This window comes from Pinus tabuliformis, chromosome 4_2 (assembly GCF_031772625.1).
Source record: "Pinus tabuliformis cultivar Carrire ecotype Pingquan chromosome 4_2, CPIR1, whole genome shotgun sequence".
In the NCBI taxonomy this organism is placed as follows: Eukaryota; Viridiplantae; Streptophyta; class Pinopsida; order Pinales; family Pinaceae; genus Pinus; species Pinus tabuliformis.
The window spans coordinates 912617658-912689746 of NC_142304.1; positions in this window are offsets into that span (position 1 = coordinate 912617658).

The window sequence follows — 72089 nt, forward strand, 5'->3', positions numbered from 1 at the left end:
CAGATTGTTTTCACCTCCATTAAAATCATTAGCTCCGTTCCGTGTCACTGATGTGGGATTCATTAAGGCCCTCCTTTGACAGATCGCTTCTTGTCGACATCAGCTCATTATCCAGGAAGTTGATCTAGGAACAACCCCTTCAGTACTTTGAAGCTTGCATGCCTCAATGGCAAGTTTCTCACTTCCGGCGACAGGTATACATCAATGACCTTCGACCGAAAGATTTTGCGTGGTGTTCGATGCCAAGTCCTTTATTCACACCACGTGAATTGTACTGCAATACCTTGAGGGTCATCATCATTATCGGTGATTCCTCTCGCGCTTGTTAACGGTTTACCTCATTGACTGGTAATCAAGCGATGTCTTTCCATGTTCGACTTCAGAACAATTCTCACATGGATCGACTTGTACTTATAGTGAAGATCGAACGAGTCTGAAGACCCCGGATCTAGTTTCATCCATCCGGGCTGCGATATATATTCAGGAAAGATAAAGACATTGACATGTACATCATTGCAGCAGATAATCATCCTACTCTAAGGATGATAATTTCATCAAAATTATCAGTCTACCATCAGATGATTGTCTGTTCTATGTACAGAAAAATGAATTTATAAAGCTGAGCATGGGAATGCCCGCCTCAGCTAGATCATGAAAGCAGTATGAAAAATAATGTATTGTATTGTATCTTATTACAGGTCTTCTCCCAGCATTGGATGAACTTCGGATCCCCCTGATAAAGCATTTCACCCGATAAACAGCCTCATACTTTAGGGGGAACTGTTATAGACATTTTTGTTCCTTACAGCATTGAGCATGAAATGTCCACAATCTAAGGGATCCAAAGTCCCTAAATATGTTGTTCCTACCCCTAGAGGAACAAGGCTAACAAACCACAACAATTCACAGAAGTTCTCCACCAGAAACTGCTCAAAAACAAGTCAATTCGGGATCATTTCAGTGGCTACACTAGCTGTTTGCGCTGAATGTCAAATCCAACACTGGCTACCTGCGCTGAATGTCAAAAGCAACACTGGCTACCTGCGCTGAGCGAGAGTGGACATGTGGCAAGTTCATTTCTCAAGGTGTCAGAACCCAGGAAGCTTCCAAAATGAGACTTGCCTCAGGGAATTCGACTGGTGATGAGTAAGAGGTTCCAAATCTGCAAGTGGAAGCAAGAACCTCCAAGTGGAATCAAGAACTGATAGAGGGAGAGGACACTAGTCAGATCTCAAGCTGACTCATCCTCTCTCCAAACATCTATATATGGATCTCTCCTCCATGAGATCTAGAGGCTGGAATTTTGTTATTGCAAAGAATTGCTATTGGTTTGAGACTGGGACTATTGGGTGCTTATTGCTTTGAATGGGGTGAAGATAGGAATTCCATTTGCTGGGAAGGAGATGCTGGATTGGAGCCCTTTGGGTTGTATCTCTTCCTGAACCTTGTTATTTATCAATAAAGCTATCTTGGTTTCTCCTATATGCTGATGTATTCTTGATGGATGATTGCATTAGTATGTTTAGTTTATTTCTAATCCTAAACTAGTTATGAATATGAATCCATGTCTTGTGTAGTGTTCTCTTCTTTTGATCTTGCAGAAACCTCTTGAAGCTGGGCGAGCGAGAAGGCAAGTAGCTGGGAACTCTCCAAGAGAAGAGAAGCCGGATCGAGGGACAAACGGAAGACACCGGTTAGTCCATCCATCTCTCTCTTCATTCTTAATTCATAAAGGAAAGAATACTAGAATAGCTGTCTCTGTTTGTTGCTAAGGCACTGTCACACCTTAGGTGGATAGGATCGTCCTGCATAGGCATTTTTCCCCAAAACAGTCAGGCATAGACTACATCTAGGATTTAGGTCAACATGTAAATTTCTACATGCATACCGCCGGGTGACTATCGAGCCTTCGTTATTTGTTCCTTCAGTTGATGATCTAGTATGCTAGACCAGTTACATGGTTTTCGTTCTCTAGCCAATTGGTCTAGTCCAACCATTCAACTCTGTGGGAACATTTTCATGCTTGCTTGTCCATACAGTCGAAAAGAAAATATGATCAAGTATTAGTATGCCTTCTTTAGTATCTTTGTCTTGTATACCTGGTTGGGTGTCAACCTAAATAGAGCTAGCTCCTTTACCCAATTCTTCAAAATGTCTCTGGAGTTAGCATTGCTATTGGGTAAGCTGAATGGAGTCGCCATGATAGTCACAAGCTCTTACATGTGATACATCTCATCATAGTCTCGTTCCTATAAGGTTGCAAGCTTTGTCCCACTGACACTGCTCCAGGTCATCATCTCATGATCAGTGTGAGAGACAATCCAATGTATCATGTCTACGTATGGGAACACAAGATATATGCATGAAATCTGGTACAAGCCAGACTTGTGAATGTTCATGTACACTTGACAGTCTTCGAGGTGTTCCCCAAAAGTTCCTGCAAATGTTTCATTGACCTCTTGCCAATTCAGTTTGATGTCCTTGAATAGAAACAACTTTGTATCTTCGTAGATCAGTAGAGTAGAGGAAACTTGCTCAATTGCTGCTCTAGTTGCATTTCCATCAGTGTCCTAAGATCTTGTTCTCTTGGAAGCCATTGAGATAGATGAACACCAGAACGATCTTGAGACCAACAACATGCATGGTAAGAAATTTGTTAGTGAAAACAAAGCAACTTCAGGGAATGACACATCACATACATAGGAAACTGATTGGAAATATTGTGCATTTTCTTCTGGGAGGCTTGGCGATTGGCTACCAGAACTGCATAAAAGACAGTCTAGGCTATCTAGGAGGTAGGACTAGCTTCTAGATCTATGCAATGCACAATCTAGACTAGTTGTTGGCTACTGGGATTGTGTAATGCGCAATTCTAGCTTGGAGTGACTGTAGGCTCAGGGACTGTTTTGTGCAATTTTCTGGGCCAGTAGTCACTTCCCCTCAGAAATGTTCAAAACGGTCCTGAAGGGTAGTTCTAGGAAGAAATGCACATTTTTGGAGAGGAAGGCAGAGCCTTCGTTCCTGAGATTGCACAATGCAGTCTCAATGAAGGCAAAGTCTAGGCCAAGGTTTGCCTGACTCACTGGTGGGTAACTTAAAGCAAATAAGACAGTGAATGAATGGTGACACTAAGTGAAAGAAGAAGTGATTGACAGCGCATGCAAAATATGAATGAAATATTAAGCAAACAGATCAACATGCATGTGGGTGAAGCAGTTCGACGGTTCGACAAATGTTCATGAAAAACAGTTTCGTGCATGAGACAACAATGAGATAGCAAAAAAAGTTGAAACAAAGCTAAGACAATATAATATACATGTAAGTTACAAAAAGCATTCAATGAAATCAAGAAAACAACACTCACACAAGAGAATACACAAAAAGTGACAGAAATGCTAAAAAAGGCAAGTTGAGGCCACTTACTCGTGAATAGATGAGTTGGATGTGTCAAAGAATCCTGGATGTGCTAGGGATGTCGTAGCTCCAAGATTGATGTCAATGAATGAGCTCTAATGTGTCGAATAAATAAGTTTCGTCTCATGACGTGCATGCCACAAATTTAGGAAAAAGCAACACTTGGAGGAAAGTTTCTAAAACAACTTTGCATGTAACCTCTGGCTACTAAAACTAGCTCCATGAATCATGGGATTCCTTTTGCATGTTGCCTTTTGCTATTCTAGGAAGAGCATGTCATGCACACATGCAAGTCAAGTTTCCTTGGTCCCGGGTGGAACTGGTCAATCAGACTGCTCATGCATGCAATTACTCAACTGCTTGAGAAAAATATGCATTTTTTGCTGGGTGCTAGGCTGACTGCCCAGGAGGTCTATGCAATTTCTCGTTAGAGCGGCTGATTGCTACCTAGATTTGCACAAATTCTGGGCTGAGCAACCCTACTGGGGAAATTTGTGCAATTCCTGCTGCGAGTGTTGGCTGGAAGAATTACGCAATTCTAGAGCCCAACAAGCTGCCACACAGAATTGCACAATTTCTGGAGGGAAGGCTAGTTTCCCTCCAAAAATGTGCAATTTTCTTGGGGAAGCTGCTTAGCCTGCAGCTAGACCAAGTCTATGTGAACAACCTGTGAGGGGAATGCATCAAGCTGTGATCGTGTTGAGGCCTCAGATTTCTGGTGCTCCAATGTGGGGATAACTACCTAGTACAGAACTTAAGACGGATCCTTTTCTATTTAAGGTGGTGGCTCCGACTAGGGATGATGGGATGAGTTTCCCAAAATGGCTTTTAAAATGATAGTGGGTGGTTTTCGAGTGATTTCAATAGAATAATGATAACTAAATGCCCTTTTCTATTATGCAAATCTCTAGCTAACTTAATCTAATATAAACCTGGGTATTTCTGTATAATATGCAATCTAAAAATATATCTGCTTGATATGTGATAATAAAGATCGATCACGTATAAAACAGAGATGATAACATGTAGATATAATTCCTTTGACTAAATAGTTAGTCAAAGAAATGTATAAACTATATCGCATATATGATGATTTATATATGAAAATAAACAAATTTAGCTAGGCATCTTACAATAGTGCAGTTAACGCTTAACAGAAAGAACATATAGCATATATAATTCATGAAAATAAAGTGTTGTCACTAATTGAATAGAAACAAGAATAATCATAAAATATAGAAGTACCATATATATGAAGTTCTGCTTGTTTAATCAATGACATAGATCGACTCCTTTCTTCAAATCAAATTATCTTCCAAGTATACAATAGTGCATCAACAAAGGAAAGTAGTCTAATATTTAAAAGGAATGATCATGTTCCATAATTTCACTAAGGCATTCACAAACTTACGAAAGTGCATTCTTTGCAAATGTTTTTGCTAAAATTCTAGACCCTTCTCTAAATGCATGAGAAGGATATAGATATTATTCTAACTAGTGTTTAAAAATGGATTATACAAAATTTGAGGAGGTTTCAAACAACCTTCCTCCTAACTAGTTAAATAACTCTAAAAATAAAAAGTTACTTGATGAGTAGAGGCTACGATAATGATTTGATGTCTGCCAGCTTGTCTTTCAAATCGCATATATCGGCCATCGGTTTGACTTGAGGAGGTGCCCCAAACTGTGTTCTAACCTGTATTGTGAAAATTGCATCTGTGAGAGGTGGAAGCATCCATTGAGTTGAATGGAGTGAGCAGTTAAGGGTCATGATTTGACTGTGTGGTTTGATGAGGTATTGCCAATATGACTCCCAATTAGTGTTTGCTAACTTTGTGATATCTTCCCTTTGGATTTCTGCTCTTTCCTTCCATCTTTCATGCAAGTCATTTAAATCAAGAAGTTCTTTCGGGTTGCCTTCCTTCACTAGGTTGGTGGAAAACAAAGTGTGGTTTACCGCCTTTACTCTATTCTTCGACACATCAACCACTCTTATCACTGCTAGTTTGGCTTGTTTGATCCTTACATTCCAATCTATGAAAAGAATGTCCTTGTGTGTCTCCTCGATTTTAGTAAGATTAGCCTTCCTCCCTCTTCCGTTTCTTGCCACTTGATGAATTTTGAGATTCTTGTGTTTAGATCAGTAAAGTTAGTTCTCTAGTCAATTGCTTTATCCGTTAGCTAGTCACTAGTGATCAGATAAGGAGCGATATGTGACATCTTTTGGAAAAATTGTTCTTTCTATTTTAACAAAAGGGAATTTAGTTCTAGTGCCTCTTTGATGAATTCCTCGATAGTTGGAACATACTTATATCCATCCATGGCTAGTTGCAATTCTTGGATTTGTATGTTTTTGGCCGATATGTCTACTTCATGGCTTCTCTTCAACACCTCCATGCTCTGTTGCAATTGGGCTACCTGCTTAGTTGCATGCTTGTTCACACTTTCCTCCTCTGTTTTGCACTATTTCTTGAGCTATGCAATCTTCTCTTCCTTTTCCTTCAACAAAATAGATATCTTGGTAGATTTTTCCATGGTGGTCATTATATATGCCCCTGTAAACTATGACAATTTGGTCATGTTTTTAGCTGCGTTGGAAGGGATGTATTTTCAGACTATGTCCATCTGTTCATTCCTAGGTGGGAGCTCAAGTGTTTCTATCCTTCTCCTTTTCCTCTATATCCTTACTACAACCTCGTGCAACGAGTTGTAGAACACATCAAGAGGAGGGATTTAAGTCACCTTTAAGACAATTTCCAATGTGGGCAGAGTGGGAATGATTTTAGTTTGTTGAGATGTCATTGCTTGCTCATTCATCAATTCAGACCTATGTTTTTCTGAACATGCGAAGGAGTTTGATACTCCATAGTTTTCTGGGCATCTATTTTCTTGGGAGTGTCTTGTAGTTTCTTATTGAATTTATCCCACTCCTACTCTAAACTACTACTTTTGATCTCATAACTGATATCTTTAGGTGGGGTGATCATACCCTACTTTTTGGTTGACTTCCTGCTAGATTCTATTGTATTCTCGGTGCCTTGGGCCTTCCCTATATCCACTTGTGACTCTATGTGAGAATTAGGTCCCTCAATGTTGACAGTCACACTGGGCGTAGGCTTGTCCTTGATTTTTAATAAATGCAGTAGAATTATTTGAAGCCTTTTGTTTATGAACTCTTAAAAGCTTTCAAAATCTTCAAGACTCAGATTTGTCCTTGTCCATTCAAATGATTGTTTGAAGGTCTCAAACAACTGTAAAAGGTCTTCAAAATCATTAGCTCCATGGTTATAGGGCTTGATTTTTATTGCAGTAGTGATGTTATATGCTATCTTGTCTAGATCAAATTTCCATTTTGGCAAAGTATGGAGCCTGAGGATTTCTAGGCTTACCGACTCCTTGATTGCATGGTTAAAATTTGATAATGAAAAGGAACCACACCTAATAGAAAATGATGGCCATAATAGCTTCTTTCTTTCTTTTAGGACTTTGGTCAAGCCTTTTCCCACAGTCTAGTGGGCTATTTCGCTTGCTAATAATTTATCAGAGACATACAACGGGAGGACATGTGGGTCTGCTATACTACCAGAAACCCTGATGTATGTAAACCATTATTCAACTAAATATTTTCCAACTGCAAGAAGGTATGTAGTAGCTTCTTTAGAAAACCCGGGGGCTTTCTTATTGAAAATTAATTGATGCAATGGAAAAATAAAAACATGGCATATTTTATAAAAATGTGGTATATAATGGGATTCCAAATTTGTTTATGGCTGAGATGGATAGGGTAGGGGTATTGCAAGGTCCATTTCCAACCCATGGTTGGAAATTTAGTGCAGAAGCAGATGACATCCATGATGTAGGTACTAACATAGAATGAAGGTTCTCGAGAGAGGAGGATCTCTTCTGTCGATATTCGGTGATGACAGTGGCTAGGTTATCAGATAGGATGGTATCCCAATTCATAATGTTGGAATTTACATAGGAATCAATCAAAGGAATCCATTTTATGGAAAACTTAGCATTATTAGGTAACCTGTATAGTCTACATAACATAGCAGTTGCACAGCTGTAGGCATTTTCCAAAGAGGCTACAGGATACATACCCGTTTTATCAAATTTGAACTTTTTCTCCAGTACCTTCCAACCCTAGATCATCTTGAAAGGTTCTTCATTGTTCTTTGTGAAGTTGGACACGTATGACTTATCATATATATCCTGAGGATTAGGTATATGGTACATTTTCTTCAGTTCTCCCACTTTGAATGAGGTGTATGGTACATTTTCTTCAAGTCTTCTATTTCTTGCCTATTAATGCTACAGACTGTATCAAAGAATATAGGAGACATTTCCGATATCTTGGACTCTGTAATGCTTTGATTTTTCTGTTTCTGCTTCACTTTCTGCAATGACATGTAGACTTTTGTAGCTTGCCTGAAATGGAAGAGATATATCTAGCACAGATGATATAAGGTGATTAAGGCTGAAAAATATTTGAAATGACTTGGAATCGTGGGAGGATTTCGAATGAGATATTCAACATTAACTAGTCATACCTTGAAACATAATTACCTCTCCTCGAGCTGCTAAACATTAATTACCTTTTCAAACCATTCATTATTATATTAAAACATAGTTACTTCCAAGGCTTGGTGCTTTATCTGCACATCACAACTTTTTAAATGATGTCATATAGCATTGTCTATTTATAATTCGAAATGTGATTGCGAATATCGCAATATCATAGTTTTAAAATCGTTAGCGGATGACACAATGGCATGGATTATTTATTTGCAACTCCTGCGAAATGCGATTACGAATTGTTAAGGCGTTTTGATTGGAATGTCGCATCAGGGTAGTTGATCGTATATCACAATTTATTTAAGGTGTTTATGATTATTACATGAAAAAATGCGATTTGCGATGAGGATCCTTAACTTGGGTTGTTTTCTAAGAGCTTTCAAGGCAATTCTTAGAGTTAGGATTTATTTTTCAAAGACTAAAAACTTGAAAAGGGTCCCCATTTATATGTCTAATACTAGCTATTTCTATATATAAATGGGGGGGTGGGGGGGGGGGGGGGGTTCGTTACGTAGTACAACAATTGGTGATTCACTTGGGAGAACCAGTTATCTATGATTGATTTTTTGAAATTTCTAAAAACTTTCAAAATAAGAAGAGCTATAAGAATAATAATTACATGAGTTATAAAGTAAACAACATTTCTCTAGTATCATAATCACTTACTCGATCTATTTAATCAGCTACTTTACTCTTGTAGTGATAAAAAATAAAAATTCCTACATCAGTTAATATTAAGATTTAAAGAGATATAACAGGTGTCTTCCAGAGATTAGATTTTTGGTGTTTACTCGTTTATCATAGATAGACCCTTTTTTGCCAGCGGGTGTTCATAGCCTTGACAGGGTTCTCCTTTAACCAACAATGATTCATTGTCCTATCTGAAACAATTTTCAAAGTTTAAAATGATATTCACTCGTTTTCAATCTCATTTGGATCTTGTCCATTTTTCATTTCATATAATATTTCTTTTTAAGTTTCTTAAAAGACATTGTCTAGGCTTGGTAACCTAATAATGACAATGTCACTCACTGGTTGTAGTTAAACTAAACAATCTGGCTCTTGATGAGACCCCTTGTACTTTGATTGATTAGATCATTGGCTATTACTCTGTTTTGATATGCAGTTTAGGTAACATCAATTTAATTATTTCCCTATGATCATGGTAAACAAGATCGTAATGAGACTTATTATCTTCTAAGTTTTGCATATTTTAGAATTACGCTCTGAAAAAGGAAAATTTTATTAGACAGGGTGATTCATTGGATCTTTTAAGAGTTTTGGATGATAAGGATAGAGTTTGAAGATACTCATCTACAAAAATTCCTTACTACGTTAAAGATTCTTTTCTTGACTGATAACAAAACATCTATGCTTTGTAAAGGTAAGAGTTTGTTCATAGAATAAATGTTTCAGCAAGATCAAGTTTTTCCAAATAAATTAGGTTTACTTTGATACTCAAATGTCCTAATTATTTTTCTAATTTTTCCTACTTATAGAAGTGAAAAAATAAAAAATATTATCAAAGATTTTATTTTGAAATGCCAAAAGTAAATACTACTTAACCTCTATTTTCCTAAGAATTTTTAAAGGTGATATGATACAAAATAAGAAGATGTTATCTTCTACGAAAATTATTTTTTCAGTATCTTCCCATTAACAAGCAAGGAATCTATCCTTCTTGATAATTGTTGTAAAATAAATGTTGATTGACCAATTTTCTCAATGATTTGGAAAGGGCCAAGCCATGGTCTTTGGAATTTGGTATGTTTACCTTTTTCCTCATGTGCTTTGTCCCATTTCAAAACCATATCACCTATTTCAAGAGTTTTATGACTATTAGAAGTTGTATCAAAAGAGTCTTTGACTAATTGATGATGATGGAAGTGGGTTGCTTTAGCCTTTTCTCATTCTTCTTCGAGCTAAAGAGTCTGGAATTTTCTTGCTTGGAGATAAGAGGAAGGGTGTTCATCGAAGCATTGCAATAGGGAAAGAGATGGAATTACTATGTTTGTTGGGAGAACAACTTCTTTTCCATAAACTAAAGCAAAAGGAGAAGAACCAATGGAGGCCTTTTGTGTAATTTTGTCTTCCCAAAGAGCAAATGCCAATGCTTTGTGCCAATTCCTATGATTTTCATCAATAGTCCTTTTGATAATTCTAATGAGGTTTTTGTTTGTTGATTCTGCTAATCCATTACCTTGTGGATAATAGTTGGATGAATATTTTAGTTTAAAACCTCGCTTTAAAGAAAATTCTACCATTCCATTTCTAGAAAATTAAGATGCATTCTCAAACATTAATGGTGTAGGTAAGACAAACCTGGTAATTATGTATTGATCAATGAAATCTGTAGTATTTTATGTATTAGCTATATTTAGTGGAATATCTTCTACCCATTTTGTAAAATAATCAGTAGCTATAAGGATGTATTTGTGCTGCTTGGAAGAGTTAGGAACAATCTCACCAATTATATGTAATCCCCATTGTTCGAATGGTTTTTGGATGTTTACTGGTTGCAGAGGGAATGTTGGTTTCTTTCCTCTTCGAGCTGTAGTTTCACAAATTTTACACTTTCTTTCATATTCATGTGCATCCTTGAATAGTGTTGGCCAATAATAACCTGCACACAAGATCTTGTGAGCTGTGGTGTTTCCTTTGAAATGTCCTCTAGTTGGTCCATCGTGTAATTCTTACATGATATTTTCAGGTTCGGGTTTTTCTAGGCATCTTAACGATACTGAATCATAGTTTTTTCTAAACAATGCATCATCAATTAATTCATACTGATTTGATTTTAACCTTAAAGCAAGCTTTGTTTTGTAATTGAGATGCATAACAACATATCCATTCTTCAAATAAAACTTCAAATCAACATATTGTGATTGTGCATCATTGAGGCTTACCTTTGATATTTGCATTTCATTAGCTTGTTCCTCTTCTGCTTATAAGTGGGAAGCTCTAGTTAGCATCCCGCAAAAAACTTGGCCCTTAACAATTTTAGCTAGCCAAATTTCTACATCGTACTCTTGAAGCACAGTAGCCCAATTGGCTCTTTTCTACCCTACTTCTCTTTGAATCAATAATTTCCTTACTGCAGGGTAAGGTACTACTATCTTGTATGGGTTTTGAGAAGAAAAGGTCTGAAATGTTTCAAGGTTTTAAAAATAGAAAAAACTTGTTTCTCAAAAGCTGAATAATTTAACTTAGCACCTTGCAAGTTGGAACTGAAAAAAGAGATGGGTGCCTTGATATTTTGATCATTCAGTTGTGTTAAAATTGTTGTATATGAAGTATCAGATGAAAAAGTGTGTAACACAAAAGGTTTGAGAAATTCAGGAGTTGTTAAATAAAGAGAATCGATAATGGATTTCTGAATCAACTCAAATGCCTCTCTTTCATCTTTACCCCACTTGAAGACTACATTTTTTCTTATCATTGCTTGAAGGGGTAGTACAATTTGCAAAAAATCTGGAACATATCTTTTTACAAAATTAATTTGGCATAGGAGCAATTGCATGGTATTTTTGTTATGTGGGAGAGGAATCTTTTGAATCTCTTAGACTCTATCACGATCAATGTAAATCCCTTTCTTGGACACTATAAATCCAAGGAGTTTTCCTTCTGGTAAAGAAAAATAAGAATTTTTTTGGATTTAAAGAAATGCCACATTTCTTGCATCTTTCAAAAATGTGCTTCAGGTCATTTAAATGATTCTTTCTATCCTTAGAATAGACTAAGATGTCATCTAGGAAAATAACAATTGATTTATTAATCAGACCTTAGAAAGCAATATCCATAGCATGTTGAAATGTAGCACCTGCATTTATGAGTCTAAAAGGCATCTTCTGATAAGCGTATGTCCCCAACTTGGTCCTGAATGTTGTCTTCAATCTGTCACTTGGATGTACAAGAATTTGATTGTATCCTGAAAATCCATATAGAAAAGACATTAATTAAAACCCTGCAACTGATTACAATATTTTCTCCATAGTAGGCAGAGGAAAGTTATCCTTTTGACAATCTCGATTCAAGTTTCTAAACTGAATACAAATCCTAATATCACTGTTATTTTTCCTCACAAGGACCATATTTGATACCCACTTTGAGTGTCTAACAAGAAAGATTATTTTGGCTTTGAGAAGCTTGTTCAATTCAGGTTTCATTTGACTTTCAAGGTTTGGGTGAATTTTCAAAAGCTTTTGTTGTACTAGATTTACATTCAAAGTCATTGATATGGAATGTTGAATTACAGAGGTAGCTTAGGTCTTGAGATATGAATAATCCCACAAAAAGACACCTTTGTATGTTTTTAAAAACTTAATTAATAATATCCTTTCTTCAAATGATAACCCAAGACCTAGGTTGACATTTTTAGGTTTTTTAGTTGACCCTAGGTTTACTACTTCAAATATCAGAGTGGAACTCTGATTTTTGGAGTTGGTAGTCTTCTTAAACCTATCCTTTAAATCATAAAGTTCTTCCATCTTAATTATAGGCTTTAGGATTGGGTTTTCATCTTGTTTATGGTTGATTTGCAGATCATGCTCATGTTCATCTATGATCTGTTCCTCATAAGACCCTTCAGATGTAAGGAAATTGATTATATCATCATCATTATTAAACACTCTCCAATTTGTTTGATCTAGGTGGATGTTGGTGGCCACCCACCTATCCCACTTGGACCCCCACAACTCTCGTTCAGTTTCTCAGTTTGCTTAATTGTAGCACAATTTACTATTTTTAGCAGTTTTTCGACTCCTGAACTTCCGAAGCCGTTTTGAGGCCCTAAAAGACGTTTATTGGGAAAAATGGGAGATAGATCTTCCCAAAGTTGTAGTTCTCAGATAGATCTTTTTTCACTTTAAACAGAGATTGTATGCTAAATTTTACGATGCTAGGAAGTTGATGTAATAGTTTACCCAAACAGGGCCCACAAGTTGGCATTTCATATTTTAGGGCTAGGTTTTTGGATGTTTACAGTTTTCCATTGTTTCTCAACAATAAATAGGCCTTCAAACCTAATTGTAACACAGTTCAAAGGCATGTAGCCACCACATCTTTTCTCAGAGATAAGTCACCATCACCTTAGCTAGTTTATTTCCATTTCTGTTTATAAGAATTTTAGTATTTTACATTAACGAAATGAAGTATTATTTTCCGCTACATCTTTGTGTTTATGGTCATCTCTGTAATTTGTTGCATTCATGTTTAAATCTAGATCAGTGGTATTAGACCGGTCTACTTTTTCTCTGTTTTTCTTTCCATGTCCCCAACGAGGTCGGGATATAAGGAGTTAGTGCTTGAATTGGTCGAACCTTTGCAAGACTAGCCTTGAAAATCCCGACGGCCTCCCATGGCGGATGAAAAGGACGAGGGCTTAGGAGATTTTATCAAAATCTTGCTCGAAGAAGCCCTCGAGTGACAAAGGAATGCGATGATGGAAAACTTTGCCCAGATCCTTCAGCGGCTACCTAGAGGCAACGCATCGGCTTCCAACAGATACTTTGGATATGCCACACCCTTTAAGGTACAATTTAATTTTGAAATCCCCATCTTCAAGGGCCAAATAGACATAGATGTCATAGATAAATGGTTAAATCTGCTAGAAGGGTATTTTTCTATTCATGAATTTTCGAGTCGGGAAAATATTGTTTTCACTCTTCTCAAAGCATCCCCCCATGTCAAGGACTAGAGGGAAACCTACTCCGAGCAGAAGGATGAAAGTACGAGCTCACTATTTTCAACGAACCCACTTGGAATTCATTCCAGGATGCCATCAAGGAGCAACATTACCTTGTCAAGAGTTATGAGGAAAAATACATCAAGTGGACCACGCTACAGCAGGGAAGGGACCAAGATGTGTCAGAGTTCACAAACATTTTTCATACCCTTCACACACAACTGGGTATCAAGAGGATTCTGAACTACATTTGGTACTTAAATATCATGGCTTCCTACACAGGTACATTCAGGATGAGATGGAGTTCTTGAACATCTCCTCGCTCAGCACGACATACCAATATGTCGTCAAGATCGAGCAGAAGTTCAAATAAAAGAAGTGAGACTTTGGATCTGTAAATCTGAAGAGCAATGGACAAAGCCAAGGTGGGGTAACCCAAGACAACACATCGAAGCCGCAATAAAAGAACAACACCATGAATTCAAAGAAGGACACAGTAAAGTGGTGTGAGTTCCACAAGAGTCCCACTCATAACATAAGTAAGTGTTGGACCAAGTAGTCGCTGATGGCCGAGCTAAAGGCTTCCGAATCAGATGCATGTTTCGACCCTAAGTCAGAACCTGACAAGGGAAATGGCAAAGGGAAGAAGATCATTGATGCGGAGCCCAATGCCAAGGACGAGATCTCTAAGTTCGCCAGCAGTGCCACCTTCCTTACAACATCAAACCTTTCACAAACGAGGTATTGTGTGATGTTACACCTCTAGATGTTTGTGATGTATTATTAGGCCAGCCATACTTGTGGAGGTGACATGTTGTGTATGAGTCAAGGCCTCGTGCTATGATTATTTCTTTGGGTAATTCATTATACCGAATACCAGAGGTATCCCTACCTACCGCCACCTCTTCAATCGCTATTAAGAAAGGCAACAAGCTCATCTCACATACTAGGAAATTTATTTTGTCTAGTCCCCTCCCAAGGTAAGGGGAAGATTGTTGCCACATCCATGACCCTCGCGAAGGGTTCCTCCACGCAGTAGCAGCAGCAAAGGGATACGGTCATGATAGAACACGGGAACAAATTCTCGTCACCCACAGGGGTATCACACAAGTTTCAAGTGGGTGACAAAGTTTGGTTGCATCTGTAGAAAGAATGTCTGACAAGAGCCCATCAGAAGCTCAGGCCACTCCGACATGGTCATTACACCATTACCAAGGTTCCTTCGCTTGCACCAAGTGTTTGATGTGTACCGCCCGCGACCATGCTTCCCACCACTACTGGAAACATCCGAGATTACAAAACAACTCAGCAGGGACCAAGTTCAGCAGATGGAGGAACTCAATGCAATGGGGACCATTGCTTCCTAAGGGGGGAGGAATGATCCAGGTGGATGTTGGTGGCCACCCACCTATCCCACTTGGACCCCCACAACTATCTCTTTTAGTTTCTCAGTTTCCTTAATTTTAGCACAGTTTACTATGTTTAGCAGTTTTTTGGGTCCTGAACTTCCCAAGTCGTTTTGAGGCCCTAAACGATGTTTTTTGGGAGAAATGGGAGTGACATATTTCTCTTCCCAAAGTTTTAGTTCTCAGATACATATTTCTAACGATATATTGTGCACGTCAAATAGAGATCTTATGCCAAAGTTACGACCCCAGGAAGTTGATGTACCAATTTACCCAAACGGGGGCCACAGTTTGGCGTTTCATCTTATAGGGTTAGGTTTTTGGATGTTTAGGGTTTTCCATTGTTTCTCAACAATAAATAGGCCTTCAAGCCTCATTGTAACACAACCCAGAGGCATGTAGCCACAACATCTCTTCTCAAAGATAAGCTACCATTGCCCTAGCTGGTTTATTTCCATTTCTGTTTGTAAGCATATTTTAGTATTTTACATTAATGAAATGAAGTATTATTTCCACTACATCTTTGTGTTTATGGTTATCTCTGTAATTTGTTGCGTTCCTGTTTAAACTTGGATCATTGTTACATTATTGGGAATGGATGGCCAAGAAACTAACTCTATTGAAAATCTATCTAGATTAAATTCTTTCGAAGGTATAAGCTTAGATGCCACATTAGCAAGTAAATCAACACTTGCGTTTTACAATTTTGGAACTGAAGAAATGTTAAAAGCAGTGAAATGAGAAGTAAGATTCTGGGCTAGAGATTGATAATGTTTAAGGCACCCAGACACACAATGAATTATGTTTCTTACCTGTTTAACGATTATTTCATATTCTCCATATACTTGCAAATATTTGACATTTAGGCTAATGGCTTTATACAACCCTTGAACCAATGCTTCATATTACGCGGTATTGTTAGTGCATTGAAATTGAAGTTTGCAGGCTAACATGCTTTTCTATTCTTGCGAGTTGATTAAAATGCATCCTGCACCTGCACCATCTTTAGATTTGGAACCATCAAAATAAAGAGTCCAAAATAATGAGTTATCTAAAATTTTATCTACTGTATTTACACATTTGGAAGCGTCCATGTGTTAAAAATTCTCTATTTGAGACACTACAACACCATTTGGAAAGGGATACTGTTGAGCATTAAAGGATCCCACGAATGACTGAATTGAATAATTTCCAATGATATTATTCGTGAGAGCAACAGGTTCATTGCTACCCTCAAGAGTAGTGACTATGCATTTCATGAATTTTTCTCGGTCTACTCTGATTTGGTTTGGTTTACCATTGTGTGGAAACCACATGTGAGACTAATCAGTTGCGAAGTATCCATGAAAAATGTTTCAAAACAATCCCTACTTAGAATTAAACCATAAAATTCAGGGATATCAGCCACTAGAATATCAATTATATATGAAACTTTTGGATTTGAAGAAAGCCTAATTGAAATTGATGCTATTTCTCCAAGTACCTCTACTTTTTCGCTGTCCAATTGAACTATGTGTGATGTATATTTTTGAGGTGTAATATTCAATTTGGTGCACATGGTCCTTGGCATAACATTTGAAGAGGTTCCTAAATCAACAAGGCAATTATGGACATTTCTGTTGAAAATCTCATAAGTAAGAAGAAATGGTGTATGAGAGATAGACCTATCACCTATCAGGGCTAAATCTGTTGGATTTACTTTATTTGAAGAAGAGGGAGGTTTTCCCATATCATAGACAACTTGAGTAACTATAGTAGATGGCAAGGGGGATACAAGAACTGCTTTTAACTCTCTTAATAGAATTTTTTGTTGTTGCTTTAGTTTAGTGAGTTCGTGTAATGAAATTTTTTTTGTCATGTTTTTCATATCTTCAACTATGTTATATTCCACTGTATCCAAGATTAGCAATGTTTTGGAAGAATTTGGAGGATCTAGTGGAATAGGATCAGTTTGATTAGTCTTAGACTTCTTAGTTACTGTTTTCTCCCTTACAGGAGTAGCAATTTTTTGTTTCTGATTCATTATAGACATGTCAGGAGAGCTTCTACTTATTGTAATTACTGGCATAGCTTGTGCTTCTTCTTTAGTTAGAAGAATGAAATCCCACATTCCATTTAATTCAAATTCTTCTTTTGTTTCAGTTTCCTCTTTGGCTGGTGAATCCTCTTCTATTTCTTGACCAGATTCGGCATTTGAAATAGTATTTAGTGGTTGTGATGTAGAAGAAGGGTTTCTTTTAAATGAGCGAAAAGGTTTATTGGGAGCAGAGGATTCTGCGACCTGTTTCTTAATTTTGACCATTTCATTAGACATGGTTTTTAACACTTTATAAAGGCCTTCAAGATCAAAAGGGCCCTTTGAAGCTTTCTTTTCTAAATCATCCTTAAATGTTACTTTCTTTCACTTCCTTTCGTATGTCTGTGATCTCTTTTCTCAAGCTACAATTCTTGTTTCTACACACGTGGATTCTTTCATGTTTTCAACAAGGGTAGGCTTATTGGCTCTATCTACAAAAATTTCAATATTAGAAGGAAGGGAGCATATGTACCATTCTATTTGTACATCTACTGTAGGTTTTGGGGCATCTGGGATTTTGTTTAGTAACTTGTTAAATCTGGAGTTGAAGTGTTTGATCCTTTCATCTGAATTTGCTTTTAAGTTAGAAAGGTCATTGATTAATGATTCTATGGTCCTATCATCACCAAATTTTGCAAGAAATACTTCTTGAAAAGTATCTCAATCTCTTATTGAACTTGCTGGAAGGGAAAAATACCAAGACCCAACAGATCCTTGGGAGGCACAAGGAAACAATATGATTACAACATATTCATGTGCAACTCCATTAAGATTCATGGCTAACATAAAGTTATTTAGATGTTCTTCAGCTAGAAGACCATCATCAATATTGTACTTGGGTAACCATTTTTCTGGGTTTGCTCGGAGCGCATTTGGATTAGCAATCAGAACAACACTAGGATTTGTCCAAGGTTGAGCGGGTGGATTGGCCATAACTTGAGTCGGAGACTGAGAAGGCTGGTCTAGAAGTAGTTATAGATGGTGAAGAACTTACTACTGGGTTAGTACTACTAATAGTAGTAATAGTTGGAGAAGTGGATAATTGAGAAGAAGAGGATTGAGAATAAATGGATAGGGTAGTGAGTGGATGGAAGGGTGATGTGACATCGCTAGTATTCGATTCAGATCTTGATGGGATAACTTTCCTATGTCGTGGGCGAATGGGAAACTCAAAAGGCATTACTCCAAGCCTTTCACTTTGCAATGTAGTTAATACACCAGTTTCTCGAAATAAGGAAGTAACACTTTCTTCAAAAGCTTCTTACCTCTCTAGTTTCTCGGTAGAAATGGATACCTATTCCAATTTTTGTATCAAAGAATGGACTTCAGGAGACTCAAGAGTGTAGTTTGGAGAAGGTGCTTCTCTTACTACTTTAGGAGACAAGGGAGATGTTTCTACAAATTCAGATTTTTGATCCAGAGATTTTGAACAAGACCTAGAAGGTGTAGAAGTGGTGGAGGGGTTTTGACTCTTATGAATGTTTTTCGATTGATCTTTAGGTTGATATGCCATTCATAGTTGCATGACCCTCCTTCTAGCACCAAAATGTTGAGGCCTCAGATTTCTGTTGCTCCAACATGGGGGATAATCAGTTGGTCTAGACCATAAGTCAACTCCTTTTCCGTTCAAAGTGGTGGCTCCAACTAGGGATGATGGGACTAGTTTCCCAAAATGGATTTTAAAATGAGAGGGAGTGGTTTTCGAGTGATTTCAATAGAATAATGATAGATAAATTCCCTATTCTATCATGCAAATCTCTAGCTAACTTAATCTAATATAAACCCGAGTATTTCTATATAATATGCGATCTAAAAGGATATCTCCTTGATATGTAATAATAAAGATCAATCGCATATAAAACAAAGATGATAATGTGTAGAGATAATTTCATTGATTAAATAGTTCGTCAAAGAAATGTATAAACTATATCTCGTATATGATGATTTACATATGAAAATAAATAATTTCAGCTAGGCATCATACAATAGTGAAATTAACACTTAATAAAAAGAACATATCTCATATATAATTCATGAAAATAAAGTGTTTTCACTACTTAAAAAAAAATAGGACTAATCATACAAGATAAAAGTATCATATATGTGAAGCTCTGCTCATTTGACTAATGACATAGATCGACTCCTTTCTTCAAATCAAATTATCTTCCAAGTATACAATAGTGCATCAACAAAGGAAAGTAGTCTGATATTTAAAAGAAATTATCATGTTCCATAATTTCACCAAAAAATTCACAAAGTTACAAAAGTGCATTCTTTGCAAATGTTTTTGATCAAATTTTGGACTCTTCTCTAAATGCATGGGAAGGATATAAATACTATTCTAACTAATGTTTAAAAATAGATTCTACAAAATTTGAGGAGGTTTCAAAGAACCTTCCTCCTAACTAGTGACTTGATGATCAGAGGCTATGATAATGATTTGTTGTTTGCCATCTTGTCTTTCAAATCTCATATATTGGCCATTGGTTTGACTTGAGGAGGTGCCCCAAACTCTGTTTTGACCTATCCTGTGAAAATTGCATCTACGAGAGGTGGCAGCATCTGCTGAGTTGAATGGAGCGAGCAATTAACGATCATTATTTGACTGTGTGGATTGACGAGGTATTTCCAATATGACTCCCAATCAGTCTTTGCTAACTTTGTGATTTCTTCCCTTTGGGTTTCTGCCTTTTCCTTCCTTCAAATCGGGCAGTTCTTTCGGGTTGCCTTCCTTCACCAGGTTGGTGGAAAACAAAGTGTGGTTTTCCGCCTTTACTATGTTCTTTGACACCCTGGCCATTCTTGCCATTGCTATTTCGGTTTGTTTGATCCTTGAATCCCAATTCATGAAAAGAATGTCCTTGTGTGTCTCCTTGATCTCACGCAAAATAGCCTTCCTCCCCTCTTTTGTTTCTTGCTACTCAATGAATTCAGAGATTCTTGTGTTTAGATCAGTCAACTCGGTACTCTGGTTAGTAAACTCAGTCGAAGATTTCTGTGACTACAACCATACAAAAAAATGTCCCACAAGTAAGCTAAGAAGGATAATAAATTATCACGAGAGTATTATGGTCCGTACAAGGTGTTACAAAAGATTGGTACTATGGCATACAAATTGGAGCTTCTTGGATCTTCCTAAGTGCACCCAGTTTTCCATGTTTCATGCTTAAAGAAGATTATAGGTGAGTAGATCCTAGTTCAAACAATATTGCCAGCACTTGGCGAGGAAGGAAAAATCATATTGGAACCAGAAGAAGTCACAAAAATAAGGAATCAACAGCTACGAAATTGATCAATTTTAGAGTATCTCATCAAGTGGAAGAAATTGACCACTGAAGATTCCACATGGGAGGAAGAGAATTTTATGCAGAAGCATCCAGAACTACTCAAGCATTGAGGACAACACTTTTTGAAGGAGAGGAGCATGTTAGGTCCCTATGATACTAGTGTAACCCCTTATTGTCATTAGTGTAACCCACTTATTGTATTATTGTGCCCATATAGTCCCCATGTTGTTATAATTATGTCCCATAGAATCCCACTATTGTTATTGTTGTGCCCCACAATATTATTGTTATGTAGGCTCTAATTTTATTGGCATCCCTTAGACTCCAATACATAGAAAGGAGGTATTGTCATTTGTATCATCCAATAATTATTCATTTGTGTAATGTAAAGGAGGTTTCCCCCTCAAAGGGGCTGATTTTTAAGTCATTGATCTATCTTTACTATATTTTTGTAAGCTGGTTTCATAACAAATATGGCTTGGTGCCTACTTGGTGGAAAAATTCCATGACAATGGCTTTGTTTCAATCTAGACACTTGATGAAGAGAAGATACCGCCTCTGCTTAATTGTCATAGTTTGAAACTCTACAAGAATCCCATGTCAAAGGAATAATTTACTAGTTCAATAAGAAGAAAACTAAATATGATTGGGAGCCCCAAAGCCCAAATCCATTCATCCCTTGATGAATAGAGAAGGAAAAATAAAAAAAGAAAGAGAGAAAAAAGAAGAAAAATCCTAGGTGAAAACCTCTATGAGGCACTTCATGCAAGCCCTTCGGCTGAAAACCTCCATGAGGCAAGCAAGCATCTGAAAGAGAGAGAGAGAGAGAGAGAGAGAGAGAGAGAGAAAAGAAAAGAAAATCATTGAATGAAAACCTCCTTTGAGGTGTCTGAAGTAGCCCTAGTAGATTCAAAACCTCCTTTCAAGCATGTGGGTTAGACCTAGTAGATTGAAAACCTCCTTTGAGGCATCTGGGGTAGTCCTAGTAGATTGAAAACTTCCTTTGAGGAATCCTATAGGCCTTAAAAAATAATTAAAATAAAAATAAAAAAGGAAAGTGAAAAGGAACCCTTACATTATCCATTCCAAAATTTATGTAGGTAAACAAGGTTCCAATGATAGTTAGAGAAGGTCAAAATAGTTAGAGAAGCAACATAAAAATTGACCTTCACACACTTTGACCTAGATATCTATGTCCACTACATCCACACCGTGACCTTTAACAAGATTTCTACATCATTCACTTGCCCCTCTCACTTGATTATGTCCAATTCCTAAAATTCTAAAGGAAAGTCCCTATATTGCTACAAGAAGTTGATCAACATTAAAGGAAGAACCATATTGGAAGTTTTTTGTTTAATAACAAGGAAGGGGAACCATGAGAGTCCTCTCATCTATCCACTTCATTAGTTTTCACCTCTTCCACCATTGTTCCACTCACCATCCATCAAAAGCCTAATCCTTCATCTCTTTTCCACCCATTTCCATCACGAAAAATCTCCCTATCATCAACCTTCTCATGAATTATCAAGAATTTTGAAAAGAAAATTATGATGCTAAGGAGTTGATGTGACTGCTAGATGAATAGACCCAGTCCTGTAGTTTCCAACATAAATCGTACATGATCATATTTGTAGCACTAGACTGAGAGTTTTGAGTATTATGAAGCTTTAGGAGGATCCAACACTAGTCTTAAGAAGCTATAATATCCATTGTAGAATGATACAAGATCCTTGATCATCATCCACAACAACATTTTACCAATTGAGAGACATATTTTCCGATCACCTCAATCATGGAGCTTAAATCAATAGTGAAAATTAAAAAATTCCAACTAATGAATGGATCAATGAACACTTCAGATGGCAACATAGAGGGAACTCAAACATCATCATCAATGCTCTAGTAGCCTAATTCAAGCATCAATTGATAAAAGTATCAACTAAAACACCTCCAACAAGATCTTCATTACGTAGGATTGGTCATGCAAATTTGTAACCCTTCCTTATGAGCACATTTTAGTTTAAAAATTGTTATGAGTGCATAAAATAAGAGGTTTTATAAGATAAGATGGATTCAGTGGTTTCAACCACCTTCAATAGTGAAATGTAGTCACATTCCTCACCTATCACATGTGTGGACAAAAAACAAAAAAGGAGGGTGAAAAATCCATAGAGTGGGCCAACATGCCTATTGTTGGTATGTGAAAGTGGTAGGTGGGGGCCAACTCACAAAGTGCTCTAGACCCAACCACACAACTACCAATAGCATAAGTCGACTATCTGAGCCTCATTTGGCATAAAACATGTATTTTAGGGATGGGGGAGGCCCACCACTATTTTTCAAGGATGGGTTAGCTATTCCATCATTTTCATAGACAACTATAGAAGAAGCTAGAGGCCTTCTAGGTTGTTTCTACATGATAGACATTGAGTGCTATAGGATAGACAGAAAGTGCTACAATATAGCTTTTTGGTTCTATAGGAATGTCCATAGAGCTATAGAGAGCTCGATTATGAGAAATTTCATTACTCAAAACTTATAATTCAAGGAGGGCCATTATAAGGATGGTAAGTATGAATTTTCCTTGCCACCTTTTGATGAAAAATCCTCCAAAACCTTTCAATTTTTCAAAAGTACATCCAACAATAGTCTTTGCAATAAATTTGTGCATGAAAGAAAAATGAATTATATGTGATTTTGAATTGAGCATGATAAGAGAAGGAAATGCAATTGTTTTGTGTGGCATTATGAAAGATTTCCTCTTCCAAGTAGCACAAAAAAAATGTTCCTTTTACGTTTTCGATAGTAACCCTAAATTGCATAGAAATCCATAGAACATGTAACAAAGAGAGGAAATTGGTTGTCCACATTTGGAAAAATTGTACTGAATACTATAGGGATTTGATTACAAACTATTTATACCAGAGATCCATATATAATTCACCAACATCCTAATTTCAAAGATCTCTTTCCCAGTCATTAGTGGCTAGGGCTCTTTGAGAAATTCATGGGTTTTGATGATGAGGACATTCAGTAATTTTCTTTGAGCCTCCAACCACAAGGAAAAAATTATGCAATCATAATAGTAAGGGGACTCATTATCCACTTGAATGAAGAAGTAATCAACAAAGTAACCACCTTTCACCTAGGAATGTGATAGAGCAAAGAAGAGATGATAAAGTCTCTCACAACAAAGAATAACTTTTTCCTTCCAAAAGAACAACCCATTGAGGACAAAAATGGAGTTAGAAGAGAAAGTTTACCTTATCTTTGGGATAAGGTAGAATACCATGTCTTTAGGTACATATCTTATGAAGGAAGACTTAGTATTGTCTATGCACCCTATTTTAGGATGCTCCATCAGTTGAGGATTCAATTGAATTTTTATAGCCAGGAAAAATTGAGCATTCCTCACTTTCTCTTCTAATCAATCAAGGAGATGAGCCAAAAAGTTAAAGGAGGAAAAATCAATACATATCACACCATGGGCTCATAATATTAATAATTATGGATGCTTTGGAGGGTCTTCAAAACCCTATAACTTGGGTTGAATTTGTGGACATGGATAGGGATGCCTTCCTAGAAACCCAAGCACAAGCCCAATTGGAACTTGGAGGAGTTGCAACAGAGGAAGGATCTATTGAAGAAGAAGAAGAAGTATAAGAGCCAAAATAAGAACTAGAAAAGGAAGTGGAGGAGGAAGAATAAGTAGTAGAGGAACAAAGTAAAATATAAAAAAAAACCGCAAAGCCTAAGGAAGACCCAATCAATCTTGTTGTGACATAACTAGTAGAAAAAGGGACTCCGAAGTCCATTGGGATATCATTTAGGCCACAAAAAAGAAGGATAAGGGATCAAATAGAAGACACTTCGGAAGGAACCCAAAATATGAAGTTACTACTGTTACACTAAAAAATGTCACTATGACCACTTACAGTTAGTATGGCTCAAATCAACAGTCATGCTACCCTCTTAGGCAAGTCTTATGCCTCTGTTATCCATCTCAAACTCAAAGAAGAGAGAAAGTCTTGTAAAAAATATGTTTATCTCTGGGGTCGCAGGTTCTCTCTAGCCTCACCTACGGGGACGCTGACCATGTTCACAAAAGGTGCGTCTTTGGACGCTCTGTATGTTAAGGGACAGGTGCGTCCTTCTGTAAAAGGCAAAATGCGCGAGTTTCATCTTAAAAAAGTTACTTGTGGTTACTTCTAGAACTTTCTAGAGGTCGGTTTGATGAATTGGATGCGCCTCCAGTTGGTTCATGTATCTCTATTAAGGGGGAACTTATCCCATCAATAAGGGAGCTATCCCACCCAAAGAGGGGGATTATCCCATTGATGGTGGACCTGAATAACCTCTTTACAGCACTATAAATAAAGACATTGAGCCAGAGGGAGGGGAGGTTGGAGCTATACATTTTCTTTGGGTAAATGCTGCAGGAATTAGGACTCCCATTTAGAACCTTGTGAGGAGAGATTGTCTTTGCTTGATTCTACTTGGAAGTGGGTGAGCTTTGTCAAAGTAGAGGAAAACCCTTGATGGACCCTGGGAGGAACTTGCACAACACCAAGGCTAGGTTGTAAGAGTTTCTTTGTTTCGTTATTAATACAAACTGGTTTATTTTTCTCAATAGCTTGTGTTAATGAGTTATTTCATGTGTTCCTTGGTCTGCATGTTGAATATATGTTTTATTATATGAAATGCAAGTGCTTGGTAATTGTTTGATTGTTTGTGGTTGCAGGAATTGACTTGAAGGAGGAGCTCATCCGGATCGGCAAGGACGGACTACAACAACCGCGTTTTGGAATAAGGTAAGCCTAAACACTTGTAGTTTTCATGTTTTAAAAGGTATATTTAGAGAAAGATCACTCCATTTTGTCTTGTTTGTCGCTAGAGAGTTTAGACTCCTAGGGAGGTCAGTTGTGTCCGCACAAACGACTTTTTCCGCCACGACAAATTGGCGACTCCGCTGGGGAATCCATTAATGAGAGAGTCTTTTCCTTTGTGTGAACTTTGCTCTGAGAAAATCATTTTTGTTTTCTGGTTTTTGACTGTGAGAATTAGTATTTGGGTGGCTTAGCTTTAGATCTGGTTAGTCTTGGTTTTTCTTAACTTTTCCCGAAGGACGCACCCTCTGAGTACTGCACAGTGCGTCTTTGGACGCGTTGTTGCCGTTTGCACAGAGCGGGGCCGCACCTGTGACAACGGGTTGCCTGCATCTTCCTGTAAAATTTAGGAAAATTCCTTTTTTTGCTTTAATTGCTTTTAGATTTTGATTTTTCCTTGTGTTTTCTGCCCAGATCCTTTAGTACCCTGTCAAAAATTTTCACCTGAACTGGTTTTGTGAGCTTTGAGTGTTTTAGTGGTTTTCAACGAAGTTTAGGCCTAGGGTTTGATTTTTACATAGGTCCTGTAGTGATTTTGACGGTAGAAAGTTGTCCAACCTTAGATCTCTCTGGTTTGTCAGCCTTCTTAGAAGTCGGGCCTGTCGTAAAGTCTCCTTGTGTGAGCAGCTTGCCATTTAAGTTGTTTTAGGTCAAATTTCGAATTACTTGTTTATAAAGTGTTGATTTCCATTTTACAAAAGAACAAAAAGATTAGAATTTTGTTTTGACTAGTTTTTGGTTCTGCAATAAGCTAGTCCTTGATTTGATTGTGATCAAGTAAAACACCTTAGAATAATCATTGTTAGTTTTGACCTCGTTAAGATTGCTTAGAGTAAATTTACCTTTTAGTTTGCTTATGAGTGCATTTTCATAGATTTTAATAGTTGTTAAGATTGATTTTTGGTAATATTAGATTTATTTGCTTTATTAAAAGAAAAATACAAAAACATCTTCTTTAAAAGTCTTGTTTCAAGTAGCTTTTTGTTTTTGAAAGAGAAAAAGAGTTTTTTCGTGCATGTAAAGAGCGGTCATGTTTTTTATGCTTGGAAAAGACAAACGAATTGTTTCTTTGATTGTCTTCAATTAAGAAGTTGCTTTTATAAAGATTGCATTCTCTCAACTTTTTAGTTAAGCAATTCATCGAAAAAGTAAAGTAGTGGGTAAATCATCCTAGGTGCATTTTGTAGTGGTTTCAAGTCGAGTCAACACACCACTGGTTTCACTTCCATCACCTTTTGACTTAAGAAACAACCTTAAAAGTAACGCTTAAATTAAAATCAATCTAGTAATTTTTATTTTTCTAGGGCTCTGAAACACCAACATAGCTTAGGCTAGGGTCTTGGAGTAGGTGAGTACTTAACTCTCCAAGACTACAAAACCAAACATATAGTTTATCTTGAGTAGATTAAATCCAATTGTTTCAGTTATACTCTGGGAAAGCTCCTTTTAAAGGAGAAGCACGAGCTCGTGTCCGAACCAGTGAGGGGATCATTCCTCCCTCGTTGGGAACGACGCCAGACAGTACGTATTACAAACGGTAAACCTCGGATTAACCATTGTCGAGGAGCCAGGGGTCACTTATCGGTAAACCTTGGATTGTTGTCAAGGAGCCAGTAAGGGGATTGGAGCTTGCTACTCTGCCCTTGCGTGCTGTCGGAGTTTAGACTGTTCCCCCAGGTGTAATTGTTGTGATTGGTAACTTTAGTGACCATAATCTTTAGGGTTCTACCGAGGTGACGGTGGAGGGAAGGTCCCACTGTACCTGGAGCAGACGTCGGTTATACTCACTTGGATTTTCCGGGGGGTTCACTTCACTTCGAGACGGTTAAAGTGGAGGAACTTGTGCCGGTCTATTCATTAAGCAGGTTGTTGGGGTAACTGTTCCACCCGCCATTTCTGTACTGAATCCTGCGAGGTTGGGCCTAATCACCAACTAGCGCTTTTGGTCCGGAAGACTACTGTTTGTGTGTGGTTTGACGCTCTAGATTATTTAGGCGTGTGCTTCAAATTTGTTTTCTTCTTTAGAAGACTTTAGGTGGTTTGATTTGAAATTTTTACTTTGTTTTCGTGTGTTGTAGTTAAAAATCTTTAATTGTGGCAGAATTACCGAGACAGTCCCGTAGACTTCGGGGCCAGTCTCTTAAAGTTGTTTCTATGGCCGAATTGTTGAGAAGATCCCGTAGACTTAGGGGATCCCCTCCTCGAGACGACCCGGGTAATTTAGAAGGGTTAAAGGTCCTTGTAACTCCTCCTAGTGACAGTAGAGTAGGTTCACCTGAAGAAGGAGAATCTTCCTTGGTAGTCCATCCAGATTACCAAAGTTTAGAAACAGGTTACAATCCCGAAACTGTTACAGTTTCCGAGCTTGCTGGTAGTTTTTCATCTGCCAGTGAAACAGGCGAAGAACCTGAAATTTCCGAACCTGTTACTCCAACTTCTAGTGTCCCTGATTCACCGAGAATAGAAAGAATTATCACCGAAAATCTACCTTCTGGTTTGATTGCTATAGAAGAACTTGCTCCAGAAGAAGATATAGGTGTCTCTCACCTTGAAGGTCAACTTACTATTGATCTAAGGGAGCGTGAATCCATCTTTTACAGTCCTCCTAGAAGTACTTCTTGGTACCTTGCGTTAACCAATTTTTTAGACAACTCAGTCGGTTTTTCCACACCTCGTACTCCTTTTCCACCCGGAGGTATTCATACTCCCGTAAATATGTCTGGTCAGTCGTCCGTGTTTACACAAAGTCCTGAATCTTTTTTACACGGCGGTCCTTCTGTCCCCACTGGGTATCAGTCACTTTCTGGTACCTTTGCGGGGGCATCTCCTCAACCCATTGATCATGGGTTATTTGCTGGAAACAGTGGTAATATACCATTGGGTGTAGGAGACATTTACATGATGTCAGGTTCAGTTCCCGTTTCCCAACCTCAAGGTGGCCAATTACCGCCTGGGGGGCAACCGCAGTTAACGCCTGGGGGGCAACCTCAAGGTACACAAATTGTGTCTGGGGGGCAACCTCAAAGTCAGTATGTACCTATGGTGCAATACTTACCTCAAGGTCAACCTCAGCCTCAATATGTACCCCAAGGTCAACCTCAGTATCAATATCAACCTCAAGGATGGCAACCTCAAGGGTATCAACCCCAAAGTTATCAACCTCAAGGGTACCAACCTCAAGGTCAAGGTCAACCCCAGTATCAGTATTTACCTCAAGGTTATCAACCTCAAGGTCAATACTCAAGTCAAGGTTATCAACCGCCTCAAGGTCAGTCATATGTTCCAAGTATGGGAACTGCACCTTACAATTACCAATCCTACCCTCAATCTGGTTATGGATCTCAGTACCCTCAACCTGTTACGGGTCAGTACCCTGGAATGTTAGTGTGGGATCCCTCACAGGGTCAACAGGTGTTGCAGCCAAGTGTACAGATGCTTCCTCAAGCTGGACAACCCGTAGTTTCTGGTCCAACCCAGCAACCGCAACCTGTCCAGCCCAATGTTCAAGCTTCTGTAGCTTCGGTAGTTACTCAGCCGGCAATTGCACCTAGTACTCCATCTCAAACGGCTGCTGCAACTACTGCTACATCTACCATACTTACTTCTGGAGTATCGACGGCTCCAGTTTCTACTGTCCCTGTTACCGCACCTCAGACATCTTTACCGTTGTCTGGATCTACGATTCAAACCACGGTCCAGATGCCTGTAGGTCAGCCTGGTATAAGTACGGTTGTGACTACTCAACCTCAATTTGTTCAACCTCAGTACCAGGGACAGTACCAACCTGGGCAAGCTGTCCAACAACCGGTTTACCAGTATCAACCGTATCCTGGGTACACTTATCAACAACCTCAACAACCCCAGTACGGTCCAGTTAATCCTGGTTTTCCAGGAAGATATAATATCCCAAATGCGACTCCTGTTCCTAGTTATCCTGGATATCCTCCTCCTGGGGCTGGTATTGTGACCCAGAGTTTTAGAGATCCTAACCGGCAGTTACCGTTTATTGCAACTTTAGATTTACCCGACTTGACGCACCTAACGAACGATCCAATTCAATATCTTCAGTTCTGGCCGCCAATGCCAAATAAGTTGCCCAGTGATATACCCAAGTTCGAAGGTAAGTCTGGAGAGGATCCGTCCAATCATGTGATGACTTACCACCTCTGGTGTGCTTCGAATTCTATCTCAGATGATTCCATCCGCTTACGTATTTTCCAGCGTACACTCATTGGTCTCGCGGCCAAGTGGTACATTGAGTTACCACGGGCCTCTTTTTACAACTTTAGCCAGTTAGCTACCTCGTTCTTAACTCACTTTCAGTTGCCGGTCAGATACGATAACGGCACGGAGTTATTAACTTCACTAAAACAATCGATGTCCACGTATATTTCTGATCACATTCATGAGTGGAGACGTCGAAGGCGATTAGTGAAAGTTTTTATCCCGGACCAAATCTTAGCTGAATGGTTTGTCAAATCATTATTACCGAAGATTACTGAAGATGTCGCTAAGGCCGGAGTAGTTACTGAGGAGCAAGTCATTGCTCAGGCACAATACCTTGACTTAGTTTACACTCAGTCGGGTACGTTACACGAGAAGATTCTGGATCTTCCAAAGTCGAATCAAATCGCTGCTGCTCCTTCGGGATCTCATGCCGCTGATGGTATGATTGGTATCATGACTACGAAGAGTAAGAAGAAGTCTTCCAAGGCCTCCAATACTCCAATAATCACTTTGCCAGATTCTCCGACAGGAGAGTCTTCTCCTCCTGAACTTACCGCCGACATTCACGCTGTAGAGTCATCTACGGCCAAATCAAAAAACGGTGGAAAGAAGAAAGGAAAGAAGAAGGCTAAAGCAGACAAGGCTCCAAAGGAGAAAACTGAAAAGTCGGAAACCAATGACGAAAAGCGCAAACCTCGATATCCTTGTCTTATTTGTGAAGAGGATCATTTTACGAGAGATTGCCCTCATCGGGCCGAGGTAGTGAAAATAGTCAAAGGTTCTCCCACTCCTGCTGTGTTAAAGAATCCATTTCCAGAGCAGGAGAATAAGATGATAGGTTCTTCTTCGAATGCCAGTGAAGAACCCATTTTGATGATGTCTCATGTGAGGATTGCGACTCGATCGCAAGATTATGGTAGTAAGGCTCCTGTTGATGGCAAAGAAGCAGAATCTTCTCACTCTAACCCATCAACCTCAGCTCCTGGTTCCGATCCACTACAGATCGAAAAACCTAACCCAGACTTAGTAATTAAGCCGCCCGCCAAGGGTGTACTTCGAAGGTCTGCTTTCAATCCACATGCGAGAGCAGCCCAGAATTACAACATTGTTGAGGACTTAGCTGTTTCACCTTCAGCAATGTCGGCACTCGAAGTGCTGCAATCATGTCCAGCACAACGGAAATTGCTTTTGTCGGCTATCGGAGCTGTCGATGTTCAGGACCCGAACCTAATGATCTTTGATCTAGAAAATAGTACACCACGTCTCCCCCATCAAATGGCTTTCCAAATTCCAGTGATAGTAAAAAACAGGCCTATTCATCGGACTGTGATTGATGAGGGAGCTTCTACGTGTATTATGTCGATTCAATGTTGGAGATCGCTTGGTTCTCCTTCGTTGAACCAATCCCCCACCATCCTTAAGGCCTTTGATGGCCGTGGGTTCCGTCCGTTTGGTATTCTACAAGAATTGCCTATAGGGGTTGAAGGTAAAACCGTTAGTCTGGATGTGGAAGTGGTTGATGCCCCTCTAGACTACAACCTTCTTTTGGGTCGAAGTTGGTCATATGCTATGACAGCGGTCGTTTCATCGGTCTTCAGAGTAATTAAGTTTCCACATAATGGTAAGATCGTGACTATTGATCAGCTGACATACTTTTCATCCGACCCAGCCTCTTCAGAGAGTATCCAGCATGTTGGTAAAACGACAATCCCTTATAGGGACGTTGGTGTAGGTTTAGTTAAGGATTCCGGTTTACTGGGAACTTTTCCTCTCCCTCCTCTCAGCGCAGATCCTTCGTTTGCAACCATTCATATGATTACTTCAGAAAACATTATTTATGATGATCCTTGGTTCGTCCCATCTGATTCTGAGATAGACTCACTCGGTGATGTTATGCCTTTGAGTCCATATGAAATTGCTTATGAAGCTCTCATGTCTTTTACTGACTTTCATTCAACCGAAGTCGACCAAATGAATGTGGTCAGTGAAGAGTCACTTTTCACCTCACCCTTAGAACGGATAACGTTTCCCGAAGTCGTGTCATCTGACGAACAACTTCGCGAAATCCTAAGTGTAGACGATCTACCATGGGAAGATCTCCATCACAGATCTTCGTTTTTACCTAAGGATGATGCATTTGAAAATGATTTTTCATCTATCTTTACCGCTGAATATGTCAAAGACGCTCAGGATCCAACGAAACATTCTGATTCAGAGCTGAATTTAGGGAATATTTCTCGTACTATTCCCATTGATATTTCAGTGAAGCCCGGAATCGAGGAAAACATTCATATAGGTGCCGCATGTACTGAAGAAGAAATCCAAACTTACAAGGCCCTATTCCAAGAATTCCGCGACGTGTTTGCCTGGTCTTACGAGGAAATGCCGGGAATTGATCCTGCCATTGTTATTCATGAAATAAAGACCTACCCGGATGCTAAACCCGTCCGGCAACGGTTGCGTCAAATTCACCCTCGAAAAGCGGCTGCGATTAAAGCAGAAGTCGAAAAGCTGTTGAAAGCAGGTTTCATTTATCCGATCCCGTTAACGGATTGGGTATCGAATATTGTTCCGGTCAACAAGAAACAAGGAACAATAAGAATCTGTATCGACTATAGGGATATAAATCGAGCTTGTCCAAAAGACAACTATCCTACGCCTTATATCGATCAAATTATTGATGATTGTGCCGGAAGTGAAATGTTTTCCTTCATGGATGGTTTTTCGGGCTATAATCAAATCAATATTCTACCTGCCGATCAACCAAAAACGGCATTCATTTGTCCATGGGGGACATTTGCTTATTGCAAGTTACCTTTTGGGCTTAAGAATGCCGGGGCCACTTTTCAACGGGCGATGTCTTATGCATTTCATGATATCAAGCACATTGTGCAACCCTATCTCGATGATTTGCCTGCTCATTCTTTACATCGAGCTGATCACCTTGTCCACCTACGAGCAATCTTTATGAGGTGTAGGCATTATCGAATTCGGTTGAATCCCCACAAGTGTGTTTTCTGTATAGAAACAGGTCGATTGCTGGGATTTGTTGTTTCAAAAGCCGGCATTCGCGTCGATCCCTCGAAAGTCGAGGCTATCATCAAATTGCCTCCTCCTTCGAGTTTGCGCCAACTCCAAAGTTTGCAAGGGAAAGCGAACTTTTTACGCCGATTCATCCCAAACTACGCCGAGGTCACTAAAGGTTTTACACGGTTGTTGAAACAGAACACACAATTCTTTTGGGACGAGATTGCCCAACAATCTTTTGATGCACTTAAACACGCGTTGACCCATGCACCGTTATTGCATCCTCCCAACTACAACCAAGACTACTTCTTATACCTCGCAGCTTCGCATTCCACCATTGGAATGGTGTTAGTTCAAGAAGATGAATTCGGAGCGGAGCATGTGATATATTATCTTAGTAGGACCTTGAATCCAACTGAGCTAAAATATTCGCATGTGGAGAAATTGGCCCTGGCAGCCGTTCAAGCTGTCCAGCGTTTCCGTCACTACATTCTTCTCCGCAAAACTACAGTTATTTCGGATTGCAACCCTATGATTTATATTTTGACAAAACAACTGCTAGGGGGCAAGTACTCTAAATGGATTGTTATCCTGCAAGAGTTCGACTTGGAGTTCGAGAAGTCCAAGTCTAAGAAATCCTTAGTTTTTGCGGAATTGATGTGTGATTTCCCGAGTGCTGACACAGAGACTGTGGCAGAGGAGTCCATTGCGGACGAATCTTTGTTTCTTATCAGTACTATAGATCCGTGGTACGGGGATATAATCATTTATCTCCAAACCCAAACCTTTCGGCCTGAAGCTTCCAAAGCAGAACGTCGAAAAATTCGGTTTCAATCCCAGCCATACAAAATTATTGGAGATACACTTTATCGCCGGGGGGCAGACTTATTTTTTCGACGTTGTTTAACTCACGAAGAGGCTGAGAGGGTTTTGAATGATTGTCACTCTGGAGCATGTGGCGGTCATATGTCTGGGTATGCCACAGCTCAGAAGGTGTTGCGCGCTGGTTATTTTTGGCCGTCTATGTTTAAAGATTGTATCATTGCAGTCAGGAAGTGCCACAACTGTCAAGTGTTTGATCGCAAGATGCGCGCTCCACCTGCTCCTCTCCACCCTATAATTGCCGTTGGTCCATTCGCCAAATGGGGTATCGACTTTATTACTTGTAACCCTCACTCGGCCGGGGGGCATGCGTATATCATCCTTGCAGTTGATTATTTTACTAAGTGGGCCGAGGCGATGCCTACATTCGACGCAAGCGGCAAAACAGCTGCAGTTTTCGTATTCAATCATATCATAACTAGGTTTGGTGTCCCACAAGCAATCATTACTGACCATGGGAGCCATTTTCGAAATGTCATGATGACTGAGCTTACAAGCCAGCTTGGTTTGCGCCACGATAGCTCTACTCCTTATTATCCGCAAGCCAACGGTTTGGTTGAGTCTATCAACAAAGTTCTAGTTACCATGATCCGACGAACCATTGGTGTTCATCGGTCGAATTGGCACAACATGTTATTTTCAGCACTATGGGCATACCGAACCTCAGTGAAAAATTCAACAGGGTTCACTCCTTTCCAGCTAGTTTATGGCTTAGAAGCTGTGTTACCCATTGAATGCGAAATCCCATCACTTCAAATGGCTGTCGAATTACTTCCAGCTACTTCCGAAGAGGAGACACGTTTATTGTACTTGGCTAAATTAGATGAGACTCGACGTGATGCTACATTGGCAATCGAGACTCACGCGAAACGAATGAAAGCTCAGTATGATAGAAATGTAACCCCTCGAAGTTTTTCGGAAGGAGACCTAGTACTATTATATGATCAAGCTAACGATAAGCTAGGTGCCGGAAAATTCGTTCCCATGTGGCATGGGCCCTACATTGTAAAGCGAAAGCTAGCAAAAGGGGCTTATGAGCTAGTTGACTTTGATGGGGACTCTTTGGGTAAACCCAGAAATGGAGAAATTTTTAGATAGGTTAGATTTTCTTTCTAGCTAGCAAGTGTGTTAGTTTAGTCAGTGTGCTTAGCTTAGAGAGTGTGGTTTTTTCGTCGTTATTCTGGCTTATCTTGGTTTTACTCTTGATATTGCAGATGTCGACGCCTCTCCAAACATATATTGGATTTGCTGATGGTGCTTGTCGTAGTACACGGAACATCTCTTCCGCAGCTTGGGTTATCTATTCGCCCTCTGATGAGTTAGTTTCTATGCATGGGATAAGCCTCGGTCAAACAACGAACAACATTGCAGAATACAGTGCAGTGATTGAATTATTATCCGAATCTATTTCATTTGGAATTCGACGTTTGACAGTGAGGTTAGATTCTGAACTTGTTGTATTACAGCTTAATAGAGTTTACGCCATTAGGAATCCTGTGTTATTAAGGTTGTTTTTGAGAGTGCGTCTCTTGGAACGTGAATTTGATTACATTGAATATCAACATATTCCAAGGTCTTTGAATACATTAGCAGATGCAATTGCTTCTCGAATGTTGGACAGACATTTACGATAGTCATGCAAGTAAATTTAAAAACATTTCATCACATATGTTAAACAAGATAAGCCGGTAATAGTGATATATATAGATAGAAGTGTGTCAAAAAATATATACATCGTCTTCGATCATAGGTTGAAAACACCTTATGATCGGCAAAATGATAGTACAAAAAGTCAAAATGTCACATGTGACTACAAAAGTGACTAGTCAATCATGTTGGCATTATGATGCATATGTTGTACTTGATGGCAACACTCTCATAGAAGATCATCTCACTTATATACATTCAGATGAATCTACAGAAGAGATATCAGATGTGACATATTACAGGATAGCTCAAAGGAATCAAATGGCAAGCTCTTCGTAAGCAGAGGTTCAAATATTGTTGAAATTATGAAGGACGCAGGTACACCTTACAGAAAGTGCGTCCCCGCAGGTAATCCATGCAGAACCCGCGTCCAGGGACGCAAGCCAGCCGTTCAGGGGGTGCGTCCGCCCAGTGCACACATATCAAGGCAGAGAAAAGCACGTGGGGGTTTCTTGTGTGGTATCTAGCCGACGGTTTTGCGTTTCTATGGTGTCGGCTCGTGGTATTGTTCCATGTTTTGGGGAAAAGCTTGCCTATATAAAGCAAAGGAGTTCATTTGGATTATGCACCATCTTTGTTGAATATCTTTTGGTGAGATCTAGTCCAGATCTATGAAGGCGAATCTTCTAATGGACTATGATCGCTATGGCGCACGATCAGATCTGTAGATCTGACTGTTTGGGTTAGTCTTGAAGTCTTAATATCTTTCATATCTAAAGAGACGCAGGTGTAGTAAGGGTTCAGGTGCGTCCGGGACGCAGGAGCGAACCGGTTCAGGTGCGCCGGACGCAGGCGCAGAAGGGTTCAGGTGCGCCGAGACGCAGGCAGTTCAAAAGACTCAGAGCGAGGGACGCAGGCTAGCAGTTGAGCAGAGTGCGTCCGGGACGCAGGCTAGCAGTTGAACAGGGTGCGTCCAGAGACTCAGGCTAGCAGTTGAGCAGGGTGAGTCCGGGACTCAGGCTAGCAGTTGAGCAGGGTGAGTCCGGACTCAGGCTAGCAGTTGAGCAGGGTGCTTCCTTCTCTTAAAATCTTTGTTTATCATTGTTGCATCCTGGGTTTGGTCCTATTATTGTTGATCTAGTTACTACAGTTGATTGGGTGTTTCAGAAGGTTGTTTGAGCTTCAATGTTGTTGTTGGGTCCAGTATGAAAATTGGATGAAATGTGGCCTTTCAAGATTATGAGTTGTGCCTCAATGTATCCAGTATGAAAATTGATGAAATGTGGTACTTAGAGGGAGAAGATTGTAGGCCGGCGCCTACGTACTAGTATCTAAGCTAGTACAAGAGCTAAAAGAAATCTTGGAGCATTGTAGCAGGTAGTAGCCTGCGTACTAGTAAATGGATCGGCTAGTACAAGAGCAAAGGGGGTTGTAGCTCCCGTACTGGTATAAGGCTGCACCAGTACAAATATTGTAAAAGAATTTTCTTATTAAAAAGAAGATTGAGATGACTTGCAGCAGGTGGTTTTCTCCCGCATTGGGTTTCCACCTTATATCATTGTGTTCATATGTGTGCCTTATGTGTGATGATCTACTTTATGTTACTGCATCTGTTAACTGATAATATGGTTGATAATGTCCTAATGCACTCATTGAAGATTGATTAACTTAATCTTAAGAAGTTGTGGAAGTAGCATATATGAATCTGATTATGGAATTGAAAAAGTTTTATTAATGTGATAATACTGATTCACCCCCCCCCCCTCTCAGTATTATTTCCAACAATTGGTATCGGAGCCAGGTTCTTCAGAAAAGCTTGATCGCTTGAAGGAGATCCGTGGAACAATGGGAAAGAAGCTTAAGAAGAAAGCTCATAAGAAAAAGAAGTCATCTCAGAAGAACTATGATAGTGGAAGAATCGATTGGGGATTAGGCATAAGAAGCTCTTCAGATTCAGAATCAGATTCAGAATCAGTATCAGGTATGAATGTGTTATCCTATGATGTTCCAGCTATATTTCCTTGTGAAAGAGATGAAAGTGATAGCGAAACTATTGAATTTGCTCTTATGGGTGAACAAGAAAGATATCAAATAGAGGCAGAATTTAAAAAGCTGACAGACAAAATTAGAGATCAACAAGATCTATTGAACAAAAGGGAATGTGATTTCAAAGAAGAAGCTACCAAACTAAGGGCCCAACTAGAAGAAGGAAACAAGGTAAGAAAGCTACTCAAGGACAAGGAAGACCAATGTCAAAAATTGCAGCATGAAGTGACATCATTAAGAAAAGAAGTCAACGAAAGAAGCACAACCATCAAGAAACTCAAAGATAGATCTAGCTACTATGAAAATCTTGAAGCTACAATCCTCTCACTAAAAGGAGATCTTGAAGAATCAAAGAAGCAGAATACAGATCTACTCCAAGCTATTGCAAAACAAGAAAACGAAGTCACCAGCTTAAAATCTCAACTGGAATGTGCCTTCCGAGTTCGTCAAATGCAGCAGGATCTGTATGAAGAACATGAAAAAGAAATTCTCAAACTAAGGGAACAAATGGAAGAAGGAAGGAAAGCTGAAGAAGTTTTGAAAAAGAAATCTCTTGAAAAGGAAGAACAACTTCACGTTGAGGTAAATATCTTGAAAGGTAAACTAGAAGAAAAGGATAAGCTTTTACGATTTCAAGATAGCTCTAAAGTATTGGATGATATTCTTAGTAGTCAAAGGTCCCCTGCTATAAAGACTGGTCTTGGTTTCCATGAATCTGTTGAAGGTGAATCTAGTTCACAAGGTGAGGCAAGAAACTCTAAAAGGAAATCTAAAGTGATCAACGAAGAAGTGAAAGATCAATCTCATCATCAACCAAGGAAAGAGATTCCTCAAAGAAAATCCTTTACTCCTCCTATGAATAATGTTGAATGTTATGTATGTCATAATCTTGGACATGTTGCAGCTAGATGTAGAAGAAGAAGAGTTCAAGACCATTATGCAGAAAGGTCATCTCAATCAAGGTACTTTTATGGATATTGCTTTGCTTGCAATATGTTTGGTCACAAAGCTACTGATTGTTACAGGAGGAATATGAAACATGTAAGATGTTATGCATGTAACAAGCTTGGACATATAGCCAAGGAATGCAGGAACAAAGTTTGGGCACCATATCAAAAGGAGAAAATGTCATCATCACGCTTGAAGATATGGAGGAAAAAGGAAGTACAGTCAGAAAAGGATGGCACAGTACAATGTACAGACATACCAGAATCAGAGGAAGCTGAAAGTACAGGACGCAGTGCAGTAACAGGAGACCTGCGTGCGGACGCAGGCCAGACCAAGTCCAGGTGCGTCCAGGACGCAGTTCAGTAACTGAAAATCTGCGTGGGGACGCAGAGCGACTGAGGATCAGGTGCGTCCCTGAAGCAAAAGGACGCGGCGCAATAGTAATTTTGGGTGCGTCCCTGAGTAAAAGTACGCGGCGCGATAGTGTTTTTGGGTGCGTCTCTGGAGAACAAGACGCAGTCCAGCAGACGATGAAGTGCGTACCTGTTTCAAGGCATTTATTGGTTGATTCTTCTTATTGATATGCATTGACAGATGGCACTGGTTCAGGGGGAGCATATGTCCTAAATGCATTGTTGGCATTATGGTCCTTGGTGACAATGCTTATGATTCATCTTGCTATTATGAGTTGGTCACATGATCAGATGTATGGTTGATTCTCTAATGATGCTTGCATGAAGTCTTTATTGTCCTTGGCACATATATGGATGAGGTTTGCTGATTTCGTGAATGATTACTCAAAGTCGCATTGTTGGAGACATGATGATGATGAGTCACTCATATGCATTTCATGATGATGTTGACATAAGCATGATGTATGATTTCTTTTGGATGAGGATTACTCATACATATGCAGATGATTTCATTTGATGGCTCTTGATTCATGTAGATCTGGATGGTTATGAGTTGATGAATGACAGATACTATGGAGCAGATTATACAGTGCTGTTGTTTGTCATGATCTTTAGATGTTTTGAAGGTCGTAGCAAGACTCATGTTGTAATGGTCTATCTATTGTAGTCATCTCTTCAGGTCATGTAACGGCCTATGTCCCCCCACTATGCATAGGATGAAGATGTAATGTATTTGGTTTTCATATTTCTGATGTATTCCCACGTGGTTGGATGGATGATCCTTATTGTGATGGGTGATGGATGTATGTATTGAGTCTTTTGGTGATAGGAAGGTCATTTATGATATATAGAGTCATGTTCTTCTTGTAGAACATCTTTTTGCAGACCTTGCTCATAGTCAGGGGGAGATTGAGCATGAACAACACTATATAGCAAAGCAGACATCTTAGCTTGTTCTCAGAAAGACCATTATCAGATTGGAGCACCATGGCATATACAAAGGGGGAGCTCATTCAGAGACTTCAGCAGATCTGGCTCATAGTCAAAGGGAGCATGTTCTTAGGGGGAGCATACCCCTTTGCCCTTGATGTCAAAGGGGGAGAGTGATTCGGTGTTGTTGCCATCAAGTCCAAAGGGGGAGATTGTTGGCATTATGATGCATATGTTGTACTTGATGGCAACACTCTCATAGAAGATCATCTCACTTATATACATTCAGATGAATCTACAGAAGAGATATCAGATGTGACATATTACAGGATAGCTCAAAGGAATCAAATGGCAAGCTCTTCGTAAGCAGAGGTTCAAATATTGTTGAAATTATGAAGGACGCAGGTACACCTTACAGAAAGTGCGTCCCCGCAGGTAATCCATGCAGAACCCGCGTCCAGGGACGCAAGCCAGCCGTTCAGGGGGTGCGTCCGCCCAGTGCACACATATCAAGGCAGAGAAAAGCACGTGGGGGTTTCTTGTGTGGTATCTAGCCGACGGTTTTGCGTTTCTATGGTGTCGGCTCGTGGTATTGTTCCATGTTTTGGGGAAAAGCTTGCCTATATAAAGCAAAGGAGTTCATTTGGATTATGCACCATCTTTGTTGAATATCTTTTGGTGAGATCTAGTCCAGATCTATGAAGGCGAATCTTCTAATGGACTATGATCGCTATGGCGCACGATCAGATCTGTAGATCTGACTGTTTGGGTTAGTCTTGAAGTCTTAATATCTTTCATATCTAAAGAGACGCAGGTGTAGTAAGGGTTCAGGTGCGTCCGGGACGCAGGAGCGAACCGGTTCAGGTGCGCCGGACGCAGGCGCAGAAGGGTTCAGGTGCGCCGAGACGCAGGCAGTTCAAAAGACTCAGAGCGAGGGACGCAGGCTAGCAGTTGAGCAGAGTGCGTCCGGGACGCGGGCTAGCAGTTGAACAGGGTGCGTCCAGGGACTCAGGCTAGCAGTTGAGCAGGGTGAGTCCGGGACTCAGGCTAGCAGTTGAGCAGGGTGAGTCCGGACTCAGGCTAGCAGTTGAGCAGGGTGCTTCCTTCTCTTAAAATCTTTGTTTATCATTGTTGCATCCTGGGTTTGGTCCTATTATTGTTGATCTAGTTACTACAGTTGATTGGGTGTTTCAGAAGGTTGTTTGAGCTTCAATGTTGTTGTTGGGTCCAGTATGAAAATTGGATGAAATGTGGCCTTTCAAGATTATGAGTTGTGCCTCAATGTATCCAGTATGAAAATTGATGAAATGTGGTACTTAGAGGGAGAAGATTGTAGGCCGGCGCCTACGTACTAGTATCTAAGCTAGTACAAGAGCTAAAAGAAATCTTGGAGCATTGTAGCAGGTAGTAGCCTGCGTACTAGTAAATGGATCGGCTAGTACAAGAGCAAAGGGGGTTGTAGCTCCCGTACTGGTATAAGGCTGCACCAGTACAAATATTGTAAAAGAATTTTCTTATTAAAAAGAAGATTGAGATGACTTGCAGCAGGTGGTTTTCTCCCGCATTGGGTTTCCACCTTATATCATTGTGTTCATATGTGTGCCTTATGTGTGATGATCTACTTTATGTTACTGCATCTGTTAACTGATAATATGGTTGATAATGTCCTAATGCACTCATTGAAGATTGATTAACTTAATCTTAAGAAGTTGTGGAAGTAGCATATATGAATCTGATTATGGAATTGAAAAAGTTTTATTAATGTGATAATACTGATTCACCCCCCCCCCCTCTCAGTATTATTTCCAACAATTGGTATCGGAGCCAGGTTCTTCAGAAAAGCTTGATCGCTTGAAGGAGATCCGTGGAACAATGGGAAAGAAGCTTAAGAAGAAAGCTCATAAGAAAAAGAAGTCATCTCAGAAGAACTATGATAGTGGAAGAATCGATTGGGGATTAGGCATAAGAAGCTCTTCAGATTCAGAATCAGATTCAGAATCAGTATCAGGTATGAATGTGTTATCCTATGATGTTCCAGCTATATTTCCTTGTGAAAGAGATGAAAGTGATAGCGAAACTATTGAATTTGCTCTTATGGGTGAACAAGAAAGATATCAAATAGAGGCAGAATTTAAAAAGCTGACAGACAAAATTAGAGATCAACAAGATCTATTGAACAAAAGGGAATGTGATTTCAAAGAAGAAGCTACCAAACTAAGGGCCCAACTAGAAGAAGGAAACAGGGTAAGAAAGCTACTCAAGGACAAGGAAGACCAATGTCAAAAATTGCAGCATGAAGTGACATCATTAAGAAAAGAAGTCAACGAAAGAAGCACAACCATCAAGAAACTCAAAGATAGATCTAGCTACTATGAAAATCTTGAAGCTACAATCCTCTCACTAAAAGGAGATCTTGAAGAATCAAAGAAGCAGAATACAGATCTACTCCAAGCTATTGCAAAACAAGAAAACGAAGTCACCAGCTTAAAATCTCAACTGGAATGTGCCTTCCGAGTTCGTCAAATGCAGCAGGATCTGTATGAAGAACATGAAAAAGAAATTCTCAAACTAAGGGAACAAATGGAAGAAGGAAGGAAAGCTGAAGAAGTTTTGAAAAAGAAATCTCTTGAAAAGGAAGAACAACTTCACGTTGAGGTAAATATCTTGAAAGGTAAACTAGAAGAAAAGGATAAGCTTTTACGATTTCAAGATAGCTCTAAAGTATTGGATGATATTCTTAGTAGTCAAAGGTCCCCTGCTATAAAGACTGGTCTTGGTTTCCATGAATCTGTTGAAGGTGAATCTAGTTCACAAGGTGAGGCAAGAAACTCTAAAAGGAAATCTAAAGTGATCAACGAAGAAGTGAAAGATCAATCTCATCATCAACCAAGGAAAGAGATTCCTCAAAGAAAATCCTTTACTCCTCCTATGAATAATGTTGAATGTTATGTATGTCATAATCTTGGACATGTTGCAGCTAGATGTAGAAGAAGAAGAGTTCAAGACCATTATGCAGAAAGGTCATCTCAATCAAGGTACTTTTATGGATATTGCTTTGCTTGCAATATGTTTGGTCACAAAGCTACTGATTGTTACAGGAGGAATATGAAACATGTAAGATGTTATGCATGTAACAAGCTTGGACATATAGCCAAGGAATGCAGGAACAAAGTTTGGGCACCATATCAAAAGGAGAAAATGTCATCATCACGCTTGAAGATATGGAGGAAAAAGGAAGTACAGTCAGAAAAGGATGGCACAGTACAATGTACAGACATACCAGAATCAGAGGAAGCTGAAAGTACAGGACGCAGTGCAGTAACAGGAGACCTGCGTGCGGACGCAGGCCAGACCAAGTCCAGGTGCGTCCAGGACGCAGTTCAGTAACTGAAAATCTGCGTGGGGACGCAGAGCGACTGAGGATCAGGTGCGTCCCTGAAGCAAAAGGACGCGGCGCAATAGTAATTTTGGGTGCGTCCCTGAGTAAAAGTACGCGGCGCGATAGTGTTTTTGGGTGCGTCTCTGCAGAACAAGACGCAGTCCAGCAGACGATGAAGTGCGTACCTGTTTCAAGGCATTTATTGGTTGATTCTTCTTATTGATATGCATTGACAGATGGCACTGGTTCAGGGGGAGCATATGTCCTAAATGCATTGTTGGCATTATGGTCCTTGGTGACAATGCTTATGATTCATCTTGCTATTATGAGTTGGTCACATGATCAGATGTATGGTTGATTCTCTAATGATGCTTGCATGAAGTCTTTATTGTCCTTGGCACATATATGGATGAGGTTTGCTGATTTCGTGAATGATTACTCAAAGTCGCATTGTTGGAGACATGATGATGATGAGTCACTCATATGCATTTCATGATGATGTTGACATAAGCATGATGTATGATTTCTTTTGGATGAGGATTACTCATACATATGCAGATGATTTCATTTGATGGCTCTTGATTCATGTAGATCTGGATGGTTATGAGTTGATGAATGACAGATACTATGGAGCAGATTATACAGTGCTGTTGTTTGTCATGATCTTCAGATTTTTTGAAGGTCGTAGCAAGTCTCATGTTGTAATGGTCTATCTATTGTAGTCATCTCTTCAGGTCATGTAACGGCCTATGTCCCCCCACTATGCATAGGATGAAGATGTAATGTATTTGGTTTTCATATTTCTGATGTATTCCCACGTGGTTGGATGGATGATCCTTATTGTGATGGGTGATGGATGTATGTATTGAGTCTTTTGGTGATAGGAAGGTCATTTATGATATATAGAGTCATGTTCTTCTTGTAGAACATCTTTTTGCAGACCTTGCTCATAGTCAGGGGGAGATTGAGCATGAACAACACTATATAGCAAAGTAGACATCTTAGCTTGTTCTCAGAAAGACCATTATCAGATTGGAGCACCATGGCATATACAAAGGGGGAGCTCATTCAGAGACTTCAGTAGATCTGGCTCATAGTCAAAGGGAGCATGTTCTTAGGGGGAGCATACCCCTTTGCCCTTGATGTCAAAGGGGGAGAGTGATTCGGTGTTGTTGCCATCAAGTCCAAAGGGGGAGATTGTTGGCATTATGATGCATATGTTGTACTTGATGGCAACACTCTCATAGAAGATCATCTCACTTATATACATTCAGATGAATCTACAGAAGAGATATCAGATGTGACATATTACAGGATAGCTCAAAGGAATCAAATGGCAAGCTCTTCGTAAGCAGAGGTTCAAATATTGTTGAAATTATGAAGGACGCAGGTACACCTTACAGAAAGTGCGTCCCCGCAGGTAATCCATGCAGAACCCGCGTCCAGGGACGCAAGCCAGCCGTTCAGGGGGTGCGTCCGCCCAGTGCACACATATCAAGGCAGAGAAAAGCACGTGGGGGTTTCTTGTGTGGTATCTAGCCGACGGTTTTGCGTTTCTATGGTGTCGGCTCGTGGTATTGTTCCATGTTTTGGGGAAAAGCTTGCCTATATAAAGCAAAGGAGTTCATTTGGATTATGCACCATCTTTGTTGAATATCTTTTGGTGAGATCTAGTCCAGATCTATGAAGGCGAATCTTCTAATGGACTATGATCGCTATGGCGCACGATCAGATCTGTAGATCTGACTGTTTGGGTTAGTCTTGAAGTCTTAATATCTTTCATATCTAAAGAGACGCAGGTGTAGTAAGGGTTCAGGTGCGTCCGGGACGCAGGAGCGAACCGGTTCAGGTGCGCCGGACGCAGGCGCAGAAGGGTTCAGGTGCGCCGAGACGCAGGCAGTTCAAAAGACTCAGAGCGAGGGACGCAGGCTAGCAGTTGAGCAGAGTGCGTCCGGGACGCGGGCTAGCAGTTGAACAGGGTGCGTCCAGGGACTCAGGCTAGCAGTTGAGCAGGGTGAGTCCGGGACTCAGGCTAGCAGTTGAGCAGGGTGAGTCCGGACTCAGGCTAGCAGTTGAGCAGGGTGCTTCCTTCTCTTAAAATCTTTGTTTATCATTGTTGCATCCTGGGTTTGGTCCTATTATTGTTGATCTAGTTACTACAGTTGATTGGGTGTTTCAGAAGGTTGTTTGAGCTTCAATGTTGTTGTTGGGTCCAGTATGAAAATTGGATGAAATGTGGCCTTTCAAGATTATGAGTTGTGCCTCAATGTATCCAGTATGAAAATTGATGAAATGTGGTACTTAGAGGGAGAAGATTGTAGGCCGGCGCCTACGTACTAGTATCTAAGCTAGTACAAGAGCTAAAAGAAATCTTGGAGCATTGTAGCAGGTAGTAGCCTGCGTACTAGTAAATGGATCGGCTAGTACAAGAGCAAAGGGGGTTGTAGCTCCCGTACTGGTATAAGGCTGCACCAGTACAAATATTGTAAAAGAATTTTCTTATTAAAAAGAAGATTGAGATGACTTGCAGCAGGTGGTTTTCTCCCGCATTGGGTTTCCACCTTATATCATTGTGTTCATATGTGTGCCTTATGTGTGATGATCTACTTTATGTTACTGCATCTGTTAACTGATAATATGGTTGATAATGTCCTAATGCACTCATTGAAGATTGATTAACTTAATCTTAAGAAGTTGTGGAAGTAGCATATATGAATCTGATTATGGAATTGAAAAAGTTTTATTAATGTGATAATACTGATTCACCCCCCCCCCCCTCTCAGTATTATTTCCAACAATTGGTATCGGAGCCAGGTTCTTCAGAAAAGCTTGATCGCTTGAAGGAGATCCGTGGAACAATGGGAAAGAAGCTTAAGAAGAAAGCTCATAAGAAAAAGAAGTCATCTCAGAAGAACTATGATAGTGGAAGAATCGATTGGGGATTAGGCATAAGAAGCTCTTCAGATTCAGAATCAGATTCAGAATCAGTATCAGGTATGAATGTGTTATCCTATGATGTTCCAGCTATATTTCCTTGTGAAAGAGATGAAAGTGATAGCGAAACTATTGAATTTGCTCTTATGGGTGAACAAGAAAGATATCAAATAGAGGCAGAATTTAAAAAGCTGACAGACAAAATTAGAGATCAACAAGATCTATTGAACAAAAGGGAATGTGATTTCAAAGAAGAAGCTACCAAACTAAGGGCCCAACTAGAAGAAGGAAACAAGGTAAGAAAGCTACTCAAGGACAAGGAAGACCAATGTCAAAAATTGCAGCATGAAGTGACATCATTAAGAAAAGAAGTCAACGAAAGAAGCACAACCATCAAGAAACTCAAAGATAGATCTAGCTACTATGAAAATCTTGAAGCTACAATCCTCTCACTAAAAGGAGATCTTGAAGAATCAAAGAAGCAGAATACAGATCTACTCCAAGCTATTGCAAAACAAGAAAACGAAGTCACCAGCTTAAAATCTCAACTGGAATGTGCCTTCCGAGTTCGTCAAATGCAGCAGGATCTGTATGAAGAACATGAAAAAGAAATTCTCAAACTAAGGGAACAAATGGAAGAAGGAAGGAAAGCTGAAGAAGTTTTGAAAAAGAAATCTCTTGAAAAGGAAGAACAACTTCACGTTGAGGTAAATATCTTGAAAGGTAAACTAGAAGAAAAGGATAAGCTTTTACGATTTCAAGATAGCTCTAAAGTATTGGATGATATTCTTAGTAGTCAAAGGTCCCCTGCTATAAAGACTGGTCTTGGTTTCCATGAATCTGTTGAAGGTGAATCTAGTTCACAAGGTGAGGCAAGAAACTCTAAAAGGAAATCTAAAGTGATCAACGAAGAAGTGAAAGATCAATCTCATCATCAACCAAGGAAAGAGATTCCTCAAAGAAAATCCTTTACTCCTCCTATGAATAATGTTGAATGTTATGTATGTCATAATCTTGGACATGTTGCAGCTAGATGTAGAAGAAGAAGAGTTCAAGACCATTATGCAGAAAGGTCATCTCAATCAAGGTACTTTTATGGATATTGCTTTGCTTGCAATATGTTTGGTCACAAAGCTACTGATTGTTACAGGAGGAATATGAAACATGTAAGATGTTATGCATGTAACAAGCTTGGACATATAGCCAAGGAATGCAGGAACAAAGTTTGGGCACCATATCAAAAGGAGAAAATGTCATCATCACGCTTGAAGATATGGAGGAAAAAGGAAGTACAGTCAGAAAAGGATGGCACAGTACAATGTACAGACATACCAGAATCAGAGGAAGCTGAAAGTACAGGACGCAGTGCAGTAACAGGAGACCTGCGTGCGGACGCAGGCCAGACCAAGTCCAGGTGCGTCCAGGACGCAGTTCAGTAACTGAAAATCTGCGTGGGGACGCAGAGCGACTGAGGATCAGGTGCGTCCCTGAAGCAAAAGGACGCGGCGCAATAGTAATTTTGGGTGCGTCCCTGAGTAAAAGTACGCGGCGCGATAGTGTTTTTGGGTGCGTCTCTGCAGAACAAGACGCAGTCCAGCAGACGATGAAGTGCGTACCTGTTTCAAGGCATTTATTGGTTGATTCTTCTTATTGATATGCATTGACAGATGGCACTGGTTCAGGGGGAGCATATGTCCTAAATGCATTGTTGGCATTATGGTCCTTGGTGACAATGCTTATGATTCATCTTGCTATTATGAGTTGGTCACATGATCAGATGTATGGTTGATTCTCTAATGATGCTTGCATGAAGTCTTTATTGTCCTTGGCACATATATGGATGAGGTTTGCTGATTTCGTGAATGATTACTCAAAGTCGCATTGTTGGAGACATGATGATGATGAGTCACTCATATGCATTTCATGATGATGTTGACATAAGCATGATGTATGATTTCTTTTGGATGAGGATTACTCATACATATGCAGATGATTTCATTTGATGGCTCTTGATTCATGTAGATCTGGATGGTTATGAGTTGATGAATGACAGATACTATGGAGCAGATTATACAGTGCTGTTGTTTGTCATGATCTTTAGATGTTTTGAAGGTCGTAGCAAGTCTCATGTTGTAATGGTCTATCTATTGTAGTCATCTCTTCAGGTCATGTAACGGCCTATGTCCCCCCACTATGCATAGGATGAAGATGTAATGTATTTGGTTTTCATATTTCTGATGTATTCCCACGTGGTTGGATGGATGATCCTTATTGTGATGGGTGATGGATGTATGTATTGAGTCTTTTGGTGATAGGAAGGTCATTTATGATATATAGAGTCATGTTCTTCTTGTAGAACATCTTTTTGCAGACCTTGCTCATAGTCAGGGGGAGATTGAGCATGAACAACACTATATAGCAAAGCAGACATCTTAGCTTGTTCTCAGAAAGACCATTATCAGATTGGAGCACCATGGCATATACAAAGGGGGAGCTCATTCAGAGACTTCAGCAGATCTGGCTCATAGTCAAAGGGAGCATGTTCTTAGGGGGAGCATACCCCTTTGCCCTTGATGTCAAAGGGGGAGAGTGATTCGGTGTTGTTGCCATCAAGTCCAAAGGGGGAGATTGTTGGCATTATGATGCATATGTTGTACTTGATGGCAACACTCTCATAGAAGATCATCTCACTTATATACATTCAGATGAATCTACAGAAGAGATATCAGATGTGACATATTACAGGATAGCTCAAAGGAATCAAATGGCAAGCTCTTCGTAAGCAGAGGTTCAAATATTGTTGAAATTATGAAGGACGCAGGTACACCTTACAGAAAGTGCGTCCCCGCAGGTAATCCATGCAGAACCCGCGTCCAGGGACGCAAGCCAGCCGTTCAGGGGGTGCGTCCGCCCAGTGCACACATATCAAGGCAGAGAAAAGCACGTGGGGGTTTCTTGTGTGGTATCTAGCCGACGGTTTTGCGTTTCTATGGTGTCGGCTCGTGGTATTGTTCCATGTTTTGGGGAAAAGCTTGCCTATATAAAGCAAAGGAGTTCATTTGGATTATGCACCATCTTTGTTGAATATCTTTTGGTGAGATCTAGTCCAGATCTATGAAGGCGAATCTTCTAATGGACTATGATCGCTATGGCGCACGATCAGATCTGTAGATCTGACTGTTTGGGTTAGTCTTGAAGTCTTAATATCTTTCATATCTAAAGAGACGCAGGTGTAGTAAGGGTTCAGGTGCGTCCGGGACGCAGGAGCGAACCGGTTCAGGTGCGCCGGACGCAGGCGCAGAAGGGTTCAGGTGCGCCGAGACGCAGGCAGTTCAAAAGACTCAGAGCGAGGGACGCAGGCTAGCAGTTGAGCAGAGTGCGTCCGGGACGCGGGCTAGCAGTTGAACAGGGTGCGTCCAGGGACTCAGGCTAGCAGTTGAGCAGGGTGAGTCCGGGACTCAGGCTAGCAGTTGAGCAGGGTGAGTCCGGACTCAGGCTAGCAGTTGAGCAGGGTGCTTCCTTCTCTTAAAATCTTTGTTTATCATTGTTGCATCCTGGGTTTGGTCCTATTATTGTTGATCTAGTTACTACAGTTGATTGGGTGTTTCAGAAGGTTGTTTGAGCTTCAATGTTGTTGTTGGGTCCAGTATGAAAATTGGATGAAATGTGGCCTTTCAAGATTATGAGTTGTGCCTCAATGTATCCAGTATGAAAATTGATGAAATGTGGTACTTAGAGGGAGAAGATTGTAGGCCGGCGCCTACGTACTAGTATCTAAGCTAGTACAAGAGCTAAAAGAAATCTTGGAGCATTGTAGCAGGTAGTAGCCTGCGTACTAGTAAATGGATCGGCTAGTACAAGAGCAAAGGGGGTTGTAGCTCCCGTACTGGTATAAGGCTGCACCAGTACAAATATTGTAAAAGAATTTTCTTATTAAAAAGAAGATTGAGATGACTTGCAGCAGGTGGTTTTCTCCCGCATTGGGTTTCCACCTTATATCATTGTGTTCATATGTGTGCCTTATGTGTGATGATCTACTTTATGTTACTGCATCTGTTAACTGATAATATGGTTGATAATGTCCTAATGCACTCATTGAAGATTGATTAACTTAATCTTAAGAAGTTGTGGAAGTAGCATATATGAATCTGATTATGGAATTGAAAAAGTTTTATTAATGTGATAATACTGATTCACCCCCCCCCCCTCTCAGTATTATTTCCAACAAATCACTGGTGGTGCTCTCTGTATGACACCACTGCGCGGGCTACCTTACGCAAAAATCTCCTAAACGGTCCAGGGACCGCGACTACAAAACGCTGAAGCCTGATAGGAATGTCGTCCATAGTAGTCTCAGGTATGTCTGCCGTGAGACGCTCTAGATCATGCTCCAACTCAGCTAGTACGTCTGCAGCCGCGTCCTGTGGGGCCGGTACCGGTGCAGCTGGATGTAGTCTATCAAAAGGCCGGAGGTTGGCTGGACGCTGTGGACCAACATCTGCATTTTGAAAATTTTACTGTTAGTTTTGAGACGATATATATGAAAAATAAAAAATACATAATTAGAAAACTTGTGAAAATAAAAGTACCTCTGTCGTCCCATTGTTCTCCCTGTGGAAGAACCATGTCCGGATCACCTCTGAAATCCATTCCAGCATACGGAAAGTCCTGTATCGAAAAAACCTGGTCCTCTAACCAGTGAAAGTAACTATCTGAGAATCGAACCACTGTCGCACCCTCGTCAGGATGCCGGGCCATCACCGCAACCCATCGTATCAGCTTTGGCTGCCAAGGACCCAAGATATCAACAGTGAGTTGCTGAGGGATCAACATTGGAACTGTCTCCAAGGCAAAGCTCACGACTATAGGCCCATATCCAAAAGTCTTTAGTCGTCCGTTCTTTGCCTTGGTCAGTTGGCTCTTCATATGAGCCGACACAGCTTCACACCAGTTGAAAATGGTGCCTTGGTAACAGTCAATTGCCATCCGCATTTGGGATCCGGAAGCAATGTGTAAAGCGGCCGCGCCGCAAATTCTGGTAACCGTGAACGCTATGACTTTGAGTTCCGGTAGAGTGATGTGTTTTATCTCTATGCCTTTTGAATGGTGAGCCCCACGAGTGCACCAATCCTCGCGGAGACTATCAAGGGATTGGCCACCCGGCCTAGTCCCCGCAAGACTGAGTTGCTCACCTCTGTTCGGCAAGCCAGTGAGAAAGTATACATCCGAGGGCTCTATCTCGAGCTGGTGCCCTCCTATGTAAAAGCATTGTTCTTGAACGTTCCATCGCTCAACCAGCCATTCCAAGAATCTTACCTGGCCCCTCATGCCCGGTATGGTCCAATATTTGTATAATCCGCATGCTCTTAGGGCATCCAGAGAAGGTTGGTGATTTATTGCAGCTTCATCTTCCTCTACATGCTCTCTTTCTCTCCAGTCTAACATGATTAATGCCCTGCATATCAAAAATAGCAATTAGAAATTGATTTGGGAATTTTTGGTGGTTTTTTGAGGGAGTTGGGGTTTTGAAATGCGCACTTCTCGGAAGACGCACCCCGGCTTTGTAGCACAGGGCGCCCGGACGCAGCTGGCCTGAAGGCGGGCTGCGTCTTCCGACCGTTTTCCCATATGAGAAAAAGTCGGGGGACGCAGGTCACCCGAAGGGCACCTGCGTCCGCCGAGAGGCGCATTCCAAAACCAAAACCCCCCCAAAAAATGAAACTAAGACCTAAAAATTAATTCTAAATGGATAGAAATGCAGAGTAGGATGTGTAAAATACCTGGATGAGACGGCGTTCGATTCCGACGGTCAGATTTTCCGCAGCGACCACGGGAAGTTTCTTGTCAAAAGCTCCTTTTTCAACCTCCAAAGTCAAACGGTAAAAATGATATGGTAAAAGGTCTTTTTATAGGTTTTTTGGATGAATTAGTTCATTTTTTACCATGAAAAGATGTTTTTCGATGTATTTTTGCCTATTTTAAACAGGTATGAGTAATGTGTCGCTTTTGTGCAGGAGAAAGGGATTTCAAGGGAAATTGTAATTTTTTCACAAATAAAATATCAGAGTCATCTTTTAAGCCCTTTTCTGACTCCTAAAAAATGAAAAGATCGCCGAGCGTTTCTTTTACACTCGTTAAAACGGAATTAAAAGACGGTCCCCTTTTAGCTCTTTTCTGACCGTAAAATCAGGAAAAGATTGCCGGGTTTTTGTCGTTTCAAACTCGATAAGGAAATAAAATGACGTGTCCTTGATCGCTTTTTACTTTTCAGGTCGACGACACTATTATGAAAGTACTCCTTGGTCGCAAGATCAAGCGGTTCCCCCAGGTATTATTTTATACTTTTTCGGGCTTGAGGGACACAAATTTACGAAAAAGTTCAACGTGGAGTTTCCTTAAGTTTTTCAGACTCTCTAAAATTGAAAAACGTCGAGTTTTTCCTATACTGGGCTCGTTAAACTTTTACAGTAAAGGACCTGTTCAATTACAAACAGGAACGAACCACTCCTTCCTAGGGTTCGAATTTAAACTAGGTTGGACTCGTCCGAAGGATGAGCTTATAATCAAGCATATGTTATCCTCCTCAAGCTTGTTAAAAATAAAGAGGTACTTGCCAGAAATGGTGGGGGAAAAGAGAGAAGAATGAGCCTATTTGTTACCTTTTATCTCAAAAGAAACTTTATTACCACTCTTGAACACGACACTTTTCATTCACCTGGGTTGGGAAATCTTTTACCTCACAGTTGACCAAACCACTTTGAAAGTCTTTAACCGGGTTCCGGGAATTAACTTTGAGTTATTCGTCACCAAGCCATCTGTCGTGTCGTTATGTGTTCAAGAGGTCTGCAAGCAAAAACTTTCATCTGCAAAATACTTGTCATCCATTTGACCATCCCTGAGTCAGTCCTTACAGCAACATTTCTTCAACTTGAACAATGATTTCGTGTTGCGGGCTTGCCTGCAACAGGTCGCTTTCTATCGACATCGACACATTATCTAGAAAGATGACTTAGGAATCGACAGTACCTTGCAGTCTGCATGCATCAATGGCAGGTTTCTCGCCTTTGACGTCAGTTTACATCATTGACTTTCGATCAAAGGATTCCGTGAAGTGTTCGACATCAAAACATCTATTCACATTTCACGGGTTGTGCTTGGTACTTTGAGAACCATTGACATTACTGGTGGTCTCTCTCACGCTTGTTAACAGTTTGCATCATCGACTGGTAATCAAGTGGTTTCTAACATGTTCGACATCGAATCATTTAATCACATGGCTAGAATCGTACCAATTCGGGAAGTAGAAGTGAAGACCCTGGATCTAGTTTCTACCATCCAGGCTGCGAGGAGTTTTGTATTCATTATCTATGTAGACTAATCATAAACAGATGGCTGCGTCCATACTGTGTCTACAAAAGTCTATAAAAATGATGTACTGCAAGATCATTCCTGTATCAGAATAGTTAGTCCATTAGTTAAAGTTTTGAATCTGAGTATGGGAATGCCTACCTCAGTGATGATATAATCTTATCCATGTATTTTGTGTTGAAAATTGCAGGTTCCAACCAGGTCATCCACAAGACAATCCTTGAAATGATAAAGCGCTTCACCCTTCCTAGAATTACAAAACCCTAAATCTATTCCAGGCTTCGCACTTTAGGGGGCAATCTGTTACACTAAAAAATGTCACTATGACCACTTACAGTTAGTATGGCTCAAATCAACAATCATGCTACCCTCTTAGGCAAGTCTTATGCCTCTGTTATCCATCTCAAACTCAAAGAAGAGAGAAAGTCTTGTAAAAAATATGTTTATCTCTGGGGTCGCAGGTTCTCTCTAGCCTCACCTGCGGGGACGCTGACCATGTTCACAAAAGGTGCGTCTTTGGACGCTCTGTATGTTAAGGGATAGGTGCGTCCTTCTGTAAAAGGCAAAATGCGCGAGTTTCATCTTAAAAAAGTTACTTGTGGTTACTTCTAGAACTTTCTAGAGGTCGGTTTGATGAATTGGATGCGCCTCCAGTTGGTTCATGTATCTCTATTAAGGGGGAACTTATCCCATCAATAAGGGAGCTATCCCACCCAAAGAGGGGGATTATCCCATTGATGGTGGACCTGAATAACCTCTTTACAGCACTATAAATAAAGACATTGAGCCAGAGGGAGGGGAGGTTGGAGCTATACATTTTCTTTGGGTAAATGCTGTAGGAATTAGGACTCCCATTTAGAACCTTGTGAGGAGAGATTGTCTTTGCTTGATTCTACTTGGAAGTGGGTGAGCTTTGTCAAAGTAGAGGAAAACCCTTGATGGACCCTGGGAGGAACTTGCACAACACCAAGGCCAGGTTGTAAGAGTTTCTTTGTTTCGTTATTAATACAAACTGGTTTATTTTTCTCAATAGCTTGTGTTAATGAGTTATTTCATGTGTTCCTTGGTCTGCATGTTGAATATATGTTTTATTATATGAAATGCAAGTGCTTGGTAATTGTTTGATTGTTTGTGGTTGCAGGAATTGACTTGAAGGAGGAGCTCATCCGGATCGGCAAGGACGGACTACAACAACCGCGTTTTGGAATAAGGTAAGCCTAAACACTTGTAGTTTTCATGTTTTAAAAGGTATATTTAGAGAAAGATCACTCCATTTTGTCTTGTTTGTCGCTAGAGAGTTTAGACTCCTAGGGAGGTCAGTTGTGTCCGCACAAACGACTTTTTCCGCCACGACAACTACAACCTTGACAAAATTCGGTACCATAGCTAAACCAAAAGGAAGGAGGCCAAGGCAACCCCATCTGTACTTCAAGAGAATAAAAGGAAATAGAATAAAGCATGGGGCCTCAACCCTCTTTTTCAACCTCTATCACTATTAAAAGTTCAACCAACCGACAAGGATGGGAATTGGAAGAGGTAAGAACCAATTAGAGGACATAACCTACATCAAAACTAAGGGGAAACAACCTCATACCCCAGAAAAGAGGCCAAGAACCAAAGGGACCAAAAACAATAAAAATACCATCAATATACATTAGAAATCTTTGGTTCTTTAGGAAGACATAACAGTGGTACTATTATGAAACCAACTCGCAAAAAGATAGAAATATAGATAAATGACTTCAAAATCAGCCTCTTCAAGGGGGAAACCTCCTTTACATTACACAAATGAACAATTCTTGGATGATACAAATGATAAGACCTCCTTTCTATATATAGGGGTCTACAATCAGAGCCGACATAACAATAATATCTAGGGGCACCACAATAACAATAATGGGCTTGAATGGGGCATAATAATAATAACATGGGAACTATATGGGCACAATAATAGAATAAGGGGGTTGCACTAATAACAATAAGGGGTTACACTAGTAGTATAGGGACCTAACATTCCCCTCTCCTTCAAAAAGTGTTTGTTAGGCCCCTATACTACTAGTGTAACCCCTCATTGTTATTAGTACAACCCCCTTATTATATTGATGTACCCATGTAGTGCCCATATTGTTACTATTGTGCCCCATAGAAGCCCACTATTGTTATTATTATGTCCTTACATTATTATTGTTATGTCGGCTCTAATTATGTTATGACCCCTTATACTCCTATATATGGAAAGGAGGTCTTTTCATTTGTATCATCCAATGTTCATTTATGTAATGTAAAGGAGGTTTCCCCCTCGAAGAGGCTAAATTCTAAGGCGTTGATCTATCTTTTGTGTCTTTTCTCGAGCTGGTTTCATACAGTGTTGTCCTCAATGCTTGAGTAGTTATGGATGATTTTGTATAAAATTCTCATCCTCTTATGTGGAATCTGTTGGCATTATGATTCTAGTATGGCTCTATGTTACAGATGTTGTACTTGATGGCAACACCCTCAAATGGCAATGCTCTGATCAGGCTCTCAAAATGTTGAAAATTAAGAGGTACGCAGGAGAATAGTTCAAAAGGTGCGTACACGCAGGTACGCCATGAAGAGACTGCGACCAGACACGCATGTCACCCATTCAGAAGGTGCGTACCCCCAGTTCACTTACTCCAAGGCAGAAAAGCGCGCTCACGTGGGGCTTCTTATGTTTGGCTCGTGGTATTTAGCCCGCCGTTCGTGATTCTATGGTTTTGGCTCATGGTATTGTTTTATATTATTATTATTATTATTGAGCCCTATGTTTTTTGGGCCCCTTGTATTGGTTATCTATGGTATTGATCCATGATTTTAGGAAGAGCTTGCCTATATAAAGCAAAGGAGATCTCTTGGCTAAGCATCTTTTGCAAATTGAATATCTTAAGATCTGAAATATTGGGTTATTGTTTTAAAAGCTTGATCTATATAAAAGTGAAGTTGAAAGCGAATCTATGAAGGGTGATCTCTCGAGCGCATGATCAGATCTGGGCATCTGATGATTTGTAGCACACTGGTGGACTGCCAATTCGGCCCTAACCAGAAGTACGCAGGTGATTAACAGTGCAAGTGCGTGGGTACGCAGAGCAGAAGAAGGCGCACTGCGTGGGTACACAGAGTAGAAGAAGGCGCACTGCGTGGGTACGCAGAGCAGAAGAAGGTGCACTGCGTGGGTACGCAGAGCAGAAGAAGGCGCAGTGCGTGGGTACGCAGCGCGACAGAGGATCAGGTGCGTGGGCACAGGGAAAGTACGCGGCGCGATAGTATCTGTGGGTGCGTGGCTACAGTAGCAGTACGTGGCATGATAGTAGCTGTGGGTGCGTGCCTACAGTAACAGTACGCAGCGTGATTGAAGAAACAGTGCATGGGTACGCGGTGCAGCAGAAGGGTCTCTGCGGGTATACGCAGGGGAGCAGAAGGTGAATTGCGTACGCTCGCAGGCCAGAGAAAGAAAAATTGCGTATCTGTCTTAAGATCTTTTGTTGGCTGACTTTTCTCTGTTGATAAGGTGTTCTGGGTTTAGTTCACTGTTATTGTTGATCTGGTTACTGCAGTTGACTCGGTGATTTACTTCTACTTGATGATCTCTTGATGTTTATGGATCCAGTTTGAAAATTTATGAAAAGTGGTCCTTGAAAGAAAAGAAGTAGGGGGTTGTAGCTCCCTTCCAGGAGAGACTGGAAAACGAGAGAGAGTTGTAGCTCTCTGCAGGTTGCAGCCTGCGTACTGGTAAAGGACTGCACTAGTACAAAACCATTGTAAAAGAAGTTTCTAATTTGAAAGAAGATAGAGACATATTGCAGCAGGTGGTTTTCACCCACATTGGGTTTCCACCTTACATCTAGTGTTCTTTGGTGTGACTATCTGTTTTCTTTGTTCATGCTCATTATTTTATGGTACTGACATGCAAAAATAATTCAAAGTATAAATAAGGAAGATCTATCAAAAGAACTTGATAATACTGATTCACCCCCCCTCTCAGTATTATTTCCAACATAATCTTCAGTAGTAATTTCTTCCAGTTGATGAGATACTTTGAAATTGATTGATTTCATAACTATCAATTTCTTGTTTTCGTAACTGCTTTAGGTTCCAATATGATTTATCCTTCCTCGTCAGGTTCTGAAAATATTGTTCGAACCAGGATCTTCTCACCTATAACCTTCTTTAAGCACGAAACATGGAGAACTAGGTGCACTCGAGAAGATGTAGGAAGCTCCAATTTGTATGACATAGTACTAATATTTTGTAACACCTTGTACAAACCATAATACTTTGGTGATAATTTATTATCCTTCTTAGCTTTTTTCAAGTACATTTGTTTGTATGGTTGTAGTCATAGAAATACCCAATCACCTACATTAAAAATTATTTTTCTGGGATGTTGATATCCGTGTTGTATCATTCTATTATGTGCCAAAATGAGCTTATCCTTTAAGAGTTTGAGAACTTGCTGTTGATGCTCGATATGATCTTCCATTGCTTGACCCTTAGAATTTTATTTTAAAGATATGTGATGGATGGTGGATGATAAGATGAGCTATGAGGTAACTGAGCACCCAAATATGCCACCTCTTGTACTCCAAAAAAACATTTGGAGCTTTTTTCATATAATTGTTTCTCCTCCAATAGTTTGAGAACCCTGTCAACATGTTGAACATAATCCTTGCATGACTCATTGTATATTTGTTTATCATCAAAGCATACTAACAAAAATTTTCTAATGAAGGGTTTGAAAATGGAATTCATGAAACCTTCAAATGTAGAAGGTGCATTGGTAAGGCCAAAATTCATGACCAAAAACTCATAATGACCCTCAGGGGTTCTAAATGTTGTTTTTGGTATTCATTCTGATTTGATGATATCCTGAATGAAGATCCAATTTGGTGAAGTAAATTGCTCCATGCAATTCATCCAATAATTCATCAATGACAAGAATGGGAAATTTACCTTTAATAGTAAGCTTTTTGATCTCCCTATAATCCAGACACATGCACCATGATTCATCCTTCTTGTGTACCAATACAACTAGAGCAGAGAAATAACTTCTATTAGGTTCAATTATACCAACCTCTAGCATTTCTGCAACCATACGTTCAATTTCACTCTTTTGGGGATATGGATATCTATAAGGCCTGATGTTTGGGAGAACACATCCTAGAATCAAATGAATAGCATCGTCATAGTCATGAATAGTTGGGAGGCCTTCAGGAGTCTCAAATACCTTGGAATGATTGTCCAAAGCATTTTGGAGATCTATTGAAATAGATGATTTGAGTGTGGGAAACTCTAGTGAACATAATTGTGCAATTACACCCTGTTGTTCTTTCTTTAAAAGCTTTGTCATGCTGTTAGAGATAACTATCTTTCCCAGTTTCCCTTCGATATCCCTTAATTCAACTTCCTTTCCTTCCCAAAGAAATTTCAAGAAAAGTTCTTGAAAATTAAAATCTATCATACCCAAAGATTATAGCCATTGGACTCCTAGTACAACATCTACACCAACCATTGGAATGGAAAGCATTGGACTACTCAAGACATATTCTCCCTTGGATGGCTTGATATTATGGAACTTTCTAGAGAAATTTATGGTTCCTCCATTTGCAACCATTACTTGAAACTATGGTGCTGGATATAGGAAGAAATTCAATTCCTTGGCTATTTTACAATGAAGAAAATTATGGGTACTACGTGAATCAATCAACACTATTACCTTTTTGTTCTTGATATGCCCTTCTACCTTAAGAGTTTGAGGAGTGATAATTCCTGTCAATGCACTACAAGATATGGTCAGATTCATTTCTTATTTCTCTGGGATTGGTTCCTGGTGTATATCCTCTTCTTTTGATGTTTCTTGTTCCTTTTCTTGCTCCTCCTCCCCATATATGTAAATTAATTTCTTCTCATCACACTTATGACCTTTAGTATATTTTCTATCACAATTGTAACAAAGCCCTTTTTCTCTTTTTTCTTCCAATTATTGCGGTGTCAACCGTGTATGAGCCCTTTTTGTCTTTTTTCTTCCAATTATTGCGGTGTCAACCATGTATGTGGTGAAAGGCTAGGAGAAACAAAACTTCCATCTTTATAGTTGTGGGCGGTAAGCTTCCTTGTTGCCATAATTTTGCTTTCCATTTTTCTTGCCAACCTGAATGCCTTCTCTAATGAATTAGGTTCCCAAAGGAAAACCTCATGTTGGATGTTATCCTTCAAAGTCCCTATGAACACATCAATCCTATGCTCCTCTGGAATATATTTTCACCTTATATTTAATTTTTGGAAGTCCACAATATGCTTCATCATTGAACCCTTTTGTTTGAGATTTATCAATTGGCTAAAAAAATGTGTTTCTCTTTGTATCCTCATAATGCGCTATCATTTCATCCATGACAATTGACCAGGTGACAAGTGGTTTACGAGAACAAAGCCATTTATACCATAAAAATTGATTCAGTTCTAAATATAAAGATGCAATATGTACCTTTTGTAATAGTTGCACATCATGTAGATAAAAATATTTCTCCATCTGTAGTATCCATGTTATGGGATCCTTGCCATCAAAATTCCCCATAGAAATATTTGGAATATGGTGGGTCTTCAATCCAATGTTAGATTCTATGAAATCAAGATTTTTTTTCTCATCATGGCTTTCCTCTACTACCTTTTCTTCATTAGGAGGCCTTTCTTGTAGCAATTTTTTCCCACCTTCCTTCAAATCTTCCATGAATTTCTTCAAATATTCCATGCCTTTCTTAAAATATACTTCCATGACACATATAAAATTATTTATCTTAGCTTCGATCGCCTTCTTCAAACCATCCATCGAATTTTTCTTTCTAGTTGTTTCTATTTTCTTCATTTGAGTCATTTTGTTTCTTGCTTTTAGCAACTCGATATTGAATATGTTGTATCTCTGAAATTTCCAATCTAAAAGCTCTAAAGTTGTGATTTGCAGTAACCCTCTACGTCCTCTTTCCAATGCCACCATTTGATCTCTATTGGATTCTCCAAAAAATAGTTATGCCCAATCTCCTATGATGACCTAATTATATACTATTTCTTTAGGGAGAACTTGTACAAAGTGTGATGTGTCACTATTTTGACCTTCAGCCCTGAAAACAATAAAAGGAAAAGTACATTCCATCCACTTTTTGTAACTTATTATGCATTTTCAATCTGATGCTCAGAGAGAGAGTTATGATGATTTTACCAAGGTCATCAATTTGAGATGTAATTCCGGAGTCTGCAAAAACCCTAAATATCTTGGATTGTATCTCCGAAAATATAGTGAAAAAAGATATGATGTTACGGCCCTAGATTCAACATGATTTTGGCTTAAATGGGTTTAAATTTCAAAGTCTGAACCTGCATAGAATCAAACTTATAGCAGAAATACAACAATGACCTGTTTGCGATACAATTTTGGAGCTTGCAAACACCCTAACTTCCTTAGGTCATATCTATGAGAATATAGCGATAAAAGATTTTAAATTCGGACTTGAGGTTCAAAATGATTTTGGCTCAAATGGGTTTTTTGTTTATATTTTTCAACTTCATAGCGAAAGTGTTATAGCGAAAATGCCACAATGACCTATTTGGAGGAGCAAAACCCTAGAATCCAAAGCTCTGATACCAAGTATTATGAAACCAGCTCACAAAAAGATAGAAAGATAGATAAACGACTTGAAAATTAGCCTCTTCAAGGGGGAAAACTCCTTTACATTACAATAATGAACAATTCTTGGATGGTACAAATGGCAAGACCTCCTTTATATATAGGAGTCTAAGGGGTCCCAATACAATTAGAGCCTACATAACAATAATATTGTATGGGAACAAGAATAAAAATAGTGGGCTTCTATGAGGCATAATAATAATAACATGGGTATTATATGGGCACAATAATACAATAAGGGGGTTGCACTAATAAAAATAAGGGGTGACACTAATAGTATAGGGACCTAATAGGTACAGGAAGAAACCAAAAGGCTATATAGAGGCACTACACAACTACAAGAATGTGAAGCATAGCTATGACAAGGGGTTGTGGCAGTATAAGAGATTTTATTTGACCTACGAGAGATAGATCCCCAAAAATACATTGGATCATACTATAAATGGTTTGAAGAAGGGAGTATACTCCCTACCCATTTGGAAATCCCACTATTCTTTGAGCTAGAAAAGGAAATGTGTAGGACCCACAAGTGTATGCAAATTGAAAAATACAAGGTAATTGAACATGTGGGAATAATTGTGGAGAAGATGAAAAATATGGGGGAAGAAATGGTTGATCTAAAACTTAAGGAAGCCAAGGTAAAGGACCACTTGCAAACATAAAATAGAATACTAAAATCCCAAATACAAGTGAAGGAGGAGTAGTTGGCTAGCATAGCAAGATTTTCCATAGAAGCCATCCAGTGCAACATATTAAAACCTTAGACTAGAATGGTTCTCTCCCCTTCGAGAACTAGATAAAATTCATTGATTGTTTTCATGAGAGTAGTGTTGAGTATAGAGATAAAATGTCTAACTTTTGTATGCACAATTTCATATTGACTCACATGAACATTTGGGACCCCAAGTCAAGAATGGGATATGCATAATCGATGGCCTTGGTCTCCTAGGTTAGTTAGTAAGAGGGCAAAGTTGAGGAACTAAAAGGGGTCATTGATAAGGACGTAAATGAACCCTTATTGATTAGAGTAGACTTAAGAGGCCCTCGTATTTTCACCTATAACCATAGGCTCATTTTTGGAGATCCTAGGTTGGTGCCAGCCTACATGGAGAAATAAGAGCAGGAAATATTACACTTCAAAGATACCTTCAGACTATTAACAAATGAAGGCCTACAAGCCTATTAGATAAGGTGGCACACTTGACCTTACAACTTGAGTATGAAGGAGTATCACTCACTTGAAAGGATAAAGAATGTTTTGGAGAGAAACCCTCTATAAAAAGGGATAATCTAGATATTGGCGATCATTTGGATTAGACTAAAGTCCATCCCTCCTCTATTATTGGGCTTGCAACAAAATAGGAAATAAGAAGAGGAACAAAATGAATGGGAAAATATCTAAGTTTCTTAGACAATGAGAAACACTTTCAATAAGGGGGTATGATGCGCCTCCAAAATAGATACAATTCAAGGCCCATCTAACCATCCTTTAACACACTTTAACCTCTATTTTTCCATTTAATGATATCATTTTGAGCTATAATGTATTCACAAGGAAGGTTAGGGAATATTTTTCATATATCGTAACCTAATGAATTGAATACAAAAGGAAAAGATAATTTATTGTGAAGAACATGTTGGATACTAGTAGTAGAAGATTTAGGACACTGGTTCCTTGCATCAACCCATCAATAACTCGGCTTCTAGGCAGTTAGTACCTCGCAATGACTATAAGAACCCTAGGATACCATATCCAATTTTTTAAGAGTTTTCGAGGCAAGCTACCATCTCGTCAAGGAGGTTGACCCTCACTAATTTTTGTATAAATTAAGGATCTTAGCAACTCAATAGGATTCAAATTTCAAAGGAAGATAGTGACTATTAGAGTAAGAGCCTGTTACTTCTTATTTTTGTCGTCATGTTATGTATTGGAACAGTTTCCGAGATTAATGAAAAGCATGATTTTTCTTATAGTATGAGTTCACTTTAAGGTAGCTAAGTTTCCTCGGGTTAGGGCCCAACCCAAGCATTGAAGCCCCTCTTTTGTATATTTCTATTATGTATTTCTTTTTTACACTTAGTCTAGTTGTGTTTCTTTCTACACTTTTTCTCTACACATTTATAAGTAAGCTCTCTTGGGAAGCTTGGTTTTGTACATTATGTGGGAAAATTAAAAAAATGTAGTCTTTCTTTTACGCAATAGTTATATTTTAGTTCAAAATTTACCTCATATTTTTCCATGCATTTTAAATTTCTGAAATAGTATTTTAATAGTCCTTTAATCACGATGTCTTTGCTAGTTTAATGATCATTTTATGTGCAGGTGAGATCTATTTTTTCATAGGGTAGAGTATCATCACTTTCCATTCATAACCACCATATCCTCCAACATTCTTCCTCCCATTTTCATTTATTTCCCCAATCTGTCTATGCACAAAAAAATACATTATGGAGCTATAGGAGACTGCTAGTTTTTATTTTCCCTTGTGCAAGATGGAATACTAAGTATATATAAGCTTAGGAAGCTCCCTTACACTCTTCAAAAAATTACTACCACCTTATCCCACCTTCATACTATTTTATAACCCTTAGATCACTCTCAAATGCAATCTTGTAGCAATACAAGGCATCTTGTCACAATCCTATAACATTTCATAGAATTCGTGAGGACACACCCAAATTTTCCTCTAAAGCTTATTTGTTGTTTCTCATCACTCCTAAATTTCCTATAATCCTTGAAAAAAACCCTAAGAAAGCTAGATGCCATTTATATATCGTTATTTAATCAATGTATCTTTAATTCTACAACTAGGGTTTATAGTTTTGGTTACGAGTTAAATAGCATAAAAATAGTTTACTTTGGTCACTTTTGAGAATTTGATGTTTTATGAAAGAAGAATAAAATTTCCTTTGATTGCAATAGTATATATTTTATTTATTGTAAGATAGATTACAGTCACTACTTTCATACAACTATCTTAGGTTTACTTTCCTGTCATTTAACTTCTGCAAAACAATTTAGGATTTCTTATCCAACATTTCTTTCCATGGAAATATATTAGTGTTTCCTTTATGTAGTAGGACAATTAATGCTTGAAGTGTATATTCTATTGAAAATTTAAGAGTCAGTAGTTTTCCTTCTTTAGAAGTTTACAAAATGGTCTCTACACAATCCAGTTGAATTCATTGCTTACAATATCATAAGTAGAATGTTTCTTATTGTGCGTATAGTACTGTCACCTCTTAAGTTTCTACCAGATGGGCTTCATTGTCAAAAAAATACCATGCCACATGCACTCATATCGGGGAATAAAACAAGATGAAAAATTGAAATAATATATTGAGCATATAATATGGGAGTAAAGGGCTTTTATATGTTATATAACAATATGTGTATTATAAGGTATTGTTTATACAATACATTTTGAAATAAGGTCATGAAAGAATGGATTAAATATGAGGATGTATAAGAGACAAGTTCAACTATTTCCTTTCGAAGTTAATAGAAGAAGGGAACCTTGTTTGATAGGTTGGGTTTGTTTGTGCTAATAGTTGAGTTGCCATGTTACTTCTAACCTTGTAATTTCTCTCTTTAATTTTCCGGTAATCCTTCTGCATTGTATCTACTCGGGAAGAACTCTCTTCAATTGAAAATGTTGCAAGATCAGTAAAAATGAAATAAGAAGCAATGCATGCTAGTTTTTCCAATTTCATTTGGAAACCAGGTTGATCAAAGAATACTTATGTTATTTCAACTCAAACATCTCCTTCATCTCCTTCCTGAACCTTTCAATCCTTCATATTCTATAATGTATATCAAAACAAGAAATGTGCATTATAGAATTCATGTGCGATGATAAGAGAGGAATAATGTCACTGTACAAGGGATATAAATATAAAGTGGTATAAGAGATATTAATGAACAAATAGACATATCAAATATTTAGTGAAAGTAGGGGTTTTTTAAGTTGGGAAGATGTATTGGGTTCGTATTGGTAGGGGTTAGATAAAGTGATTTTTTAGAGGTATTTTCCAATATGTAGTAAAACAAAGGGTATTGTTTAGTATGCCATGAATGTACATGCTATGTTAGATGTTGATTAAGTGAAGCCCTTGTGATTTGTAGGAACTACATAATGATAAATTAAAGCTAGTAGCCCTAGGAGTTGCAACATTCTAGTTGTAATACTTAGACTCATCAGTCAAGAAACCACTTAAGAATATAAATTAATTAAAAAATTGAACTTTTATGTTAATTAAAAGATAAACTAAGTAAGAGAGTCATCATATATAATGCCCCAATGTTTTTGTTCTCCTTTTTTCATTCTTCCCTATGGGTATGTGGATTTCAGCTTGCACCTACACATGCTTGAACATTCTCTGAGACTCTAAGCTGCATGTTTTATTATTGCTGCCCTTAAAACTTCCAACACCCAGATACACTTGGCACAACTGTTTACATTGAAACCTACTATAGGTGTGACGAAAAATTTTAATTTGTTAGGATCCTAATTTAAGAATTAAAATATTTATTTTCAAAATATTTTTATACTTGTGTTCTACATCTTTTAATATAAATACAAACATGAATATGTCATTTTAAAAATAAATATACTTATTGTCAAAGTCTTTTGATACTTTTTTTTCTACATCTTTGAATATAAATACAAACAAAAATATGTCATTTAATAGAGATGAATGTAAAATTAACAAACATATTAAGAATTTAAGTTAATTTGAAAAAAATATTTCTATTAATTAAAAACAAAAATTGAATACGAAAATTTTCTATTAATTAAAAAAGAATGAGAGTGAGAGGGCCATTGAAGATTATACAAGCCTTTTCTTTCTCCTTTTCTCATTCAACTATCTGGGTATTTGGATTTCATCTTGCACCTACACACGCTTGGACATAACCCCCACTTCATTATGTAGAGTCTAAGATTCATTTTTTTCTTCTCCCTTTTGTCATTAAACCTTGCTGTAAGTGTGAGGACCAATTGTAATTTGTTAGGATTTAATTTAAAAATAAAAATATTTATTTTCAAAATATTTTTATACTTGTCTAATTCTTTGAAGGGTTCTATCTCAATGGAAGATAACCTCCTTTACAAGCAGGTGATTGGTGATTTGATTGCATTGTGCCCTAATGTTACAGGGGAATAGTGACAATGACTATCTATCCCTATATATGTATTGATAATGAGGGCTATTAAAGAGCCATCATCAAATGTTATTTTTTATATATGAAATTGTGAAGGTGAATGAACATCACCATATATATGAATTAATAGTGAGGGTCGTGAAATCTCCATCATCATAAATCATTATTGTTCATATCAAATGGTGGCAATCATTATCCTTCATCATAATCATTATTTGTGACATGCCTTGAATGTCACCACAACACCTATACTTTTGATGAGTTGGCTTTCGGTGACATGTAAATTTTGGCCATGGAAGTTATTTTGACCATCACCAATGATCTTATGGTGACATTTTTCAACCCTCAACAAAATATGAAAAGGTGGTAGTCAACAAGTGTTTCTGTATATATGAATCAATAGTGATGGACATGAAAGGTCCATGATCATAAATCATTACTCTTCATATAAAATGGTGATGGTCAATATCTACCATTATAATCATTATTCATGATGGACATGGAATGTCACCATAAAACCTATACTATTGGTGGCAGCACCTTCAGTGATGTTTATTTTTTGCGATGGAAGTCATTTTGACGATCACTAATGAGCTTGTGGTGACATTTTTTTACCCTAACCGATGACCTTTTTTGTTGTAGTGTGGAATTACACATCACCCTCATAGTGGCCTATTTAGCGAACATCTGAGCTCATGAAATATTTTATAATTTTGATTACCATACACACATATATATGGATTTTAAATTAATTAATTTATTTTTTATCTTGAAATATTTATTTTGTTATTAATATTTTTGTAACTATTTATTTTTTGGGCAAAGTTACTACTTTGTATTGAAAAAAATATTGTACATAAAATACAAGCAAAAATGCATGTATAATCATGGCACCAAGGCACCACTGGAAGGAGCATTAGGGGGCCATCCACCCCAGAAAGGGGAAACCATATGGTCCTTTATACGTAAGATAATCTAACACCATTACATTGTCCAAGAGAAGTAGAATAGAGATAAATTGTAGGATTATTTTACAGAGGAGACTACATATTTGGCTTCCCAAACCTATTCCATTAAGAAAACATCATAAGACATAAGTAGGGGAAATAAAAAGGTGAACGTTCGCATTATTGGAATCCACCTCACAAGCTGGCGGGAACTGATTTCTCATTGCTTCAACTCACTTCATCTACATTTCTGATGTGGGAGGGGTGTTATAGACATTTTTGTGCCTTACAGCTCTAAGCATGAAATGTCCATAAAACAAGGGATCCTAAGTCCCTAAAAGTGTTGTTCCTACCCCTAGAGGAACAAGGTCAACCAATTACAGCTTCTCCCAGAAGTTCTCCACCAGAAACTGCTCAGAATCAGTCAAATCAGGATCATTTCCGCTGCTCCACTAGCTAGCTGCGTTGCATAGCACCCCAGTACACTAGCTAGGTGCGTTGCAACGCACCTAAATGCACTACCAGGGTGCGCTGAGTGGGAAATGACAAATGGCAGTGTCATTCCGCGAGGTGGACAGACAATGGAAGCTTCCAAAATCTTCCCCAATGACACTTGCCTCACTGAGTTCGACCAAGGATGAGTAAGAGGCTCTCAGTCTCCAAGTGGAAGCAAGAACTGACAGAGAGAAGCCACAAGTCAAATCATAAGCTGACTCATCCTCTTTGCATACATCTATATATGGATCCCTCATCCCAGAGATCCGGAGACTGGAATTTTGTACTTTGCAGAGAATTGCTGTTGGTTTTGAGATAGAGATCAGTGCATTGGGTGATTTATGCTTTGTTGGAGGTGAAGAGGGGATTCCTTTGCTGGGGGGTTGATGCTGGATCAGGAATCATCGGTTGTAACTCCTCCTAAACCTTCTTGTTATATCAATAAAACTATTTGAGTTTCTCCTACATGCTTGTGTATCAATGATGTTTTGTTATATTTGCATGTTTAGCTTAAATCTGATCCTAAGCTATTTATGAATGTAAATCCATGTCTTTGTGTAGTTTTCCTCTTCTGTGATCTTGCAGGAACTTGGTGAAGTTGGGCAAGTAAGGGAACAGGTAGCTGGAAGCTGTCAAAGAGGAGAGAGATTGGATCAAAGGACTAGCGCAAGACACAGGTTGGTTCATCCTATTCCTCTTCATTTACAGTTCATAAAGAAGAATACGAAAGTAGTTTTCCTTGTTTGTTGCTAAGGTACTGTCACACCTTAGTGGGATAGGGGTGTTCTGAGTAGACACTTTTCCCATCAACAAAATGGCGACTTCACTGGGGATCGTGTCTAGTTAGTTTGTTTGTGTTTCTCTTGTTGTTTGTTTCATAAACACAGAAGTAGCAATCGAACTGCATTTTCCATTATCAAATGAAAAGTAGACACCTGCTACTTCAATCCATTCACTGGATTTGTTTATGATTTGAATAGCTGATTCACAAATGATCTGATTACCCTTTGTGATAGCTCTTAGACCTCTTTTAAATCCACCCTCTGATTGTGCATTACTGATTGCTTTTACTCAGCCAAAATCCATAGATTAAACTGCAAACCGTGACCCAGAACCCGTATAGAAGTCTCGTTTCTGCCCCAGCGCAGGCACTGTGAAGAGACTCTGCATTTCAACGCAGTTCCCGAGAGGGCTACCTGCGCTGTAATTCAGTTTCTCTGTGTAACAGGTGCGCTGATCAACCTAGCCCTGTGCAGCTGAGGTTCTTTGCTTCATTTTATCAGTTTTGTCTCTGATTTTGCAGCCTGTGATTAGTGTGTGTCTGTTTTAAAACCCCTTTTCTTTGCCTTAATTCCACCTCCTTTGCACAAAAAGACTGTAGATGTTCTTTGTGTGTTTGTTACATCATTTACAGTTTTCCATTGAAAGAGTAGAATAGTCATACTATCGTCCTTGGATTTAGATCTGTCGTAAGTGTTGATTTTGATCTTAGGAGAAAGTTTATTTGCTGTTGACAGTCGATTATGCTTTTACTTTTGTCTTTGGTTTGAATTTGTCACTTTCTAGTGTCGAAACGAGTGTTTATTTCAAAATCATAAAGTGTCGTAATCTTCTCTACCTTTTGATTTCGAAAAGAAGCTTGTTTGTGTTTTTCACTTGAAAGCGAATTCAGATTTGTACATCAACTTTCTTTTTAGGCATCAATATTAAGAAAGTGAAAACAAATACATGCATATGTGCATTTGCATATTGATAGTCTGTTTGGCTTGATTTAGGAAAAGTGCATCTACAGTGTGCTCTTTGCTCTTTGAGAAAAGATTGTGTCTTTCTTTTCCCCTTGTAGCTAGGATTTTCATTGCTAAAAAGAGATAAGAGCTTGCTTATCATCTTTAGATTGCATTTTAGGAATTACATCTACATCTCGTGGTGATCCCAAAAGGCAAACTTCTAAGAAACATCAACTTAAAATAAACTGAATGAATCTAACAACGCTTTGGAACTTAACGCACAACATTTAGAGGTCTAGGCTAGAGACGTATTCCGGCGTCGTAAAGCCTGGTAACTGTTGTCCTCACTGATGGTTGGGTGATTTCTCCACTTTGAGACGATAAGTGCCAATACGGACTTGTGCTCCCACGTACCGTCGAGTATATATTGGGAGACCCCTATAGGCTTAAAACCTTTTATCCATAGGAAGCCGTGTCGGCCGCCCTACTGATCGCAATGCACCGAACACAGCATTCAGGAAGATTGACTACCGTACCATAAAAAGTATTCTGCAGTTTTGCGATTGGTTTGGTACTCCCTCTACCTAGATCTCCAGAGCAGTCCCTTTCATTCCTTTTCAGACTCCCTAACAGAAAAGGTCCATCTGAGCACTTGTCACTTCAGGCTCATTAAAAATCGAAGGAGACTAGAGTCATCTTTTGTTTTTTCTCGACTCTTTAAAATTGAAAAAACAAGTTGTGTCCAAGCGTCTTAAAATTTATTTTAAACGGAATATTCATACCCTTTTCCTACGTTGATCTTAGGTTGAGAAAATGGAGTCTGCCAGCCAAGGAATTCCCCTTGGTACAAATCCTAGTCCCTTCTCCTCTTGAGGAGATGTTGGTGCACCCCATATGGCCACATTGTCGCTTCCAGGACTGACAATTGGCTTGCCGGTCTGGCCCTTCTCAACCAATGTCATTCAGAACACCACTATTCCTGAACAATCGAATCAGCAACCAGACGAGTCCAAAGTTGCCCACCAACCTTCTACTTCCTCTAACTCTTCCTCTTCCCCTTCCTCTTCGCTTGATGGGGCTAGCAAAGCCAAAAGTCAAGTTCCTAAGGAGAAGAAGGAGAAGAAGAAGAAAGAGAAGAAGAAGAAGGAGCCAAAGGCGAATGGGGGAAAACGAGTGTCATCTAACGAAAATCCACACACTGCACCGACTAGGCCTAAATCGCCATGTTTCATTTGCAGAGGAGACCACTTTCACAGAGATTGTCCTTTCATCCCTCGGATACTAAGGGACTGGTCTCCTCATTTGCACAATCCGGTGTCATCAACCTTTGATGATCATGTTGAAAGCACACCGTCAACTAGCGAAAGTGAAGCCCCAGGACAAAAAGGGAAAGCTAGATTTCCCTGTAAACTATGCAAAGGCAATCATGCCGTCCACCGTTGTCCCTTCTTAGACGAAGCGAAGAGAGTTTTGGATGATCGTCCGGTTTCACCGTTACGACTTCCTCCTGGATATAAAAAACTCTTTCCGAGTCCGTCGCTAGTTGAGAATCCAGCTGGCCCGCTCAAGTGGTCGGCTGAAGCGCCTATCATCGAAGATAAACCATCTGAATCCATACCAGACGAAAGTCAAAGGGTCGAGGTGGCAGTTGACCCGGTCTTGCCTTCAGAGGTTTTATCTTCGGATGATACAGTCACTGAAGAGAACAAGGATGACACCGTCCAAATTCTCTTCATCAACACGGACTCCAACGAACATGGGGCAATCTATCCATTCCCTTACCACAGGAGGGAAGTTCGTCATAGCCATACCCGGCCGTCTACTTGATCCCACCTCCAAGCAACCTAGTTGTCTCCTTCGACTGGAATCAACTAGGTAGACCCCGTTTACCAGCAAGCATACCATTCCGAATTGTCGTTCAAATATATAGAATGGTCATGGCTGGTACCATCATAGATGAGGGGGCTTTTGTGAGTATCCTTTCCTCGACTGCTTGGAAAGCACTTGGTTCGCCATCGCTTTTGCCTGAGATGAGAAATCTGACGGGCTTTGATAAAGGAACCAGTCGACCTTTAGGGATCCTTCCCAATGTGCCCATAACATTGAGAAGGAAGACAGTTCAAATGAACGTAATGGTTGTTCAAGGACCCTTGGATTATAACCTACTCCTTGGACGAGACTATATTTATTGCATGGGAGCCATCATCTCCTCACTCTTTAGAGTAATGTGTTTTCCGCATGAAGGAAGAGTGGTCAAGCTCGTGGACCAGCTTTCATTTCCCGGATCACGCATCGCAAATAGTCATACAGCATCCCTAAATGGTCTCTTCACGCAAGAAATGTCTCAATCTCCGGTCCGTCCTCCCGATGAGCGCGAGTAATTCAGAGGGATATGACTGAAACCCAAGGGGCATGCATCCTGGTCTGCTTCGGCAGGAAAACTTCGGATATAAGGTAGATTTCTGCAGGAGAATATGACTAGTCTATACCCCATCCGTGATTGGAAGAGGGGTTATTCTAGAACAAGATTCTCTTGTCAAAGTTATGTGAGTTGACAGAATAGAGTCACTCACCTTTGTTTATCTCGGTAGACATCGCCAAAGAAGTGTTTTCTTTACGCTGTAAATAGAACAATCTTTGTGTAGCCTGTAAGAGGTAGTACCCTTCCTGATAAAACGAATGTTTTGTCAGCTCGAATAAAGGGTGACCCTTCCTGATAAAAGGAATGTTTTGTCAACTCGAATAGAGGGAGACCTCGAAACTCTGCTTTATACCGGGGGGCATGCAAACCTTTTGGAGTGCAAGCAAAGAGCGATTATTTATCTGTTTTTTGGATTAGTCATTTCCTAACTTGCATAAAGAAAGGATGTGGGGTTAAAATCTAAGAGTTGTCGTTTTATATGAGACATTCTTATCATATGACTG